This window comes from Lynx canadensis, chromosome D1 (assembly GCF_007474595.2).
Source record: "Lynx canadensis isolate LIC74 chromosome D1, mLynCan4.pri.v2, whole genome shotgun sequence".
In the NCBI taxonomy this organism is placed as follows: domain Eukaryota; kingdom Metazoa; phylum Chordata; class Mammalia; order Carnivora; family Felidae; genus Lynx; species Lynx canadensis.
Window position 1 is genome coordinate 61,378,924 of NC_044312.2, and position 72,089 is coordinate 61,451,012.

Below are 72,089 nucleotides of genomic sequence, written 5' to 3' on the forward strand. Positions count from 1 at the left end.
AGCCAAAGAAACTTCTTAAGGGAAGAGTTGGGAGTTTCTTGCTTCAGAATTTGTGAGAAGCAAAAGCCTGGAGGAATCGATCTCTGAGCCTCTTGGTTCTTACACCATAGAGATCATTGGGTTCACCATGGGTGGAACAAGGAGGTAGATGTTAGCCACAATGATGTGACTATGAGGAGCCATATGGTGACCAAATCTGTGAGTGAGGAAGGAGAAAAAGACTAGAGCATAGGCCACTAAGATCACCACACACATGGGATCCACAAGTGCTCAAGGTCTTGAGCCGAGCAGCCTTGGATGGAAGACCAAAGACAGTGTAAAGGATGATAATATAGGAACACAGGATTAATATGAAATCTAAACCTCCTGTGAGGAAGGCAGCAGTCAGGTTGTAGATTCTGCACATCCTTGTCTCCGCACAAGCTAGCTAATTCAGAGCCATAAATTCACAGTAAGTGTGAGGGATGATAGTAGTTCTGCAGTAAGGAAGCCAGTGAAGCGTGAAGGGTTGAGGACTGAAGAGCAATCTTGGTTCTGAAGCATATTGGACCTTTAAAATTAAGAGAAAATTATAACCACAATGAAGTTCACAATCAGAAACATCAGTGCTTCCACTGAGAATATTAAGGAATCTTCTTTTGTTTGTACGTAGGTGAAGCTGGAGTAGTTGTTTGAGACCTAAGCTTTTTTCTACGACTGTCTCCTTGTTTTATCAAACACAAGGATGAAGTCATCATGGTACACTGTTAATTGATAAAAGAAATGTTCTATGTATTCTGCATAATGTGGTTGCCTAAAACATATCCTTTGTATACATCTCCACATAGTGAAAAGTCTGAAACATTACAAACCAATCTGTTAGCAGAGATTGGGAGTTATACATCCAGGAAGATACAAACAAAATATCACTTCTTTAGAACAACCCTTGTTTTGAAAGAAGTTGTATAACAAACAAGATTATTTTCCTTTTTGAAAAAAAATGTAATGCATCAGTGGTTTCTCACTAATTCTAAGATGTTTTATTTTCATTTTATTTCACTTCCAACTACTTCCTAAGTTTTTTTTTAATTCCTTGAGTCACAGGGTACTTAGAAGAATATTATTATTTTTCAAATATGGGAAGGTGGCTTCAAAGGTAATTGCTATTACTTTGGAATTATCACTGCAGAACACTAATTTTAATAGTTTCATCCCAATGTGGCATTCACTTGTCCAGAAATGTTTCTAAAATTTATTTAAATGGCAATTAAACTGTAGAATAAAAAGGACAGGAGATTGTTTCTTAACTTTCACTTGATTGTCCACTATGCTACATATAATTAGCATATATTAATAAATAATATTAATTTTATGTATTCTAGATTCCTTTTCCAAGGAATGACAGCTAGAAGAGTGACATTAAAACTTTCTATGCCAGGTCTAATATGACCAAAAGGGTGATCAAGCAAAAAAGTCCATCTTTGATAGGAAATACATAGAAATTTCATGGCTTCTCAGAGCTCTGTTCCTCAACACTTGCTTTGAGTGTAGCTCAGAGAATTAATAGAATTAATACTCCTGAAGCCTGGAGGATGGCAGAGAGAGAGGGGTGGGGGGACAATAAATATATCACTCAATTTTGGAGTTAGCAACTACTGAGAATAGGCTGATCTTTCTCTCTGAGAATGAATAAGACAACAGACAAAAAAGGAAATCTCAAATTACTTGGTAATGAAATTGGAAATTGGCTGAATATATACAGTTCAATATGTATTTTGAATATTAGTTTTACTTCAGCAAATACAATAGTTTAGAAAGGAGACAGAAGTATGTAAAGGGTAAGTAAAGCACACACATCATTGTGCAATTAAATTTGCTTTTCAGAGCGGCTCTTCAATGAAAGAGTAAATCAAGTTCAAAATACAGTCCTATGAAATTGTAAAATATGAGAACATTGTCATCTGGATGGCCAATTCCGATTTTTAGTTTGTAGTAAAATCATAGACTTCTTTGGTTTTATTATATAAATGATGAAAAAGAGAAATAAATAAAGAAGTATTAAATTGAGAATTTCAAAATAACACCAAAAATAATCTCTAGAAAAATAGGAATAAGAAAATAATGAAAGTTTTTAAAAAGTGGAATCTGGCAGGACAGTTAAAAAAAAAAATAAGAGCATACTATTTAAAACAGGGCAAAATCTGATAAGATTCTATCAAAGTTAAGAAAAACTAAATGGATAATTAAGCAAATTTACAAATGCAAAGTAGCAATTAAAATATTTACCATGAAATTACACATAACATTTCACATTAGAGAATTATTTGGCCCATTAGCTCTGCTACCAAGAGGTTATTCTTTTGTGTAGATTGTCTTTCCATACTCATCAACGCTTGGTCTCACCATTCTTTGGTGTTCTTTTGCTTCTGGAGACTTAGTGATGAGGGCCTGAATGAGCAATTCAGATGCCCTTGGAGTTTTTTGTAGTAAGGTGTAAGAACGTGAAGGAGGCAGGCAGCCTGGATTCTATTTGGGACATTGTCATCTAGTCCATTTCCCCAGAAACCACATGGTACAATACTTGCTTGGAATTGTTTTCTCTGTGTCACTGTGGCACTATAGGAACTTACTTTTTTTCAATAGATCACAAAGCCCCTGCTTCTTACTTCAACAATAATTATGTACTGCAGATATGACATATGCAGGTAGCCTTCCTGAGGATACAGAATTGGATAAAGAGAGTAAACTGATACAAACCCTCTCTTTCCAGGTGTTTCTGTATCACAGCCTAGAATTCTTCACTATCAGATTTTTGATTAAAAAAAATTTAAATAACTTGGGTTATCCTTGATTCTGTTGTACATAACAATGTTGACGTCTATGCTTTGCCGTAGGATTTGACTAAATAGGAGGTCAAGGGGCTGCTACTTTTATGTCTTTTGTTTTCACTGCCATTATTTATCCTCAGAAAACCTCAGCTGGGTTGCCTGCCTTTCCTAGAGACAAGATCAGATGGGAATAGTGTAAAGCTGCTGGAGAAAAGGAGAATTCTAAAGAGAGGTAAGGTGTTGTGGCACTCGGGACCTGCATTGATAGAATTGAGAAAGATACAAAACAAACAAGCAAACAAAACAAAAAACTCCACAATTTTATGGCATCTTGTCAATTTTATGAGGAATTTCCTTCATAGAAGATACTAATCAGCATCCCATTATTTCCTCCCTCCTATTGCCTTAGAGAACATTTGAATCTTCAATGCTATTTTGTTCTCTGACCCTGCTGACACTGATGAAGTGTTCGGTGTCTCATGTTCCATACTTTTAGTGATGAAGTGAGACACTGAAGTGGTTGTGTTATCCTTGATCTTACTTGTCCTGTATAATCAGAAGCTGCTGACCTGACTTTATTGTAATCTACTGCCTTTTCAGCTAACCACAACTATATTAATAGTTCTGGAACTGCCTCAGGGAAGCCAAGAAAGTGGCCCAGCTGTGCATGCATTCCCTGTGGAACCCAACTATGCTGGAGCAGAGACTCTTGAACAGAAGATAGCACCAAATCCTCAGAGTTATTCTCCCACTATTTTTATTAATGGCCCATGAAAAGGGAAAGAAAACAGATGATTTCTTTAGTAGAATTTGTCTCACGATAAAACTATTTTCAGTGGGGGTGTATTTGTTGGTCAAAAATACTTTACAGATCTGTTTCTTACACTAAATTCTTTCCAATTTGTAATCACATTGGCTTTACATAATAATTTTTTACATGGTTGCACATACATAATTCCTGATTTCCAATGAGAAAATATTATGCAGTAAAGACTGCTTTTAATGCTACAGTTTTTGGAATTACAATATTAAGGGTCACAAAACAGTTCATTAATTTCATGTTTTATACTTCATTTAACCATTTTCCAGTTCTTAGATATATGTCTTATTTTTATTGTTATACTGATTAGGAAAAGATATGAAGAAGATCAATTCTTTATGAAAATATGATAGGAATATATCAGAAATATAGAAAAAAGAAAGACAAAACTACACATATCTACTGCTCTGAACACTACCCTGCAAAGAAGTTTTAAGATCTCTTATTCCACCACCATGCACATGGAATTTTTTCACATTTCTGCATTTACTCATTAAATAAGCTCATTCATTCATTAAATCAACTATTTTGTAGCACTAGGTAATAGGGGAATATTCTAACAAATGGCAGTGTAATAAACAAAGCAGACAAAGCCCTGATGTGAGAAACATCTGTTGAAGGGGAAGAAATCAACAATAAAAAAATTCAAAATAATATTTCAGGGGGTGCCTGTGTGGCTTAATCACTTATCTGCCAACTCTGGATTTCAACTCAGGTCATGATCTTACAGTTGTGAGATCGAGCTCTGCATCCAGCTCTGCACTGACAGGGGGTAGTCTGCTTGGCATTTTCTCTCTCCCTTTCTCTCTGCCCCTCCCCAGCTTATGTATACACACACACACACACACACACACACACACACACACATATGCACACATATGCACACTCTTTCACTCTCTCTCAAAATAAAAATGAAATTTGAGATCAATTAAAGGTAGAATGAATAAAGCTATCTGTTGAAATGAATGTAGAAGGTAGGAAAAAGGGAATCAGTGGAGATACTTGATATTATCTACCTCCTTACATATCTTCCCATTTTCTCCTGATCTGTAGGACCCCTGTTTCTTGTTCTGCCTTTACCTTCTACATATTCATAGTCTTTCCTTCTATGACCACATTTATTCCTATGACCACAAATAATATGTACTGATAATTTCCAAGTGCATATCACCATCCCTGACCTATATTTCTTTACTCATACAACTTGACATCTCCATATAGTATATAATATGAATTTCAACTTAATACTTCTAAATCAGAATTCTTGAACTCCAATCTCCACAATCTTGTTCTTCCTCTAGTCTTCCCTTTCTCAGGAAGCTGCATAAAAATATGCCTAAATGCACAAGACAAGAATGTAGGATTCAGGCATGTTTGTAAATAATCTAGGGGAGGTTTTTTTGATAGATAAACCACACATAATATTTATTGAAACATAATGAAATGATATAGAAAAATTCTGGAAGATGTAGTTCAAGGAAGATGAAACACATAGTTGTTTTATTATCAATGTTGTGTTCATATTTTTGAAGGAGGTCATCAAGAGAACTTGAGGGCTGGTTAACCCACAAGCTAGACCCAGGCAATTGCTGGCTTCTCACCCACTCCACTGTCTTTGGAATATACATTCTGCCCACCATTTCTGACTAGGACCTGTTCCAAGGACACAGCCTTGAGAGAGTAACATTGCTGAGACCACCTGGAGGCTATACATGACCAAATTCCATGAGGGCCTCTATATGAACTTTTAAGATTCTGGTGGGCTGGTGTAGGGAGTTACTCATCTTGTGGCCACCCAAGATAAGCCTCATAAGCAAGTTCCCTTGCTTATTAAACCTGCCACTTATCTGTCTAGAGTGGTCTGTCTCTTTCTTTTTTTCCTGCCCTCAATGTATGGGGCCAGTTTGTGACACACAAGTTGATGGCCAGCCAGAAGATGGAGAAAATGGGTCCCAGATCATGTATCCTTGGGAACAAATAAACTATGGTAATATTGATCCCAAAAGCCTCTATTTCTGATATATTGTGGATTTCACTTGAGTATTTTCCTGTCAGACTGCCCTCCATTCTTTAAAATGCAGGTGGAGGAATATCTGTTTTGATAGTTACTGTATCACTAAAATCGCTTTGGAAGGCAATTTGGCTGCTCTTACAAAAGTAAATATAATCTTACCATACGCGCCAGTGATGACACTCCTTTGTATTGGCCTAGATGAGGTGAAAACTTATTTTACACACAAAAACTGGTACCAACATATTTATAGAAGCTTTACTTATAATGATCAAAACTTGAAGGCAACCAAGATGTCCTTCAATAGGTTAATGCATAAACTGTAGCACTTCCATACAATGGAATATTATTCACCAGTAAAAATAAATGAGTTATTAAGCCACAAAAAGGCACAGAGGAAATTCAATGCTTATTGCTAAGGGAAAGAACCCAATCTGAAAGCGCACCAATACTGCATGTTTCCAACTATATGACGGTGTGAAAAAAATAAAACTATAGAGACAGATCAGTGGTTGTCAAAGGGCTTAGAAGGAAGGATGGGTAAACATGTAGAATAGAAGGGATTTGTAGAGCAGTGAAACTGTGGTGTACGATGCCATAACAGGGGATACATGTCATCATTTGACAAATGGTCAAAACCATAAAATGTACACCTTAAGGAGTGAGGTCTCATGTAACTATTGTTTTTAACTAACAAAAATGTGGCAATATTGGCTTATAAGTTTTAACTGTTGGATCACACCTATGTGATGTGTTAATAACAGGAGAAACCGGGTGGGTTGTAGTGAAAGGATTATGTGTGGACTCTGTACTTTCTGATTAATTTTTCTATAAACTTAAAACTGCTTTATAAGTAATATATATATATATATATATTACATATATATATGTAATTATATATATTTAAATCTTCAGTGTTTAAAATATTTCAATTATTTTGAATATTTCAAACATTCAAATATTCTGACGTGCTTTTCCTTTGGAATAACCTCAAAATATCTCACTAAAGGAGACCGAGCCATGTAGGGACATGTATTAAAATAGCCTCAATAGTTGGTCTTTATCAAAAAAGATATCCTTATTCCAGAATAGTCAGGCAATAGTATCCCTCAAGGACTACATACTGAACTAGCAAAAAAGTGCAGAGATATTGCTCAGGTACTTGGTTTGAGATGGAAAATTACATAATGCATTTCAAAATTGGGAAATATAACTTCACAAGTGTGAAAGGTTGGTTTAATCAGCTACTCCATATACAAACTATGGGTCTCAGGTGCAAAAATAATCATGCATCAGGTAAAATACCCAAAAGACTTCTTGGCCCCGAGGTGATTTCAATTGTTGTTATAGATATCTATGTAAAATGCAGGTGGTATATATATGTATACACATGTTCTCTGAATCTCTATAAGCTAGACATGACGTTTTTACTTAAGACCTAAGAATACCACTGTGGACAGTGCTAAGAGGAAATTCAAGATCTGCATTTTTATGTTCCCAATGATTTAGAAAACTCATGCATCTAAAAGGTAAGTTAGCATAGTTTAGTGGTTAATACTGTGGGTGCTGCAATTAGATCCCTGATTCTGAAACAGGATTTACATACTCCTTAGTGATGTGACCTTGGGAAAGTCCTTGAGTACCTGAGTTCCCTTCTGTGTAAAATTAGGTACTAACAATAGTTATTCATATAGTAGTTGTTACCATTAAAATGGATAATCTATGTAAAGTGATTAGAATGAGTTTTAAGAAAATGCTTAGCACATGGTAAGCATTAATACATCTATATAATTATTATTTTTACCATTACTGCCATATTGCCCATCCCTGTGCTGAAATGTGATATGTCTTCTATTTAAATATGCTGACATTTTCTGTGTGACTGCTACATGGCAAAGCCAGGCACTGCTGGGAAACAACCAGATAAAAGAAGCAAAGCCTCAATCTTACCAGGCTAATTAAAGTTGTGGTTATACCTCCAAAACAACCATTCAAAAATTCTCTCTTGGACTTGCATTAAAAACCATTTCATTTCTTCTATGTGTTTGCCTTTTGATGAAAAATTTTGTCTTTTCTTCATCATCTCAATAGAGAAAGAGAGAGAGAGAGGAAGAGAGAGAGAGAGAGTGAAGACAGTGTGAAGGACAATAGAATAAATATGTATTAATTCATGTGATAATGTGTCCTACTTCTTTGTTAAGGGTTGGGATAATCTGAAAAGGGTTTCAATTAACAATTAAAGGGATGACAGACATCTTGCACTACAGTGTAGTTTTCCATCCTCGTGGCGGTATAACATGAAAAGTGGATCCTTTGCAGATTCTAGATTTTGGTGATTCTTTTTAGTGAAAACAGCATTTATTATCCATCTTTTTGAAACCTCTCATGATTTGCAGTCAAAAAGTGTTTATAAACAAACTTGGTGCCTTTACCAAAAGTATTGCATTTGATTACAAACTTGACTAATTGAATTTGTGTTTTATAAGCCCTGGGAAAAGATATTTGAGGTGTTTTTTGTTTTTTTTTTTACAAAAGCTATTTTTATTCAAAATTTTTTTGATATGTGAAAAGTAAGAACTGCTGCTACTTTAAAAAGTTGCTAAAATGTGGGGGCGCCTGAGTGGCTCAGTCAGTTGAACATCTGACTTCGGCTCAGGTCATGATCTCCTGGTTTGTGGATTCAACCCCTGCGTCAGGCTCTCTGCTGACAGCTCAGAGCCTGGAGCCTGCCTAGGATTCTGTGCTTCCCTCTCTCTCTCTCTCTCTGCCCCTCTCCCATTCTCGCTTGCTCTCTCTCTGTCTCTCTCTCTCTCTCTCAAAAACAAGTCAACATTAATTTTTTTTTAAAGTTGCTAAAATGTGATCTTATTCTTTTGTTTGTGAATGTGAACATTTTAGTCACTCTACTCTGCGGTTGGGTCTTTCAATAATAGGAATTGAATAATCATGGGCCTTGACATCTTCAGTGACTGTCTTGTTCTGAATGAGAACATTCTGTACTCTGGAGTTTCATTTGTCTTCGTCTTCCTTGACTCCATTTCATGATCCTTGAATGTTTGTGCTTGTTAGGGTCTGAATAACACTACAACTTTAGCAAAGCAGTTTAAATTTCATGGTAATTAAACTATTGTCTTCAAGAGTTGAAATGAGAGGCAGAATAAAACATTTTCTTTACTGTAGAAAAAGTAAGCCAAGGAAACATCACTCACACCATCAGGATGGAAAATAAGAATTGGAATCTTCATGCTGACTCATTATGTATTAGTTGACCATCCAACCCACGTCCTCCCGTTAACTTTGTCAAACAATGGGATATTAACTCTCTCCAGTCTTCTATTCAGTGTTACATAGAAAAAATAAATACAAATTACTTTTTGGTATTTAATAAATTATCAAGTTAGAAAGACAAAAACTATATACATAGCACAGTTGAAAGTTCAAAAGACATATACCTAAATCATGTGTTTGTAGCAATTAAGTTTACAAAAATAAAGGTTTACCACTTATTGTTCTGATTCATATTTTTTTTTCAGAGAGAACAAGATGCCCCATAAAAGGGAAGTGGTTTGCCCATAATCATTCAGGTTTGGGGGGGGGGTTTGTTTGTTTGTTGTGTTTGTGTGTGTTTAGTAAGATGTAAGCCCAAAGTGGGACTTGAACTCAGGCTCAAGACCTCAAGATCAAAAGTCACATGCTCTACTGCCTGAGCCAGCTAGGCACCCTCATTCAGATTTTTAATAATTTTTTTCGGATGATTTTATTCTGTTTCTACTTCCTTATCCCAGAATTAATGGTTAGATCTTAACTAGGATGAAGGAATGTGTTTTCTATTAATATTTACTCCAGCTATTTTCTCTCTAATTTTCATGTAACAGACTTGGGCCACCTGTCTACAAGAATATCCAATTCTACATCCACTCACCTCACTGCCTTTCTGCTGACTGGAGTCCCAGGATTAGAAGACTTCCAAATCTGGATCTCCATCCCCTTCAGCTTCATGTACCTTTTGGCTGTGATAGGCAATGGCCTGGTTATGGCAGTGGTGGTTGGGGACAGGAACCTCCATGAACCCATGTATCTCTTCCTGGCCATGCTGGCACTCAATGATGTTCTCCTTTGTACTGTGACAGTGCCCCAAATGCTTCTTATCTTCTGGCAGGGTCCTTCCCCATTAACATTCCCTGCATGTCTCACACAGATGTTTTTTGTTCATGCTCTGTTCCTCTCTGAATCTGCTGTTCTCTTGGCCATGGCTTTTGATCGCTATGTGGCTATCTGTACACCACTCCATTATGCAACCTTTCTTACAGGTTCTCTCATTAGCAAGGTGGGTCTGGCTCTGGTGACTCGGAGTGTGGCTGTGGTCACTCCTGGTGTCCTCCTCATTCTCCGGCTACGCTTTTGCCGGGGAAACATCATCCACCATACCTACTGTGAGAACATGGGTGTTGCCAAGTTGGCCTGCAATAGCATTGCCCTCAATAGCATTTATGGGCTCACTGCTGCTCTCCTCACCACAGGGCTAGACTTTGTCCTCATCTCCCTGTCCTACTGGCTAATCCTGAGAACAGTCTTCCAACTACCTTCTAGGGAAGCCCGGACAAAAGCCTTTGCAACATGTGGAGCTCATATATGTGTCATCTTGATATTTTATACTCTGGCCTTCTTTTCCTTCTTTACCCATCGCTTTGGAGATCATGTACCCAAGCATGTCCTTATCCTCCTGGCAAACCTCTACTTACTGGTGCCACCCACTATGAACCCCATTGTTTATGGAGTAAAGACAAAGGAGATAAGGATGCATGTACTAGGGCTCTGTAACAAACCAAAATGACTCAAAGGTTATGAAGCAACAAGGAATAGGTAAGTCCAGGATGGGGATCAGGCTTAAATGTCAAGTCTGAATCAACCTGGGCAGATCCATTCCCAAAACACTTAACCTCTGAATAGAGCTTAAAATAGTCACATTTCTAAATGCTGTCTTCCCGACATATGGTAAACAGGAAGCTAATAGGGAACTGCTTCAGTACCATCAAGGAATATCTCAACATAATGAGGTAAAAATCAGTGGAATGTCACTGTCAGCACGGGGGACTTAAATATCCTTTTTAAATACACAATTCTTCCTTTATGTCAATTTGCTATGGACAGGACAAAATGTAAACTCTGTAAGTCATGGCTTAGTTCAGATTCCAGCTTCATCATTACATCCACAGAACCTAGAATATAAAAAAATTTAATAAATATTGTTAAATAGGTAAATGCATTACCTAGTCAAAAGCCAAATGCTAATAATTTTATGTAACAAACTCCCTACTATGTCCTTATGTATTAAATAAGACCTATACTTTAAATGCTTCTTTCCTTTCCTCTTAAAAAACTTGCCCTTATCTTTCAGAAAATGTTGCTATCTCCTTTAATACCTTGGTGTAATAAAGATTATTTTGGTTACACACAAATGAAAGTTACTTTGGTTAGATTAAGTAAACAGAAAAACAGTATGAGGCATAGCATACATTCAAGCAATTTAAATATCTGTGACTCAGGAAGGACACAGCCAGGCTAATTGCCCCATATTGGGTCATATTGTTAAAACTGCATCAATCTGTTACAGCACTTGATATTCTGATTAACAGGGTTGAAATTGTGTCAGGGAAATTCTCAAAAAAGATAAATCGTGGAAAATGGTCAAGATTATGTTCACTGGATTCATTTGGCTCTTTTATATAAGCACCTGCAATTTTTCTAGTTTATTGGTTTTTGCACACCAAACATTCCTACTAATTTCATTCTATAGTAGCTGGGACAAACTATCATCTATAAATCTATCTGTCATAATTCCTGCGTGTAATCCCTTTCCTCCTCTAGAGAACATTCACCTGTCAATTAATAAAAGACCTAAAATCTATCCCTGGCATAAGAGAATAAAAAATTGCAGCATGAGCATAATAAATGGTCTAGTGGTTGAATTAATTGAATGGAGTGTCTTGAAAATATTTATATTGTTATCATTCTCTTTACAAATGTATATGGCTGTTTCTAGATTCTATGTGTAACCAGGTAAGTATGATAATATACGTTTTCTAAGGAAATTATGCTTTTATTATTTAAGATATTAGATTGAATAACTGAATGGCTAAGTGGGATAATGAAGTATTTTGCAGTGCAATGCTTTGTATAGAAGAAAATGCCAGATACTTAGATGACAAAAGGGATAGTGATCTTCTCTACTATTTTTTTCTTGCCATTGTGTTTTGCCACGAAGAGCCTTCTGCAGCATCGAGATGATTAATGTATAACTTATAAGATAACATTTGACATTACAAAAATAATTGCATTGCACATTTGCCTGATGATAGGGGATTCAAATACACAAATGAATTTTTATTTTGGCTTCTGGTTATCTTACAGATTCTGCAAGAAGGCAGATAATGCTTTCAAAAGGCAAATAACCACTCAAGACTTTGTCAAACAAGGTAATATGAGTAATAGTGTATCCTACTTTATAAATCCATGTACAAGTGAGAAAGATGCTTTGGTCGTATTGTTGCAATTCTAGGCAGGAACAAGAGACCTTCTTGTTTTTGGAGCACCAGATGCTTGCCAGAAGACTAAACTCCTGCCTTCATTAAGGTTCCAAAATAGGACAATGCTTCTGTTCTCAACTCCTAATACAACCTTGTTCACTCATTCATTCATTGTTATATTCACTTATCTCCCTACCAACTGTATTTTACTGAGAAGAATTATTTTAATTTTGAATATATCTGGTTTCTAAATGTTTAGAGTAAAATATATTTTATGAATATAATGCAATACTAATAATAAATTTAAGAAGTGAGTATAGTAAATAATAATTTGTAAACTCAAAATTTAGATTATCTATGTAGGTGTTCATTTAAAATAGTTTTATTGGCATGTAAAATGCAAAATCTAGTATGCAATAGTTTAAACATATTTCCATTAGCAAATAAAAACTAGTAAGACTTCGTTTTTTAGAGCACAAAGACTAGGAAAGGTCAAAATATATTTTGAATTTGAAGTTCTAATTTTAAAGGTGATTAGCAATAGTTAAATGTTACATATACGATGTGTGGCTGATGGTAATGCTCATTCTCAAAATTTTAATTTTTCCTATCAATTTGATTTAATTATTTATTACAACAAATATTATCTAATTTTGATGTTTACATAGCTTTATTTTTAGTTGACATTTTTTATTCAAGGTGAATATGCTAAAAGGACAGGGGCAGTTGGCAATTAGAATCAAGAAATAGGATAAAAGGGCAAACAGACATAGTTGAGTGAAAACCAGGGAGCAGAAATAAATTGTAGATGTGCTCCATATGACTGAAATTTGAAACACTAATTTTAAGTTAGTAAGATCTCTTTTATTAGATGACATGGGGGTTCATGACATGTCAAATCTTTTCCTCGATTTTCTTTAATATCCAAAGTATCCTTTATTCAGTGATTGATTCATTTATTTAATCATTTACATTCAATAAAGACTTGGTGTCACTTTTATACCAAGCATATATTCATCTTTACAAGTAGCAAACTCTTCAAAGCACAGTTGCTATACTAGGTAGAACCAGATAGGTAAAAACAGATTATTATTAAGACTTCCACAAATACACGAATACTGGGAACTATAACACATTTTTTAAAATCTTATTTGTACCCTTTGCTTACTTTTTGCCTTTGCACAAGTATAGCCAGACAAACTAGAAAATTCAATTACATTTGCAAGTTTTCTATACAACCCTATGCACAGCCATTTGTTAGCTAATTTCAGAATTATAAGGAAAGGTAGTTTTGTATATTGAAAGGAGTTCTAGATAAAATCAAGAGACCTGAATCTGTAGCTGTTTCCTGCTACCACAAATTTATAGGTAGCCACACCTAGTGAGTTATATTGTTACATAAGTGAAATACCTCATAGCCAGGAATACAAAGGATAGTACTTTTTTACATTTATTTAAAAAAAATTTAATATTTGTTCATTATTTTTGAGAGAGAAAGAGAAAGAGAAAGAGAGAGAGTGAGTAGGAGAGGGGCAGAGAGAAAGACACAAAATTTGAAGCAGGCTCTGTCAGCACAGAGCTGGATGTGGGGCTCGAACCCACAGACCTTGAGATCATGACCTGAGCTGAAGTCAGACACTCAACCGACTGAGCCACCCAGGCACCCCAGTACTTTTTTACACTTAAAGAAATAGTATGTCCTAAATTATTATTAAGATACATTTTACTCAATGGATTATAATCATTGACATCATATCACGGTATCTGGGGTATTTCAAAAATTACTGAGTCTCAAATTTTTATAAAATTAAAATTATTTCTAAAAATTAAGAGAATAAAAAAATATGCAGTTGGCCTTTTCTATTCCTGAGCAAACTAAATTTCTTAGTAGGGCAGACATATGTATAAACTTTAAAATATGATGCTGATTCACAATAAGGATTGATAAGTTCTGCTTTGAACCCTAATATGCTCTTATATCAAGATAAAATATTTTCCATCTTGAAGAAGGAAAGAATAGCAGATATACAAACACATTGTTATAACAAGAAGGGCAATATAAGATTTCCAAACAACTACAGAGTATCAAGAAGCGAAGAAACATGAATTTTATTTATTTATTTATTTATTTATTTATTTATTTATTTTCTGTGAGAGAAAGGGAGAGAGAGCAGAGGAGGAGCAGAGATAGAGGGAGAGAGAGAGAGAGAGAGAGAGAAAACATAGAAGGCTCCATGCTGCCAGCGCAGAGTGCAACATGGGGCTCAATCTCACAAACTGAAGATCATGACCTGAGCCTAAAACAACAGTCAGAAGCTTAACCGACTGAGCCACACAGGCACCCCTGGTTTTAATATATTTAATGAAAACTTAATGGGTAAGTGCTCATGGAGGGTTGGGATTAGAAATGGAAGGGAATAGATGGAAATGATTTCTAAAACACTCAACACCTACATATACTGATATTTAAAGGTAATTTATGAAGCACATGTTAAGTTGTATAGTCCCAAGGACCCCAGCTCTCTCCTTTAAGCACTTCTCCTGATACTCTGTGGATTCTATATCTCCTCTTTCTCTTTTGTTCACAACTGTGATGCCAGCATACCTAGTGTGGACAAACAAGTATATGTTTACATCATTTAGATTGATGCCATCAATGTCTAAGGTCATGCCTTAAGACATAGTAGAACCGGTTTTTGTGCGGAGAAGTAGGTAGAGGACTCCTTGGCGGATCTGTTTGGTCTTCACACTATAGATGATTGGATTGAGCACAGGTGGAACCAATAAGTAGATGTGAGCCATGAAGATATGGATCAGTGGGGAGGAGTGTTTGGCAAAACGGTGGACAATAGATAGCCCCATCATAGGCACATATAAAATGAGTACAACACAGATGTGGGACGCACACGTGTTGAGAGCCTTAAGCCGCCCTTCACGTGATGCAATTTTTAATATAGAGTGAAGAATGTACACATAAGACACAAAAATACCCAGAGAGTCCATTCCCCACAGCACAACGACAAGAAGCAACCCATATATAACATTAAACAGGGTGTCAGCACAGGCAAGGCGGATCATGTCCTGGTGCAGACAATATGAATGAGAAAGGATGTGAGAGTGGCAGAAAGGAAAGAAGGCCAGCCGAGCCAGAAGTGGAATCATGGCACAGGCACTCCTAAGCAGGGCTGCAATTCCAATTTTCATGATAAGTCTTGGGGTGAGAATGGTAGCATATCGTAGAGGGTGGCAGATAGCCACGTAGCGGTCAAAGGCCATGGCCAAGAGCACAGATGATTCCGTGAAGGAGAAAGTGTGAATGAAAAACATTTGGACCACACAGGTACTGAACTGGATTTCCCTGGAAATGGACCACAACACCCTGAACAGTGATATCATGGTGGGCATGGACATGCCCATGTCGGTGAGGGAAAGCATGGCCAGAAAGTAGTACATGGGCTGATGGAGCCTGGGGTCTGTCCGAATAATATGCAGGATGGTGCAGTTACCCATGATTCCAACAAGGTACAGGAGACAGAATGGAATGGATATCCAGTGGTGGAATTCCTCATAGCCAGGGATACCTGAGAGATAGAATGTGGAGGACAGGGTATTACTGGAGTTAAAGGTTGCCATAGAGCTCACTTTTAACCACAATCCACTTTCAGGATCACACTCCAGTGGGGAGGGCAATGATAAGATCAGCATCTGAGTCAGGAAAACAAAACAAAACAAATAAAACTGCAGCGTTTTCCTGTAAGCACTCTTAAATTCATCCCTACATTTTGCTTTCTTCATTTCATTGCTGAGTAATGTTGATTAAGTAAAATATATACTGTATAACAACTCTTTCCCTCCTGCCTCTCAGATGCAGACTCGTTGACATTCTCTTAAAATACAGACAATCTTCTAAAGACTACCTACAGCAGCACGCACACAACCTGTTCAGGATGACATCTTTCATTTTATATTTTTCTTCCAGAGTTTTCTTGGCAAGAGCTATTGATGTTAATATTAATCTTTTTTTAATGACTCCTGCTATGATTTACACACAATGCCTTTTTCTGCCTAAGCTTCAGAGCTTTTTCAATAATAGTAGAATATCATGCGAGATGTCTTTACAGAATTCAGGCAAGTATGGGTCAACAGTATTTATTACCATAAGCAGGTCTTACTAACAAACTGCAGTTATATAATTGAGGCCACAGGCCTTGTCTCAGACTAGATTCCCAAGAACTAAACATGGGTTAAACTGACTTAATTAAAATGATTTTTAATTTTAAAAATTGTAATAATGGACTATGTAATTTTACATACAATGTTCTTATTGTAATAAAATATATTATATAAGCAAAGTATAACTGCTTCTGACTCTGATTTTTAATTTAAAAAAAAATTTTTTTAACGTTTATTTATTATTGAGAGACAGAGCACCAGCAGGGAAGGGCAGAGGAAGAGGGAGACAGAATCTGAAGCAGGCTCCAGGGTCTGAGCTGTCAGCACAGAGCCCAATGCAGGGCTCGAACTCACGAACCACGAGATCATGACCTGAGTCGAAGTCCGATGCTCAACCAACTGAGCCACCCAGGTGCCTCAACCTCTGACTCTGATTTTAAAGATGCACAACCTTCTTTCTATTATGATTCAGATCTGAGCAGTCATTTAGAGAGTGGTACCTTGTACAAGAAAGAAAGAAAGAAGAAAGAGAAAAAGAAAATAGAAAATAGATAGGATTTGTGGAAAGATAAAGTGGAAACTCATGCTTCAAGGCAAAAACAACACAAATAACCAAAAAACTATAGTGCTCAGAAAAAGCTTCTGACCTTGATCCTAAATCTTTCCTACTAAGAACAAATGAGAAAATATATTTCCCCCAGCAGATTCCAGTATTTATGTGCTCAGGAAAAACATCTCTGAAGTAAGAAAGAGGAGCCACCTCTCAAAATCCCCATCAAGTGCCCATCAAGTGCCAAGAATCCCTGCTCACCAAAATGCTGTTTTGAGAATTTACAATCCATGAGACAGATTGCTTCCCCTTGTCAATGAATAAACTGGTATCTTCCTGTCTTGTAAAGTCTACTGTGGCCCTTTGGGAACTTCAAATCCCCTTCAATCTTCTCTAGTTCCATGCAGATAAACCCTGATTGTAGCCGATATTTGGCTGGAGTGATAAATAATGATAATTTTCTAGGAAACAGAAGACCCATAATGTAGAAATCAAACAAGCAAGTTCCAGAGAAAAATTCAGCCTTTCTGACTAACTCATATAACAATTAAATAGTGTCCACGTATTGAATGACCTGGTGATTAAGGTCCTGCTATTTTCCTCAATCTGCCTGGCTTATTACCACCACCAATCCCTGCTTCTCTTGACTGGGGCTTGTCTGTATAAATGACATTGTCTGGCTCTAATGCTTGCTCGATTTTCAAGTTGAGCAAATGACTTATTTCCTTCTGTACCAAAGTAGCCTCATCTGTAAACTGAAGATAAAATCATTGACAGGATGGACTAAGATTAAAGGAGATATAGTAATCAGAATACTTAGCATAGATTCTTTATATATGGTGACCATAAAATAATGGTAATTTGATGAAGACAATATATGACAACAACAGTATTTCTTTGAAAAGTCACAGGAGGTAGGAAGCTATGAGGACATTCTGAAGTATCCTTCCAGAAAGGAAACACCCCAGAGTGGGCACCTCACAGAAGTGACCTAACCTGGTAACCTGAGGGGTGGGAATGATGCCAGTTTCATCTCCATCTCATCCAGTTGAAAATTCAGTGGAGCCATAATATAAATTACTTCATAACCTTTTTCTCCACCCCCAAAGTCTTTGGGTAATCATGATGGCCTTACTTCTATACTTTTCATTCTACTCAGTGTCAGCTGTGGAGAAAAAAAAAAAAAAGTCAGAGCCCAGGATGAAATGGGAAGTCTCTCCAAGAACAGGAATGAGGTCTTTGGGACTACAGGGAGCCTGGAATCTGAGCAGCCATGTTACTGCTCTCAAGTTGCCACAACATATAATCACTACATTCCATATATTCACTAGTGTTTGCTCTGCGTGTTTTTCCACAGCTCCTTATATGCTGGCCTTGGTTCAATTTTTGTCCAATTCCTCTTGTTTCTGATCCTATATTTCAAATTCATTCACATGGTCTTGTGATGTCTTCTACCACTTCCCATAGAAGGAGGATGGATTTTGAGGAGTCAGATTATAAACTAAAAACCCAGAAAGAGCTACAATTTGGGGTTTAGACTCTAATTAATATTTTTTTCTTATTTTAAGTGTTTATTTAATTTTTTGAGAGAGAAGGTGCAAGCAGGGGAGCAGGAGAGAGAGAGAGAGAGAGAGAGAGAGAGAGAGAAGATAGAGAATCCCAAGCAGGCTCTGTGCTGTCAGAACATAGTCAGAATAGTGCTTGATCTCAGGAACCATGAAAAAAAAAAAAAAAAAACTAACCTGAACCGAAATTAAGAGTTGGACACATAACCGACTGAGCCACCCAGGTACCCATAGACCTCTGAGTCATAATTAATGTCATATTAAAAACCACTGATACTTGGGATTGGAAGAGACCTTGAAGGTTATCTGGTACAATCCTAATCCCATTCTGGAATCCCTATTATGTTACACCAGAAAAATAATCCTTCACCCAGTATAAGCATCATATCCCACCCATGGACACAGAGACCACCTACCATAAAAATCTAGGGCATCCTGGGCACGTCCAGCCTGCAAAGCCTGAGTCTGGCTTGAATGCTATAGGAATAAACATGAACAATGAAGGTATTTTAGTGAAAATTATATGCTCTGATGAACTGAGAATGTCTCTCTTCTCCAACAGTGTTCTGGTCCTCCTTCCCACACTCTGGGTGTCCACCTTCCTCTCTTTCGTCTCTCAAGTGCCCCCCTGTAATTTCCTCTTACCTTCCACTTTTATTTCCCCCAGGACTCACTCATGTACTTGGGAGAAAAGTTCCACTTGTCATCAGAGACCATTCTAATTCTCAGAGGAAGAAGGATCAGTTCATAAGTCTCCTCCAGTCCTTCAAGATATAAGGCCCTACAAAAAATGCAAAACAGTATATGTAACCCTGTCAGTGCCACCATTTTAGTTTGTTTTTCTCCACCACTCTAGCTGCAGCAGGATTGAGAGTTTGGGAATGCAGGGGCAAGAGGGCTATTGAGAGTCTCAAATACTATTGCATCAATGTCTAGAAGAAATGAGGTAGCACAACAGGAATTTTTCAGGAATTGATGACCTCAATATAAATAATAGTTTTCCTAAAGAAAATGTACTCGATTACTAAAGAAATTCACCATCCACTGATAGTCTATGGAAATAAGACATTATTTATATATTAACAGTTGCAAACCCTCACAATTCCATCTTCAAATGTCTTCTCCATGGATTGCCAGACAAATGATATGAACTTACTGTGTTCACTGGATGGATGTTTCACAATTCTCCTTATACTTAATTTATTTGATATTAATTGAAATCACTTTGATATCATATAAATTTGATACAATCAAGGATCCCAAATTAAAAGATTTTCAATAGTCAATGTATCCATACTCCTTTGCCATATGGTCTATATATTACTCAGGTATACAATGGAAGGAAATAAGAACACAATTTTATTTTCCACTGCCCACATCTTTGACAATACTGGTCATAAGTTCAATTTTGAATGATTCACTATGATGGGAAGAATGTGATGGGCAGATATTCATATTCAAGCACTACCTAAATCACAAGCCTGAGAGTGGATATAAATATGAAAGTCAAAGTGGTTTCTGTGAGAAGGGCATGTTTTGTCTATTTCCCAGATCTTCCCTGCTCTGTGTTTTGACCATAGTGGATTGCCTCAAAGGGTCCTTTCACTATCTGGGTTCTCATATGACTTGGTCAGTGATGGGAGCTGGAAACAAGAATACAGAAGAACATACAGTTTAGATATTTACTCCCCTGGGTTCCTATCAACCCTTCATGATGGCTGTATCTCTCTACAGAAAGGACAAGTGTATATCAGGTGTCCTTCTCCACGCGATGCCTTTCCTGAGTTCAGGTAAACTCTTTTTCCTTTGCCACTTCAGGACTAGTGATGGTAGCAAACATCTCATCTGGAATACTATAAAATAAATATATATACAGATAGAGATACAAATATAAATACAAATTTTCTTCATTTTCCTAAATATTGCCTATATATTTTTAATGACTCCTGACCTCTTTATCAAATTCTTGAAATTACCCAGTTTGAGGGTGGCATCTGTTTCCAAGAAAAACTTAATTAATACAAAGGAGTCATGTCTACCTCGTATACATTTCTGTTACTCTCCATCTCTGTGTTGATCACCTTCACTACCACTCTCTGGGAGTTTATTACATACCAAAGTTTTTATATGTGTAAATTTTTTCTTCATTGTTTTCTTACAAGAAACATGATGTCCATTTTTTTTATTAAAAGGGACAAAATGTTTTGTTTTGTTTTGTTTTTTCAAAATTGAGGGTCAACTTAGAGAAGCCAGCTACTTAAGTGGGTAAGAGAAAACTTCGGATAAATTATTGCATGCTTAGTTTTCTTAGATACTTCAGTTAGAAAAAGCTGGCACTGAGAAAAGATAAGAAGAGTGAATGAGACTAGGGAAGAAGAAGAAAAGAGGCCTCTTTCACAAAGAAAAGTTGAATCATTTCTTCAAGTGGCAATGTACATAGAGCAGAGTAGATGGGAATCATCTTCGCAGAGTAGAAGGGAATTGCACTGGAGCTTAGACTTTTGTTGTGGGAAATTAGACCACATGGTCAGAATGTAAAAAATAAGGTCTTTGTCATGTATCGACCTTAACTGCATGTATATATTTATTCTCTAGCATTCTGTTTTCTCTAGCATTCATCTGTGCCTTTGCTACAAAATCTGCTTTCCCATCTCATTTCATCTTTAAAGTGCATTTTTCACAGATTTTTTGCTTTTAAAATCATTGGAAACTACAATCTGTTGTTATTTTTTTCATTGTTACTTGAAATAATTTTATTCCTTAAATAAAAAAATTTTAAACTATGGTTTGACAAAGTTTTTAATTTTTTCATTTATTGTTTTTATATTTTTTCTTCTTTTCAGGGAATCCTAGCCATAATATTGTATAAAAGGTGTTTGTTTATGTTTTTCAGCTTCCCATTATTTAACCAAAGGGAGTTTTGGGGGGAATGATTTAAAATAGTATTTGTACAAACATTAGTTTAGATTTTCTTTGAACTGACATGCTAATTGCCTCAGATACATTCTATTCTCCAATTGGAGTGTACACCTTTAAGCTTCAGTATTAAAAATGTGTTTCCTCTTATTTCTTAGGGAATTAGATGGGACAGCAAGAGTCTTGGGAAGTTTTTGGCATCTCTCTTACTCTAGTTTATATAAAGTTCTGAAGACATTTTCCTTACTAGGTATGTACACTTAACAAAGGGATTTTGATATACTTTTTATCCTATTTCATCATAGGTATACAGCCCTTTAAGTGTGAAGTGTAGATTGGTCTTGTGAAAACTATCTCAATTAATTCATTGCCCAAGCTTTTTCTGACATTCATTCCAATGGAAGTAAAGGAAACAAAGAAATGCAAACTTCTTATTTATTCTATACCTAAATTGAAGCATCTATTTTATTATGATTTAGCTCAAAATCTGGAGAATAAGGTCTACTTTGCATCAATAGAAAGAAAATGTACCTGGTTACCATTGCCCACTCTTTTACATATTGCCTCTGTTACCTTTGAATATTAACTTCTGTGAGTCTCAGCTTTAATATGAAAAAATTGGACTTCTCAAACCTGGATATCAAACATCTCCATATTTTTTGAAACCTGAATATCAAGTATCTCCATATTTTTTGAATGAAATGAATTTCCTCTTACTAAATCTCCTCGTACCAGGATTTGGAGATGCTTTCAAGCTAGGAAGTAATGATAGAAACTCTTATAATATTTTTCTTATAGATACATGTAGAATTTATTTTTTATTTTCATTTTTAATTAATGCATTTAAATTCAAATTAGTTAGCATACAGTGTAGTATTGGTTTCAGGAGTAGAACCCAGTGATTCATCACTTACATATAACACCCAGTGCTCATCCCAACAAGTGCCCTTCTTAATGCCCATCACCTATTTAGTCTATCCCCCCCCCAATTCCCCTCCAGCAATTTGTTCAGTATTTAAGAGTCTCTTATGGTTTGCCTCCCTCTCTGTTTTTATCTTATGTTTCCTTCCCTTCCCTTATGTTCATCTGTTGTGTTTCTTAAATTCCACATATGAGCGAAATCATATATTTGTCTTTCTCTGCCTCACTTATTTCACTTAGCATAATATTCTCTAATTCCATCCATGTTGTTGCAAATGGCAAGATTCCATTCATTTTGATTGCCAAGTGATATTCCATTGCATATATATACCATATGTTTATCCATTCATCAATTGATGGACGTTTAGGCTCTTTCCATAATTTGGCTATTGTAGATAGCACCACTATAAACATTGGGGCACATGTGCCCCTTCAAATCAGCATTTTTGTATCCTTTGGATAAATACCTAGTAGTGCAATTGCTGGGTCATAGGATAATTCTATTTTTAATTTTTTGAGGAACCTCCATACTGTTTTCCAGAGTGACTGCACCAGTATGCATTCCCAGCAACTGTGCAAAAGTGTTCCCCTTTCTCCTCATTCTTGCCAAAATTTGTTGTTTCCTGAGTTGTTAATTTTAGCCATTCTGACAGGTGTGAGGTTGTATTTCATTGTGGTTTTGATTTGTATTTCCCTGATGATGAGTGACGTTGAGCATCTTTTCATGTGTCTGTTAGCCATCTGGATGTCTTCTTTGGAAAAGTGTTTGCTCATGTCTTTTGTCCATTTTTTCCCTGGATTTTTGTTTCTTGGGTACTGAGTTTGATAAGTTCTTTGTGGATTTGGGGTACTAACCCTTTATCTAATATGTCATTTGCAAATATCTTCTCCCATTCTGCAAGTTGCCTTTAGTTTTGTTTATTTGTTTCCTTCCCTCTGAAGAAGCTTTTTATCTTGATGAGGTCCCCATAGTTCATTTTTGCTTTTATTTTCCTTACATCCAGAGACATGTCTAATAAGAAGTTGCTGCGGCAAAGTCAAAGGAGTTGATGCCTGTTTTCTCCTATAGGATTTTTATGGTTTCCTCTCTCACATTTAGGTCTTTCATTCACTTTGAATTTATTTTTGTGAGTGGTGTAAGAAAGTGGTCCGGTTTCATTCTTCTGCAGAGACATGTAGAATTTATTAACTATCATGTACTTATTATGCACCAAATGTGCTCAAGAAATTCTAAACAAGTTATCTTTAGAATGCAGAAAATGGATGCAAAGGTCAAAACAATAGACAATCTTATCCCATTTAAGTGTGAGTAAGCCCAACCCTTTTGCGTGATAGTACCCTTAGGAAACCTTGGCGAATCTGCTTTGTCTTGATGCTATAAATGATTGAGTTAAGTACTGTTGGAACTAAGAGGTAAATATTGGCAATGTTCATGTGGAAAAAGGGGGAGGAGTGTTTTGCAAAGCAATGCACTAAGGATAGCCCGATCATGGGCACATATAGAATAAATACAGCACAAATGTGGGAAGCACATGTATTGAAAGCTTTGAGCTTCCCTCCCTAGGATGCAATGCCTAGCACAGAATGGAGGATGAATGCATAAGATAACAAGATTCCTAGAGAATCTACACCCCAATAAAATCCAACAACAAACAAACATAAAATGTTGAATGAGATGTCATCACAGGCCAACTGGATGACATCTTGATGCAAGCAGAAAGAGTGAGAGAGAACATGCGAGTGACAGAAGGAAAGCGTGGGAATACAAACAAGAATAACAGGGAGGACAACAGAACATCTGATTATAATGAAGACCCCTATGTACACAGTGTGCTGTGGAGTGAGTTTGCTGGAATACCTCAAAGGATCACAAATGGCAACATAGTGGTCAAAAACCATGGCTAGAAGCACAGCTGACTCCATTAGGGAAAAAGTATGAATAAAATACATCTGGGATACACAAGCATTTACCTCAATCTTCCTAGTATCAAGATTTTTTAGTACTAGAATATTTCTTAATACTGTGGGCAGGGTAGAGATAGACAGGCCCATGTCAGTAAGGGACAGAATGGCCAGGAAGTAGTACATGGGCTTGTGGAGACTCTTGTCTATGTGGATGGTGTGAAGGATTGTACAGTTGCCCACTATTCCAATCAAGTAGCACACATGAAAGGGGATAGAAATAAAATGATTAACATTCTTGGAGCCAGGAATCCCAGTGAGGTGGAATGAAACAGACTGTTCCATACTGGAGGTAGAGCCTGTCATGAGTCTGTCCCAAGTAGCCACTTTCCTACCACAAAAATGTGGGTTCCTAGAAGGAAGAAAAACACACAGTATGGAGAAGACAACTCATATTTCTACCTTAGTTTTTTTTCTTTTCTCTTATTGTTTTGTAGACACATTATCTACACAGTTTGAAAAATGGTTTTGAAAAATTACCCAAAGTCACCACCCTCCTTTAATATATTACTTTTTGGTCTTTTAAATGGTTTATGGTCATTATGTTTTTTTCTGTCAATATTTTATTCTACTAATTCTGGATTTTGAGTCATTCACAGGATATTCTTCCCTCCTCTAAATTTATAATGTATTGTCCTATCTTTTCTACTAATATTTTGATTGGTTTGTTTTTATTTACTTGTAGATTCATCATTTACTTGCCATTTATTTTTGTGTATGTTATTAAGTATGGATATTTTCCAATACTCTGATCTCTCCATGTCAAGCATTAATTTTCCTCAGACAAGGACACTTTATAGAGAAGGAACATTGGAAGGGGCGCCTGGGTGGCTCAGTCCATTAAGCATCAGACTTCGGCTTAGGTCATGATCTCACAGTTGGTGAGTTCAAGCCCTGTGTTGGGCTATGTGTTGACAGCTCAGAGCCTGGAGCTTGCCTCAGATTCTGTGTCTTCCCCTCTCTCTCTGCCCCTCCCCTGCTTGTGCATGTTCTCTCTCTCTCAAAAGTAAATAAACATCTTTTTTTAAAAAAGAAGGAACATTGTAAAAAGTTTAGGTAATAAATACATCATAAAAAATCCATTTTCCAATGGAAAAACCTAGAAGACTAATCAAATCATATCATAGGATATAATGGATACCTGAAAAACATTGCACATGTGAGTATGGTTACCAATTTGAAAGGGAAATAAATGAGCCCTCAAACTGGTTTAAATGGGAACCAGAAGCCCACAAACATCCAAGGATAAATAGCACTTACCTCACTTATTCAATATGGGTGTTTGGAGTTTGGTTTCCATTTCACATTCTCCACCCAACGTTCATTTATGTGTACGTATACTGCAATCGACCAGAGTTTTACTTAAGTGAATTGTTATCATTTTTTTTGATCGATGTAATTGATTTGTGAGCTACATCAGCCTTGTTGATCCTGAAGCCTCCCTTTTGGTGTCACTGGAACTCAATTCTTTTTCTAATCCTCCTGTCTGTAGACATGGCATTGGGCCATCTTTAACAGATACAAGAAAAATATCAGCAATCACATTCTCATGATCCTAACTAATGAAGTTAGTACCCCCCACATCCTCAGACTTTTATCCAGTGGCTCATTATAATTGCAAATATCTGGTGCCATTCTCCTAGTTTTCTTATTTTTGCTTCTTTGCTCATTCAGTTTTAGTGTATTTCAGTTACAAAGTGACTTAACTTTATGTCACAATATTTTACAGGTAATTAAACAATGTTTGAAAATGCTTACCACAGTCCTCTTTCAATTTGAATTTTTACATTTTAATTATCATTTACATAAATAATTATCATATTTGTACCATAAAATATCTCCAATGACATCAAAAGAGAAGCATGTTATAGGTAAGTAGACTGAGGCTTAGAGACTTAAATGGTTTGCCTAAAGGCACACAGATGTAGATGGTAATTTCCCAGAATAGTGGTTGCATCACCTGTCTGGTTGCTGCAGCCTTGTGACTAGCTTGGTCAATATCCAAGTCCAGCCTACTACAGTGAGCAGTCCCTAATACCAAAGCAATGTTAAAATAAATTCAGTTCCTTCAGACGCTTCTCTAGCTCAGTATTTTACTCATCTGTACTTTTGCTGCCATGCCTTCTTTCTATCACAACAAACACACAGCATCTTATGTTTGTTACTAAAGCCCTCATCAGTTAACCATCTATGCCTTATTCCTCATAATGCAATGATTCTTTCATAAGAGAAATTTGCCTATAATGGAGATCTTTACATAGTTAAAGAAGAAAAAAAGTTATCATTATCTAATTCCTTAAGTTTATTCATGAGTTATAATCATATCCCAATATCTAAGAGCATTTTAGACTCTTTAAAATTATTTACACATTTATTATCATATTTGAACTACTAAATATCTATATGAGATCAACAGAGGCCATGTTATATATGAGTAGCCTGGGTTCAGAAATATTACTGAGCAAACAAAAGAATCATTAGAAGTAGAATCTAAGCCCCTGCTTCTAAACCTTCTGTAACTTCTACTGAAACATGTTAACCCTATTTCAGAAAGTAGCCCGATTCTGTACTGTGATGACCCTTAGTCACAACTAGGAATTAGAGTGATGGATATAATTCATAAATGGCCCTTCCTACTCAGACTGCAAAGCATGTTTTCCCGGCTTCCTTATGTAATTCCCTTGTGCTCTCCTGCAAATGCCCCCAAATTTTACCTGGGCAGGTGTTGTTTTCTCACTTTTCTTTACAATTTTACCAAAAAGGTAGGTCTAGAACAAAACTGAGGGAGGCAGGTCGTGAAAGGAAAAGGTTTTGCTGGGCAGAGAAGGGAGTGAAGTGGGAAGAGCTCTAAGAATCTCCGACAAGAGTGAGGATGTATGAAACAGTCCACTGAATATCTCTGCTTGTATGTCTAAAAGGCACAACAAAGATCACATGGCTAAGAAAGAATTCTTGATAATTGCCTTAATATTTCCATTTTAGTAAATGTAACTCATGCTGCATAGCTGATCAAATATAAAAACTAGGCATTTTCCTTGATTATTCAAATCTTCTCACTTCAACCTAACCCACTAACATGTCCTCTTGTTCCTATGTCCAGAATATTTAACTAATTCACTTCTGCTTTTTATCACTACTATGATTTCTCTTCTAAACTATTTTATTAGCCATTTAACACATCTAATTCTTTTCTTTTTCGAGCCATTCCCTCAAATGAATTTTCCTTATAGCAGTAAATTCTTGAAGACATCAGCAAGGTAAATCATTCCTGTGTTTAAAATGTGTTATCTGCCGCCTACTGATCTCAGGATGAAAGGAAAGCCATTGCCATTACTCATAAGATCCTTCTTTCCAGTGTGTGGGGAAAGGAAGATGGATTTCTACATGTGATTTTGCCCCTACTCCCTTTCCTCTTTACCTTTTGCTCAAATCCCCCAGAGTACCTCTCAGAGAGTTTTACTATTTCCAGCCTCAAAACATTATTGTTCCCATTGTTCACCACATTACCGGCATTCTTTCTTTCTCTGTTTGTATAATAATCCAAGTCTCCTCATAATTCTATTCAAATAGTCTCTTTCCACTTATCTAAAATACTTCAATGTATCTCTTCCCATAGTACTGTACCACATTATGTATTTTTTCCCACAAAATTCATTTTTTTTCACCTCAACCAAATCCTTATGTCCAACCACCCACAATCTCTTTTCTTTAACCCACATTTTCTTTCCCTTTTTCCATTGACAAATTGGTCATTGTTTTTCCTCCAAGCTTAGCCCTCCTCCCCCATAACAGACTTACTCAAGTCTATAGCCACTTGCATTTTCCCATTACTTAATTAACTTTCAGTGCCTTGCTTTCTTGCTCATGGAGTGCTCAAATTGGAGTTGGTGCTTCCTAAGTGGCATAGGAGTTACCAATTTATATATCTGAGACAAAATAAGCTTTTAGTTTTTCCTGGCTATAGATGGTTCCTGGAAGCCTGAGAGAACCATAGCCACTAATGCCACATAAGGAGTAGGGACCCATGGGCATAAGGGATGAATGTAGCTCAGGATGAGACAGTGGGGATTTCCACAGGAACAGAGACTGCCCAAGAAAGACTCAGGTGGAGAAATTCAAGGAAACTCTGACTGTATCTCTGATAGCTGGCTGAGCTTAGATACACAGAGGAGTGGACAAGTTTCAACTGAAAAGCCTTTAGTAGAACAAAAGGCTCTGTGGATACTAAAATTATACAACTGCTTCTGTTTTACAAGCAACAGAATCTCCACTCTATTTTGGGACTAGATTGCAACTCCCTTGAAATTGAATTTATGCATGGGCATCTCTGCTTAATTCAGTCCATCAGAGGAAGGCCGATGGAGTGATGGGTAGGAGAGTAGATGCATCGGTCCCATATTCTGAGCAAATTTTAGAAATAGATGATATCTGAATAATGGTTCATGCAGATTAAAACAGTATTAAATTCATTATGTCATTTTACATTAACAAAATCCTGTGACATGCTCATCTTTTAAGTTGACTCCTCCAAAACTTAACTAATAGTTTAACTTAAAAATATGTAACTATATGACTCCTCAGTTTACAATGTTAAAGATTAAAAATTTGTAATTTTACTTGGGTTCAAATTCCAGTGCAATGAATTCATACTAGAATAGTTTTTAGGCAAATGAACTGAACATTCTTAGCTAGTTTTCTTAACTGTGTTATGGTATGATTACATATCAATAAAATTCCTTAAGAATTAAATTGGATATGAGAAACAGTATGGAGATTCCTCAAAAAATTAAACATATAATTACAATATGATCTAGTAATTTCACTACTGGGAATTTATACAAATAATATGAAAAACACTAATTCAAAAAGATATATACACCCTAGGTTTATTGAAGCATTATTTAGAATAGCCAAATTATGGAAGAAGCCTACATGTCCATCGATAGATTAATGGATAAAGAAAATGTGATATATATACATATATCCACTAATATAATGGAATATTATTCAGCCATAAAAAGGAATGATATCTTGACATTTGCAACAACATGGATGGATCTGGAGGGCATGATGCTACGTGAAATAACACAGTTAGAAAAGAAAAGTAGCATATTATTTCACTCATATGTGGAATTTAAGAAACAAAACAAATGGACAAAGGGAAAAAAAAAGGATATAGAGAGGCAAACCAAGAAACAGACTCTCAACTATAGAGAACAATTGGTGGTTACCAGAGAGAAGGTGGGTGGGGGTGGGGAAAAATAGGTGAAGAGAATTAAGAGTATACTTATCACAATGAGCACTGACTAATGTATAAAATTTTTGAATCATTGTATTGTACACCTGAAACAAATATAACATTGTATATTAACTATAGTGGAATTAAATTAAAATATAAAATCAAAACTCAAAAAAAGTATCAAATGGGATAATGCCTACAATACAACGAACATAACCCTCATATATGCTCAATACATATTTGTTTATCTCTTTGATTTATTTATTTATTTATTTATTTATTTATTTATTTATTTATTGTAAAGAGATAGATAGAGTATGTAAGATTTAGCCAGAATACATTATAGGCCATTTATCTTATTCTTCATGGAAATAAGATGTGAAGTTTATTTCCTCTATTCCCTTTTTTCTCCAACGTGTAGTTAAATAAGTAGCAAAATGTTGACAGAATTTGCTTTTGTTGGAGACTGATCCCTGGTTATGTCTGAAAGATTCAATATTATAATCAGTAAACTATGAATGTACAACAGTATTTGGGGATTGGTGTGGAATCTAATAAACTTATGACAATTCACTGGTTGTCTTAAATTTATACTGACATTATTGGACAGAAAAATAATAACACTCCCTTGCTTTCTTTTTGCTTCTCTTTTTTTTCATTCATTGAAATTATGGCAAATATATAAAGATATGGCCTCTGCTAAGGAAAAATGTTAAAGGAGAAAGGCATACAAAAATATAAAATATAAAATGGCAAGAAATAAAAGACAAGTTCATGTGCCATATGGAATGAGGACAGATGTCGACGGTGGTTCAAAGTTCCTAGAATTATACTCTCACAGGAACTGATATGTGAGCAGAATCTCCAATTCTAACCAAGTTACTGAGGGCATGTATGTGTGAAGAAATACCACTATGAACAAATACACAGAGTTGTTACCTTCATCAACCAAGTAAATGACCAGTTCTCTATGCAGAGAGATATAGAAAAGGAATTTTAAGAGGATAGAAAAATTTAATGTTTTACAAGACATGGGAGGCCGCATCTTCTTTGTAATTTCTTGGTTTATATTTTTTCTGATGAATACAATTGTAACTGCATTATTTATTTGCCTCCCTTAAGCTACACAAGTAACACAAGTATACTGAGTACATTGGCTCTGTTAAAAAAAAAAAATCAAACCACAGAGATACAACTACATTATACCTTTCCCATACTTTTTTTCCATCCATCCTACATTTAAGACTCCTAATTTGGGTATGTATTCTTTTAAATTGTTTTCTGGGTTTATATAATTCTCACTACAAATGTGCATATATTATACAATTGACCTTTGGACAACATGGGTTAGAATGGCATGAGCCCATTTATACATGGATTTTTTAAACAAATACAGTACAGTATTATATATGTATTTTCTCTTTCTTATGATTATTTTAACATTTATTTTCTTGGGGTTCCTGGGTGGCTCAGTTTGATAAGCGGCCAACTCTTGATTTCAGCTCACATCATTATCTCACTGTTCATGAGATCAAGCCCCATGTAAGGCTCTGTACTGACAGTGTGGAGCTTGCTTGGGATTCTCACTCTTTCTTTCTCCGCCTCTCCCCTGCTTGTGCATGCTCTCTCTCTCTCTCTCAAAATAAATAAACTTTATTAAAAAAACACAAAATCATTTTATTTTCTCTAGCTTACTTTACTGCAAGAATATAGCATATAATAAATATAACATATAAAATATGTGTTAATCAATTTATGTTATCAGTAGAGCTAACAGTAGGTTATTAGCAGTTAAATTTTTGAAGAATCAAACATAATAGGCAAATTTTTGACAGCACAGGGCTCAGAGCCCCTGACCCCCATGCTGTTCAAGGATCAACTATATATCCACATATTCATCTGTTTAAATGTTCAAAAGAGAATATCCATCCCTAGGACCTTGAAGTACAAATGATCACAGTAAGCAGAAATTTTGGATATGAAACTTCAACAGCATAAGTGGAAACACACGTGTCATCACTGTAACTCAATATCGATGCCCAGTTTGTTGTACGTATTCCAATCTTTTCTTCAATGGACCATGAATTAAGGGTTATTTTTCCTGATCACAAGACTCCATAATCTTCAGGTGTCTATAATAGTGGTGAGGCAGGCAGACTAGGGAAGCGCTGGATATTTGCAAGAGTAACAAAAAAAAAAAAAAATAGGGAACTGAGTATGACATCTGACAGTTTGTGGTGATTAAGCCAACCTGTGACAGCTCTGCGGTTTCTCAAGACAGCAAGTAGACTTAACTGCAGCACGCATGCACACAAAAAGCCAGTTCTGCACTAAATGACTGAGAATGACACCTCCACTGGGAATGCCAGAAGACTCCTAGTAGGTCCTGGCCACATATGGAGTATCCGCAAGAGCAAAATTTGCCTCTGCATAGTACCGACCATAGAGCATGCGTAATACTATGTAGAGTTCCTAGATATCCCCTGCTATTCCCAGAACCCCATGGGAATATTTAGTCCCCAAATGATAACCTCCCATACGCATCAGAGCCCAACATCCACTTGGCATCACTTGGATTTTCTGAGTTTTCCCGCACTTCCGCTTTGGGAGTGTGTACTTTTGCATTGTAATAAATCTTATGCTTATACTTTATTCTAACTCGTATCTGAATTCTTTCTCCAGTGAAGTCAAGAATCTGACATTGGTTGGTGGCTGAGATCTTGGGTCCTGAGAACTCCCCCAATGTATATAAGTGGGTAGAGCAAAAGACCTAGAGCCTGCTTCATATTCTGTGTCTCCCCTTCTCTCTGCCCCTCCCCTCCCTTGCTCACACTCTGTCAATCTCTCTCTCAAAACTAAACATTAAAAATTAAAAATAAATAAAAATAAAAAGAAGAAAGCATGTGTGTATGGGAGGGGGGATAAGGCTGTTTATTATGGGACCAGTATGACTTTCAAAATATCAACAAAACCAAATGTCACCAAAACCAAAAAGCAACCATGGAATGGGAAAATATATTTGCAAATGACATATTGGATAAAGGGTTAGTATCCAAAATCTATAAAGAACTTGCCAAAGTCAACACCCGAAAAAACAAATAATCCACTGAAGAAATGGGCAGTAGACATGAATAGACACTTTTCCAAAGAAGACATCCACATGGCCAACAGACACATGAAATGATGCTCAATGTCACTCAGTATCAGGAAAATACAAATCAAAACCACACTGAGATACCACCTCACACTGGTCAGTATGGCTAAAATGAACAACTCAGGAAACAACAGATGCTAGTCAGGTTGTGGAGAAAGGGGAATCCTCTGGCACTGTTGGTAGGAATACAAACTGGTACAGCCGCTCTGGAAAAGAGTGTGGAGGTGCCTCAAAAAATTAAAAATAGAACTACCCTACGACCCAGCAATGCACTAGTAGGAATTCATCCAAAGGACACAAGAGTGCTGATTCATAGGGGTACATGTACCCCAATGTTTATAGCAGCACTTTCAACAATAGCCATATTATGGAAAGAACCCAAATCAACTGATGAATGGATAAAGAAGATGTGGTTTGTATATACAATGGAATACTACTTGGCAATGAGAAAGAATGAAATCATGCCATTTACAGCAATGTGGATGGAACTGGAAAGTATTATGCTGAGTGAAATAAGTCAGTCAGAGAAAGACAGATATGGTATGTTTTCACTCATATGGAACTTGAGAAACTTAACACAAGACAGACCATGGGGGAAGGGAAGGGGAAAAAATAGTTACAAAGAGAGAGGGAGGGAGGCAAACCATAAAAGACTCTTAAGTACAGAGAATAATCTGACGGTTGATGGGGCAGTGGGGGAGAAGGGAAAATGGGTGATGGGTATTGAGGAGGGAACTTGTGGGATAAGCACTGGATGTTGTATGTAAGCAATGAACCATGGGAATCTACCCCAAAAACCAAGAGCACACTTTACACACTGTATGTTAGCCAATTTGACAATAAATTATATCAGAAATAAATAAATAAATAAATAAATAAATAAATAAATAAATCCATATTCTTCAGTACTTTGAGTACTGAATAGAGTGTATTAACATGGTAATATATAACATACTATTAAAAATTGGTTATCTTCTTACCTTTTTTTTAATTTGAAGACAAAAATGAGGACTGATTTGTAAGGTCTAGCATTTTTGGCAGCATAAATAAAATACTGTTCAGCATCTGAAAAAAATGTTTTTAAATAATAAATAAAAATTAAAAAAAAAAAGAACGCATGTGGGAGGGGGGCGGCGGCGAGGCTGTTTATTATGGGACCAGTGGGACCAGTATGACTTTCAAAATGTTGTTCTATGATCTTTTTATATACATAAAAAAATCTTTATTTATTTTTTGAGAGAGGGACAGAGACAGAGCATGAGCAGGGGAGGAGCAGAGAGAGAGGTAGACACAGAATCCGAACTAGGCTTCAGGCTCTGAGCTGTCAACGCAGAGCCCTAACGGGGCTCGAACTCATGAACCGGGAGGTCATGACCTGAGCCAAAGTCAGATGCTCAACAAACTGAGCCATCCAGGTGCCCCAATGTTGTTCTAAAATCTTAGGAAATGAGACAAGTATAGTCAGCCAATCACAGCATGGGGTGGGGGGAGGGGGGGGCCAATCCAGAAGTGTGCGGAGTGGAGGAAAGGTCTTGAGGGGAAGTTTGGATGAATCTGACTGCTTAGAGAGGGAGCTGAATGGAGAGAAAGCCATAAAGTTGTTTGACTAACTGGATATGTAGAAGGAAGTGAAGGAAGCTCACCATACAGGTTGTAACCACATTGTTGCAGGTCTTGCCTGCTGAGGTCCAGAGTGAGTACAAATTGTGTCCTAAGTGGAGAGTCTGGAGTAACGCAAGGAGCTGTCGGTTTCCCGGCACACTGGCATCGGGCTCACCTTGTTGTCACACGGAATGACCTTCATGTTGGTGCCAACGAACCTCCTTCTGTTCATTCCACAGCAAGTAGCACATCATCAAAAATTCTGGCTTTTCAATCTCAAAGCCCGACCCTGTAACTTGGCATGCCCCTGAACTATTAAGACTAAAATCTTGAAAGAAAGAAAGAAAGAAAGAAAGAAAGAAAGAGAAAGAAAAAGAAAAGAAGGTGGAGGAAATCTATTCTGTAGCAAAAACCTTCTCTCACATCATGTCTCACTCTATTTATTGTCTTACAACTACACTATTTCTTACTAAGTACCCCAATCCTAAAACTCATGCACATTCTTCAGCTTTCAGGTGGTATCACGATCTTCCAAATGGAAGATTTTTGGATTTTCATACATTTAATTCTGGATATTGGTACTCAGATATTTTCCCTCATTTAGCATCCACCCAAAGGTCATATTGAAAATTCCATATAGATACATATACATGAATGTAAATATATGTGGAAATGTGTTAGTAAAATTTAGCAAAGCTTCTCTATTGATAAATAAGGAGATATTCACAGAGATCACCTCAGGGCCTTACAATAACAAAACAAAATACTCTTGCACTTGTCTGTCCCTAAAGATACCTTCTATGTATTTGTTCTATGTATTTGTTCAGGTGTAGCCCTTGCTGAGGCAGAGTAACTCAGAAATAATATATGGTGCTGTGTCTTATGACAGAAATAACTCCTACCTAAACATTTATATGCATTGTAGTTTCTCCATAGGCTAAAGTTCCCTCATTTTGGCTTATGTAAATCATTAGAAGTTTTAAAATGTATGTTATTACTTATTTGCTTTATAGGAAAATCCATGAAGTGTGATTTAAATTAATATTAAGGGAATTAAAGTAGGGCGCCTGGGTGGCTCAGTAGGTTAAGCATCTGACTCCTGGTTTTGGCTCAGGTCATGATCTCATGGCTTTGTGGGTTCAAGCCCCATATTGGGCTCTGTTCTGACAGTGCAGAGCCTGCTTGGGAGTCTTTCCCTCTCCCTTTCTCACTGCCCCTCCCCCACTCATGCTGTCTCTCTCTGAAAATAAATAAACATAAAAATTTTAGTAAAAAGAAATTAAAGTAAAAGGAGAAGAATGAGGCATTGAGTATCAGTGAAGGCAGTAAGCTCAGATCATTTGTTTGGTAATTCCATAAGAAGATGTTCGAAGATGGAACTGTGAGGATTTTTCTACTGTTAAAGTATAAAGAGTCTCATTTCCATAGACTATCAGTGGATGGTGAATTTCTTTAGTAATTGAGTACATTTTCTTTAGGAAAACTATTATTTATATTGAGGTCATCAGTTCCTGAAAAAAACAGTTCTCAACTGAAAGTATTAAATACAGCAATGTCTAGAGATTAGTGAGTCATGACAAATGTGCAATAGACAAATCTGAGTTGAGTGAACCTATGATAAAGTTGTTAGGAGTTATAATTAGACCAATATTGCCAAGATCAAAACCGGAGTTGGAAAAATTAACTGTAGACCACATTTTCAAACGTAGTTCCTATACTAAACAGGGCTGACATTACAATTGGAACTCCCACCCCAGTTAGAGATTTCTAATCATTCGTTAGTGCACATGCCAGGCTGCTGTACTGCTTAATCACCAATAGACATGTAGAAAACAATATTGTTACCAAAAATAGAGTTTTAAAGGTTGAGTAAAGCCTCTATTTTTAATCCTATCAAACATATTAATCTGTTTCATCAGGAAGAGCTCTAGGGCACAGTGAACAAAGTACCACACTGGTCAATCAGATCTGAGTGATTACATTGGTTTTATGGCACATCATGAGGTTTTGAAAATAGATTTTATATTTTATAGCAGTTTTAGGTTCATAGCAAAATTGAATGGAAGGAACAGAGATTTCCCATATCCACTGTTGTATGATTTTGAGGGAAGCAGATCATAACTGAATCTCATTTTTATCCAGTGTATAATAATAGAACTGAAGTAGATCACTTCCAGCTCTTAGGGTATAGACTGTCCCTCCTCAGTTTAAGTCCTTAAGAAGTCCCTCTCACTGGCTGCACCATATCCACAAATCCTTACTGCCCCATCATATCTCGGGTACAAACTAGTATCTCATCTCATGTTGTGCTACCTCATTTTTTCTAGATATAGATGCAATAGTATTTGAGACTCTCAATAGCCCTCTTGCCCTTGTATTCCCAAACTCTCAATCCTGCTGTAGCCAGAGAAACACAGACTGAAGTGGTGGCACTGACAGGGTTACACACACTGCCCTGCATTTATCCTGGGGCCTCCTATCTCAAAGGACTGGAGGAGACTTATGAACTGATCCTTCTTCCTCTGAGAATTAGAATGGTCTCTGATGACAAGTGGAACTATTCTCCCAAGTACATGAGTGAGTCCTGGGGGAAATAAAAGTGGAAGGTAAGAGGAAATTACAGGGGGGCACTTGAGAGACGAAAGAGAGGAAGGTGGACACCCAGAGTGTGGGAAGGAGGACCAGAACACTGTTGGAGAAGAGAGACAGTCTCAGTTCATCAGAGGATATAATTTTCACTAAAATACCTTCATTGTTCATGCTCATTCCTATAGAATTCAAGCCAGACTCAGGCTTTTCAGGCTGGACATGCCCAGGATGCCCTAGATCTTTATGGTAGGTGGTCTTTGTGTCCATGGGTGGGATGTGATGCTTATAACAGAAGGATTATTTTTTTTTCTGATATGACAGAATAGGGATTCCAGAATTCTATTAGGATGTACTAGATAACCTTCAAGAAGGTCCCTTCCAATCCCAAGTATCAGTGATTTTTAAGGTGACATTAATATGACTCAGAGGTCTAAAACCAAATTACACTTCTTCTGATGTTTTACATCTTAAATTCAATCCTTAAACTCAATCCTCCTCCTCTAGGAAATGGTAGAAAACATCACAAGACCATGTGAATAAATTTGAAATATAGGATCAGAAACAAGAGGAATTGGACAAAAATTGAACCAAGGCCAGCATATAAGGAGCTGTGGAAAAACACGCAGAGCAAACACTAGTGAATATATGGAATGTAGTGATTATATGTTGTGGCAACTTGAGAGCAGTAACATGGCTGCTCAGATTCCAGGCTCCCTGTAGTCCCAAAGACCTCATTCCTGTTCTTGGAGAGACTTCCCATTTCATCCTGGGCTCTGACTTTTTTTTTTTTTTTCTCCACAGCTGACACTGAGTAGAATGAAAAGTATAGAAGTAAGGCCATCATGATTACCCAAAGACTTTGGGGGTGGAGAAAAAGGTTATGAAGTAATTTATATTATGGCTCCACTGAATTTTCAACTGGATGAGATGGAGATGAAACTGGCATCATTCCCACCCCTCAGGTTACCAGGTTAGGTCACTTCTGTGAGGTGCCCACTCTGGGGTGTTTCCTTTCTGGAAGGATACTTCAGAATGTCCTCATAGCTTCCTACCTCCTGTGACTTTTCAAAGAAATACTGTTGTTGTCATATATTGTCTTCATCAAATTACCATTATTTTATGGTCACCATATATAAAGAATCTATGCTAAGTATTCTGATTACTATATCTCCTTTAATCTTAGTCCATCCTGTCAATGATTTTATCTTCAGTTTACAGATGAGGCTACTTTGGTACAGAAGGAAATAAGTCATTTGCTCAACTTGAAAATCGAGCAAGCATTAGAGCCAGACAATGTCATTTATACAGACAAGCCCCAGTCAAGAGAAGCAGGGATTGGTGGTGGTAATAAGCCAGGCAGATTGAGGAAAATAGCAGGACCTTAATCACCAGGTCATTCAATACGTGGACACTATTTAATTGTTATATGAGTTAGTCAGAAAGGCTGAATTTTTCTCTGGAACTTGCTTGTTTGATTTCTACATTATGGGTCTTCTGTTTCCTAGAAAATTATCATTATTTATCACTCCAGCCAAATATCGGCTACAATCAGGGTTTATCTGCATGGAACTAGAGAAGATTGAAGGGGATTTGAAGTTCCCAAAGGGCCACAGTAGACTTTACAAGACAGGAAGATACCAGTTTATTCATTGACAAGGGGAAGCAATCTGTCTCATGGATTGTAAATTCTCAAAACAGCATTTTGGTGAGCAGGGATTCTTGGCACTTGATGGGCACTTGATGGGGATTTTGAGAGGTGGCTCCTCTTTCTTACTTCAGAGATGTTTTTCCTGAGCACATAAATACTGGAATCTGCTGGGGGAAATATATTTTCTCATTTGTTCTTAGTAGGAAAGATTTAGGATCAAGGTCAGAAGCTTTTTCTGAGCACTATAGTTTTTTGGTTATTTGTGTTGTTTTTGCCTTGAAGCATGAGTTTCCACTTTATCTTTCCACAAACCCTATCTATTTTCTATTTTCTTTTCTTTCTTTCTTTTTTTTTTTTTTTTTGTACAAGGTACCACTCTCTAAATGACTGATCAGATCTGAATCATAATAGAAAGAAGGTTGTGAATCTTTATAATCAGAGTCAGAGGCAGCTATACTTTGCTTAAATTATATATTTTATTACAGTAAGAAAATTACGTTTAAAAGTTACATAGTTCATTATTATAATTTTAAAATTCAAAATTTTTTTAATTAAGTCTATTTTAAGCCATGTTTAGTTCCTGGGATTGCTAATCCCAGACCAGACATGTGGCCTCAATTATATGTGGTTTAACTGTGGATATGTTAGTAAGACCTGCTTATAGTAATAGTTGCTGCTGACCCATACTTGCCTGAATTCTGTAAAGAAACTACATATGGTGTTCTAGTATCATTGAAAAAGCTGGGAAGCTTAGGCAGAAAAAGACATTGTGTGTAAATCACAGCAGGAATCATTAAAAAATAGAACTAATGTTAAGATCAGTAGCCCTGGGATGCCTGAGTGGCTCAGTCAGTTAAACATCCAAATCTTGATTTAGGCTGAGGTCATGATCTTCGGGTGCTTGGGATCAAGCCCCATGTTGGGTTCTGGACTGACAGCAAGGAGCTTGCTTTGGATTCTGTCTCTCCCTGTCTCTCTGTGCTCCTCCCTTCCCTGTCTCTCTCTAAGAAAGAAAGAAAGAAAGAAAGAAAGAAAGAAAGAAAGAAAGAAAGAAAGAAAAGAAAGGAAAGAAAGAAAGAGAAATAAACACTTCTACAAAAAAAATATCGGTAGTGCCTGGCAAGAAAATTCTAGAGGAAAATTATAAAATGAAGAATGTAATCTGGATCAGATTGTGTGTGGACTGGTCTGGGTTGTGTCTTTAGGAGAAGATTGTCCATATTTTGAGAGAATGTCAAGGAGTCTGCATCTGAGAGTCAGGAGGGAATCTCCTTGTGGTTATAAAGAAGATATTTTACCTAACAAACAATACTCAGGAGTGAAATGTAGAAAGAAAAAGCACAAATTTGGGGACGAATTCAAGAGTGCTTATAGGAAAGTACTGAAGTTTCATTGTTTTGTTTTGTTTTCTTTTCCTGACTCAGATGCTGATCTTATCATTGCCTTCCTCACTGGAACGATCCTGAAAACGGATTGTGGTTTAACAGCGAGCTCTATGGCAACCTTTAACTCCAGTAATACCCTGTCCTCCACATTCTATCTCTCAGGTATCCCTGGCTATGAGGAATTCCACCACTGGATATCCATTCCATTCTGTCTCCTGTACCTTGTTGGAATCATGGGTAACTGCACCATCCTGCATATTATTCGGACAGACCCCAGGCTCCATCAGCCCATGTACTACTTTCTGGCCATGCTTTCCCTCACCGACATGGGCATGTCCATGCCCACCATGATATCACTGTTCAGGGTGTTGTGGTCCATTTCCAGGGAAATCCAGTTCAGTACCTGTGTGGTCCAAATGTTTTTCATTCACACTTTCTCCTTCACGGAATCATCTGTGCTCTTGGCCATGGCCTTTGACCGCTACGTGGCTATCTGCCACCCTCTACGATATGCTACCATTCTCACCCCAAGACTTATCATGAAAATTGGAATTGCAGCCCTGCTTAGGAGTGCCTGTGCCATGATTCCACTTCTGGCTCGGCTGGCCTTCTTTCCTTTCTGCCACTCTCACATCCTTTCTCATTCATATTGTCTGCACCAGGACATGATCCGCCTTGCCTGTGCTGACACCAAGTTTAATGTTATATATGGGTTGGTTCTAATCAGTGTGCTGTGGGGAATGGACTCTCTGGGTATTTTTGTGTCTTATGTGTACATCCTTCACTCTATATTAAAAATTGCATCACGTGAAGGGCGGCTTAAGGCTCTCAACACGTGTGCGTCTCACATCTGTGCTGTACTCATCCTATATGTGCCTATGATTGGGTTATCTATTGTCCACCGTTTTGCCAAACACTCCTCCCCACTGATCCATATCTTCATGGCTCACATCTACTTATTGGTTCCACCTGTGCTCAATCCAATCATCTATAGTGTGAAGACCAAACAGATCCGTCAAGGAGTCCTCTACCTACTTCTCCACACAAAAATCAGTTCTACTATGATGTAGGTATATCCTTAAAACAATGATGACATCAGTCTAAATGATGTAAATACATACTGATTGTTTGCTCTAGGTATGTTGGCATCAGAACTACCAGTGAAATACTGAAAGGCAGAAATAGAGCTAACAGAGTATCCTCAGAATGGCCAAAAGGAGAGAGTTGATGTCCACTGAGACCATACAGATTGACTTAACAAGTGCTTCATAAATTCCCTTTAAATATGAACATGTTGGTATTGAGTGTTTTAGAAATCATTTCCATCTGCTCCCTCCCATTTCTGATCCCAACCCTTTCAAGGTCATTTATCCATTAAGTTTGCCTTAAATATATTAAACCCATATTTCTTTGCTTCCTGATATTTATATTTCCAGGATATTTAATATTACTTTTATTGTTATATCAATGTGTTTCTATATCTGCATGTCCACTTATTCTCTCTTTTAAAGATTGGAAAATTTTTTCTTGATTTAAGAGAATATTAAGGCTCAAAACGGAAATTATCAAGTTTCATGGTACGTCAGCATCATCTTTTAAAAGTCTGTACACATGTTCCGCCTTTTCTGAGGAGATTTGTTTCCCTCAGGAATAGAAAATTGCCATCTGCATATTTTTCTTTTACTTAATTTTAAGAAATATTTTTTAGAATAATTACTGAGACTCAGTAATTTTTGAAAGCCTCTTGATATTGTCATATGAAACCAGTGACTATAATCCATTGGATCAAATGTATCTTAATAATAATTTAGGGCTACACTACTTATTCAAATGTAAAAATAAATGTATCCCTGATGAATTTGGCTATGAGGAATTTCATTCATGTAACAATATAACTCATTGAGGTGTAGCTACTTATAAATTTGTGGTAGTAGGAGACAGTTACAGATTTAGGTCTCAATTTTATCTGTAACTCTTTTCAGTATACAAAACCATCTTTCCTTATAATTCTAAAATTATCTAGCACATAGCTGTGCATAGGGTGGTACAAAAAAAACCTTGCAAATGTAACTGAATTGTCTTGGTTCATGGTCTACACTTGTTTAAAGGCAAAAAAATAAATTACAAAATGAAGGAGGAAATGATACTTTTAAAATGCCTTATAATTCCCAATATTTGTAGAAGTCTTTTTTTAATGTTTATTTTTGAAAGAGAGAGAGAGAGAGAGAGAGAGAGAGAGAGAGAGAGAGAGAGAATGAGTGGGGGAGGGGCAGAGAGAAAGGGAGACAGAGAATCCAAAGCAGGCTCCAGGCTCTGAGCTATCAGCACAGAGTCCTATGCAGGGCTTGAACCTGTGAACCATGAGATCCTGACCTGAGTTTAAGTCAGAGGCTTAACCAACTGAGCCACCCAGGTGCCCTGATACTTCCACTTCTACAAGTTGATTTCACTTATGTCAAGTTCCCCTGCCTCAAGGTTGGCACTGCAATCAGCTGTTTATTCCCCGAACGGTTTAGCACAGATTCCCATGTTCTTTATGCAATTTACGGAGAGAATAAGAGAAAGAGATGATGTTGACTGCTATTGGCTTGCCTAACTTTCAGTTAAAATTCATGGGCAACTCCAATACTGTTCTATCATTTGATCATTCCTGATACTATATATAAACTAATACCAAGACAACAGCTTCCAGTGGTCAAGTAATAACTGTTCATGTTTAGGTATATACCACCTGAATTAGAAGAGGAGTAAATAAAACTGTCATTACTAACCATGATTTTGGGTGGAGATTATATATAATAAGATTAAGGAAATATACACATTATTAATTAAAAGGAGTCTACATGTATCTGCTTACCTGAGAGAAAAACAAAAATGAATTCATTGAATGTTGATGATCCAGAGAAGTGAGACAACTTATTGCAATGGTAAGAGAATACCAATAAGCTAAGGACATTCCTTTAGTGAAGATACATAATTATGATGCTACTCAATGGTTAGAGATGTAAATCAATGCAGTTTGTCTTCATATGCATTCTTATTTTTACATTAATTATATTTGTGCCTTCAGGTACTCCTGAACTCTGAAATTACATACCCTCGTACGTAGTTCAAAGGGATATAGTAAGTCATGTATTTTAATTCACCAATATGAAATTATCCTGAAATTCTTCTATTGACACCTATTAACTACCTCACCACCAGACTTGAGAAATTATTAATTATCAGTCAGAAAACACTGGATAATATAATACTAAGCCACATTTTCCACTGAAGAACATTGAAGGTAGAGTTCAATAATATGATCTTCATTTAGAATTTTCCTACAGGTCAAATGCAGGTCTCAGCCTCACCTTTGCCATTGATCTCAGAGTCATGTCTAAGCGCACATGTCCCAGTTGCTCCAAAAGAAAATAAACTGCTTTTCTCTATTGCCCAGAAGACTTATGTAATTTTTCCTTATTTAGACCATGGCCTTGATTTTTTTTTTGTCTACTTTGTGGTTTATATCTCAAATAATATACGACCATATATTTATTTCTTTATTCTTCTGATACATATTTTGTAGATCACACGTATGCTATATTTCTTGTTAGTATGACTACTCAGTGAAAGATACAAGTTTTGTGTCTTAATGAAAGAAATATTCAGATACTCTACACACACACACACACACACACACACACACACAATTGTTTCCCAGGTAAGATAAAGGCATTTAGTTTAAAAAATAAAGAGTTCTGGAATTATATGAAAGATGAAAATGGTAAATGAGAAACTAAAAATAACAATGGTAGGAAACGTTCATTGGCTTTCCAGAGTGTCTAAATGGAATGTCTACAGCTGGAAATAGGTTGTTTACAGGCACAGGTGAGGCAGTAGTTAAATTTACAAGGTCCTACTTTACCATACATTTAGAAATACTATGAAATTCCCATTTATGTCCAGATATCTTTGTGGTTTTTTAATGTTTTTTATTTATTTTTGAGAGAGAGAGACAGAGAGTGAGCAGGGGAGGGACAGAGAGAGAGGGAAACACAGAATCTGAAACAGGCTCCAGGTTCTGAGCTGTCAGCACAGAGCCCAATGCAGGGCTCAAATTCACAAACCACAAGATCATGACCTGAGCTGAAGTCTAACGCTTCACTGACTGAGCCACCCAGGTGCCCCTGTCTGGAAATCTTTGTAAACATAATTTTGTAGAAATTTGTTTGTTTGTTTTTCTTCAGTAGGTATAGGAAAGCCATAGAAATCAGCAAACCTTGAGAGAGAGGAATATATAAGGCCCTATCGCCTCTAAGAAGTTGATGTCCTGACTCATGAAATATTTCCGTCTTATTCTTGGCAGGATATGCTGCAAATGCAACCAACTGGAAACACTGTTATTTCTCTCTTTTTTGTCATTATTTTAATAACTCCTTGGAGGCAAAAACAATTTAAAGTTGGTGCTGTTCAAATAAAAGTAACTGTCCTCTATCAAATATTCTCAGCAGCACACACACTCTCCAAAAGCTACTGAGAGTCAATAGCCTACTTTTATATAAGCTTAGTTACATAATTTCACAAATCAGCAGAATACTCATTAGCAAATAAAAAGTATGAGACAAAGAGTAGTACCTGGCATGCCAAAACACCAGTTCATGTCAGGTTTTCAGTCTGTGCTATAATTTTTAGTTTAGTTTTCTACATGTTACCTGTGTGCCTGCAGATATCAAAGAAGTTGGGCCTGTGCATGGTAAAATAGATTAATAACATTTGTAAAGTCATATCTAAAGATCTCTCACAAGTTAAAGCTGACAAAATTAAATATAATTTCAAAGATGGATAGTAAAAAATCATGGAAGAGACATTTGTGGGAGGTGTCATCAGAAGTTAAATTGCAGACTACATCGAGTCAGATGATAGCATGGCCTCTACTGGATGCCTTATGTTTTGCATCTTACATCTTCCAACTAATCCACTGACTTCCATGGATATTGGAGCTTTCTGACAATATAGATGATTGAGAAGTCACTCTTTATTTGTACGATTATTTATCATCTATCTATGTCGAGTTACTTGAGGGAAATGAAAAGTCGTAGTATATTGATACCATCTTCAAAAATTCCAGAAGAGTGAGAGAAAAATATGTACATGGGAACTGTGAACATATGAATGTTTCTCAGTGATATATATTTCATTTTCTCAAGTTAGAAATTAATTTCATAAAGATTATTCTAGAAATAATAAGTGACTCTAAAGTACTTCAGCTATAATTTCAGTAGATTACCTAGAATACGGGTACGTATCTCTCGGGTTTTAACACAGTATACAACAGGGTTGAGAACAGGAGGAATCAATAGGTATATATAACCCATGATAATGTGCACCATAGATGGAACATGTTTCCCAAAGCGATGGATAATGGATACACCCAGCATAGGGACATAAACCAGAAGCACAGCACAGATGTGGGAAACACAAGTGTTAAGGGCCTTAAATTGTTCTTCCCGGGAGGCAATGCCTAGCACAGTAATCAGGATCTTCAAATAAGAGAGGAGAATGAGTACAGAGTCCACACCAAAGGTGATGAGAATGATGATGAGGCCATAGATGCTATTTATTCGGTGGTCAGAACAAGAGAGCTTGATTATATCTGGGTGCAGGCAGTATGAGTGGGAGAGCACATTAGCCTTACAAAACCTCAGTCGTTTGATGAGAAAGGGTCCTGGGAAGATGACAGCCACAGCCCGTAGCAGAAGCCCCACACCTATCTTGGCAATGGTAGAATCAGTCAAAACAGTAGTGTACCTGAGTGGGTTGGAGATGGCCACATAGCGGTCAAAAGCCATGGTGAGGAGGATGCCTGACTCCATTAAGGAAAACACATGGATAAAGAACATCTGGATGAGGCAGGCATCAAAGTCTATTTCCCGAACATTAAACCAGAAAAGCTTGAGCAGGGTGGGCAGGGTGGTAGCACAGATTCCAAGGTCACTAGCAGCCAGCATGGAGAGAAAAAAGTACATGGGTGTATGAAGTGACCGTTCCACTTTAATAACCACTAAGATGGTGATGTTACCCATTAGGGCAATCAGGTAGAGGACACAAAACAAAATGGAAATCACTGGATGTGAGTCTTCCAGACCAGGAAAACCACTCAGAAGAAAAGGTCTGTAGCTACTACCATTGAAGAAGACCATGATGTGTCATTTGGAGCGCAGAAATCAACAATCTTTGTATATAGATTAAGAGAGTCTGGATTAGCACCCCATCGCCATGATCCTTATTTCATGAAGTTTACATTCTGTGCTTGTGCTGTTGACTACACAAGTCCCCTTCACCACCTATTCAAAGCTGTAGTCAAAGAGAAACACGAAGTCACTAGTAAACTTATAGACAAGAGATCATAAGAAGAAACTCATATGAGCTATTTAATTTCCACATATAACACTATCTTAATAAAGACATGAAAAATCATATGAAAACAGTCTCTAAATTTTCCTTCCATTTTTTTTCAGATAACCTGTGGCATGGTTGCTAGGCAAGGACAATCTAAAACTACTTTAAAGATTAAGGTCTAGGGAAATAGGTGGAAAGGGGAGAAACCTCTCTTGATTCTTATGCTTGCTATCTGTCTTCTTGGCCACGAAAGCAATTGATGGTGACAGGGAAATAGGAATGTCATCCACACAGAGTCTTTGCAGTGAGAATAGCCTCATATCCCTCATATCCCTGATTAAATTAGAATCTTTAACAATACATAATCCCAAGGTCCTATTAGGATAAGATGCTGACTCTATTATTTCTGTATCTTTATTCTCTCTCAACTTCACCTTAAAGGTGTGTACGAAAGAATAAGACTGGAGTCCAAGAAGTTCATAATTAATACACAGGACACATAAAAAATGAGCTTTAAAGAGTTCTGACTAACATCTGAAGTTGTACACAAGTGAGCTCCACTGTGCATTGCCTTACCTCACCAGAGGTTCTGTGGGGATAAAGATGAGCAGTCACCTCACCTGTGGAGACCTTCAGTTCTCTCATGACTTATGGCTTTCTAAATGAGCTCAGCTATAGACACATTTCCTAACATCAAAGGTTCCCAAGGGCATAGAGGGGGATGGCCTGCCCATGCTGTCAGGGAAAGAAGCTATTGGGAATTAGAGATTAGGTTCAGAACTCAGGTTCTAATTTCATTAACTCCTGATTTCCTCATTTTTGCTTAGTTTAAGGAGATAGATGCAGATATGCCCTGGCTTAAGACATTTTGCTGTCACTCTTATAGCTCTCACTCCTTGGAAAAAGAATCTAGAATACATGAAATTAATATTATTTATCAATACATACTAATTATATGTAGCATAGTGGACAATCAGGTGAAATTTAGGAAACAATCTTCTGTTCTCTTCAGTCTACAGTTTCATTGCCATCAAATATATCTTGGAAGCAGTTCTGGAAAAATGAATTCTAATTTGGGGTGAGACAATTAAGGTCAGAGTTCTGCTATGATAATTCCAAAGTAATAGCAATTTCCCTTGAAGCCCCCTCCCTAGATATTTGGAAAGTAATAACATACGTCTAAATAGTTTGTGGGTCAAAGAAATCAAAAGAAACATTAGAAAATAGTTTAAAGCGAATGAAAATGAAAACAAAATATGTTCGAATTAGTGAGAAACCACTAACACACAACTTTTTTTTTTCACAAAGGAAAAAAATGCAGGATTGTTATAAAGAAGCAATATTTGTTTCTATCTCCCTGGATTTACAATTCCCAATCTCTGCTAACAGATTGGTTTGTAATGTTTCAGACTTCTCATGATGCCGAGGTGTATACAAAAGATATGTTTTAGGCAGCCACATTATGTTTAATTCATAGAAAGTGTCTTTAATCAATTAAAGTGTATCATGATGGCTTCACTTCTGTGCTTGATAACATGAGGAAGCAGCCATAGACAAAAGCTTATGTCTTGGAGTGCCTGGGTGGCTCAGTCAGTTAAGCATCTGACTCTGGTTCAGGTCATGATCTCACATGCTTGTGAGTTTGAGCCCCACATCGGGCTCTCTGCTGTCAGCCCAGATCCTGCTTCAGATCCTCTGTCCTTCACGCTCTCCCCTCTATCTCTCTCTGCCTTTCTACTGATCATATGAGCTCTCTCTCTCTCAAAAATAAATAAACATAAAAGCTTATGTTTCAAACAACTACTCCAGATTCACCCACATGCAAACGAAAGAAGATTGTTATTTTTTTTTAAGTTTATTTATTTATTTTGAGAGACAGAGAGAGCATGTGAGCAGGGGAGGGGCAGAGAGAGAGCGAGCAAGAGAGAGAATCCCAAGCAAGCTCTGCACTGTCAAGCACAGAGCCCAACATGGGCTCCCCCTCACAAACCCTGAGATCATGACTTGTGCCAAAATCAAGAGTGGGACGCATAACCGACTGATCCACCCAGGCACCCAGCAAAAGAAGATTCTTTAATCTTCTCAGTGGAGGCACTGATGTCTTCTGACTGTGAACTTTATTGTAGTCATAGTTTTCTCTTAATTTTAAAGGCCCAATATGCTTCAGAACCAAGACTAAGCATCTTCACTATGAATCTTCTGGTTCATACAAGTGGAATAAGTCTCCTGTTTATTCATATAACTTTCACTGAATTGTTCACTTGGGAATTTAATCCTTGGTTTGCATAGGTTTCTCCACTATTAGAATGCTAATATCTAAAGTTAGGGATCAGTCCTACTTATCACCGTATCCTTGGGGTATAAAACATCGCCAAGGCTTTTATATAAATGAAAATAAAGGCAGAAGAGAATGAATGGACAAATGAGTATGAAAGACTCAGCACCATCCCATGACTGAGTGGAGCCAGGGGTTTTCATCATGTCATTGTCAAATAATACCAATTTCCACCCCAGTACTTTTCTTCTCCTTGGCCTTCTAGGGATGGAGGCCATCCACACTTGGCTCTCATGGCCCTTCTGCCTATCTACCTGAGTGCTCTGCTGGGTAATTCTTCTCTTTATTGTCAGAACAGATTCCAACCTGCATGACCCCATGTACTTCTTCCTCTGTATGCTGTCTGTGGCTGACTTGTTCATCTCCATCACCACTGTGCCCAAATCCTCAGCATTTTTTGGTTCCATGGTAGGGAGATCTATTTTGAAGAACACTCACACAAGTGTTTCTCATTCATTCACTATGCAACATGGCCTCAGGGTTTATCTTGGCCATGGCCTTTGACCAGTATATGGCAATCTGTGATCCTCTGAGACATTTTGCTATCCTGACACATAGAGTCATCAAGAACTTGGGGCTAGCTATTGTCCTCCATGGGGTTTTGCTCTTCAGTCCTCAACCCTTCATGCCTCAGTGGCTTCCTTACTGCAGAACTACTGTCATCTCTCACACTTACTGTGAATTTATGGCTCTGATCAGGCTACCTTGTGAAGAGACAAGGATCTGCAGAATCTGCAGGCTGACTGCTGCCTTCCTTGCTGGAGGTTTAGATTTCATATTAATCCTATGTTCCTATGTTATCATCCTTTACACTGTCTTCCATCTTCCATCCAAAGGTGCTAAGCTCAAGACCTTGGAAACATGTGGATCCCACGTGTGTGTGATCTTAGTGGTCTATGCTCCAGCCTTTTTCTCCTTCCTCACTCACAGATTTGGTGGCCATATGGCTCCTCATATTCACATCTTTGTGGCTAGCATATACCTCCTTGCTCCATCCATGGTGAATGATCTATAAGAACTAAGACGATCAGAGATCGATTCCTCCAAGCTTTTACTTCTCACAAATTCTGAAACAACAACCTCATCAACTATTCTTTTGTTAAGATTCATTTACTTACATGGGGGAAAAATATTAACCCTCTTTCTAAAAGCCTGAATCCCTATATCTTCTATTTTTAATATTTAAAGTATTAATTAGCATTGACTAGATTTTGTTCTCAGGAGAACTGCTTGGAAGGTGGCTGATTTAAATGATTTATTCTTAATATATTTCCCTGATAATGTAATATACCCACTATTATGTGGTCTTATCTACTATGTTTGCTGCCACAAGACTATCCTGTTGTTCAGTCTTATCTCCTTTATCAGAGGTGTTTTATTGACTCATTATCTCTGACTTTCATTGTGATGCTGTATATTTGTAGGTCTTAATTGATGGGATTATTTATGTCTCCTGAACACTAAGACTGAAGGCATTTTAAATCTGTAATACTGGAGATCTGGATGATTTTGACCAAATTTTCTGAACAGATGAAGAAACTCTCATGATGTTCCTTCTAGAGTTCTTCCTGGAATTTTTGGTAACATATTCTCATTTCACTCTGTCTAGCTAAAATTCTTTTAAAGTTTTTAAATGAAATCTCTTCCTAAAAACACTCTTCCAGAAGACCTGATGATATCAAAAACTGTCCTACCATTCTTTTATCTGTTTCCTCAGTGTGGTTCAAATTGACTCAGTTGATTCTTTGAAAATATTTATAGCCCCCTTTCCCATTTGATGATCTTGCATATTCTAATCCCATCTGCTCCTTATCTATTATTTTAAATAGAGAAATATTCTGTTATGGTATTTTCTTATAATTCATTTTTCTAGCTACTCTTGACTGTGATATACCTCTTTTCTTTTTTTGAAGTTCAATACTCATATTTATATGGACTATTTTGTAGGGTAAGTCATTATGGGTATGTGATATAAAGATTATAGTTTCTTTATGATCTATTGTATTCCTGATAATGTTCAAAATTAGCCTTTAATAGCATAGGTTAGCAATTTCTTCTATGGCTAGAATACCTCTCTCAATGTCTATTTATTAAGTATCGTGTCACTTTTAACCTTGAATTTTTTATTTCTTCTTTCTGGACAAGTGTTTAAGTTGGAATCAGATGGGTAAATTGGAAATAACTTCACTGTTTAGGTGTCTATATTTATTAATTCTGATTTAAAAAATGATGAAAATTTGCCAGTGAACATAGAAAGGAAAAGAAATTAAAGAGGAAAAGAGTCCAGTTAGAAAAAACAGACTGATACCCTCAGAAGCATCTTCATATTCATGTTTATTCTAAGTCTACACTGTTTTACTTAACATAAAAGTGATGACTTTGGCTCATGATCCCATTCTCATAGGTAAAGTATTTTGTTGTTGTTTGGGGATTTTTGTTTTGTTTTTTTGTTTTTGGTTTTTGGTGTGAATTTTAGTTAATATTGAAGAAATAATTTCAATTATTTATAGATCAATGGCAACACTTATTCTGGAGTAGTCAGGAGCCTAGGCTACCTATCACACAATAGGTCAGCCAGGTATTCAATCAAAGAAGATTCATTCAATGAATGCACACTAGAATTCTGCTCTAATGTAGGCATGGTAGTAGATGCTGAGGATGTAGTAAAAAAAAAAGGCTGCTATGAAGCAGATGGGTTTCATAAAATGTTGATCTAATGGAGAGAGGGCATTTGGGAAATTACATAAAATAAGTTATGTAACTCGTTAAGTTGAGTGAAGAATTTCGCATTCTGAAAATGTGTTATAAAAATGGATGAGATGCTCTGAGAGAACAAAGGATGAGAATACTTTTTTTAATGTTTGTTTATTTTGAGAGAGAGATCACACATGCATGAGTGGGGGAGGGGCACAGAGAGAAGGACAGAGAGAATCCTAAGCAGGCTCTATGCTGTTGGTGCGGGACCCAATGTGTGGCTGGATCCCATGAGTCATGAGATCATGACCTGAGCAGAAACCAAGAGCCGGTTGCTTACACAACTGAGCCACCCTGAATGGGGGCTACTTTAGATAGTATGATCAGATTATCCATCAGCAGCGATCTAAAATATAATGGAAGCATTTTTTTGAAAAGCTGGAGAAAGAAAAATCTATGGAAAGGATAAGAGTAAGTCAAAAACAAAACAAAACAAAAACCTGGAGGTAGAGAAAAGCTCAAGTTATTTAAGGACAGATACAATAACAGTGTGTTGGGAACAACATGGACAAAAGAGAGAGCTGTAACAAATGCATTTGGGGAAGGCTACACAAACCAAACACATTAATCCTTAGAACCACAAAATTGTATGTCTGAGGGCCACTGATGCAATAGAGAAGGACAATGAAATGAGACCATTTTTAACCACTAATTTAAGATAAAGCTGGAAGAAGAGAGGATATCCTTGGAAGAATGCAATCAGCACTCACCTAAAACACGTGGAGGGCAGAGAACTTCTAGGAGTAGTGAAACTCCAGGGAAGGCAAAATTCTCAAACCTTGTAAGTCTTCTATGCTAAGTTCCATCTCCTGTTTTGGAAAGAGTGGGGTATGGAGGTGTAAAATGGAGACATCTGAGTTGGAAAATCTGAAAATTTTGAAAATTCAGCTTAAAACACAAAAAGAAAATAAAATGACAACAACAACGATGGGGGGACTAAAAGTCAGATGGAGAAAGTTTGTTTATATGAGAGCAATCCCTTATGACAGAAGACTTAACTTTTTCCCAAGAACCTTGGGAAATGGTGCCAATATGTTGCTAATTTGGCTCTTGGAAGCTTGGAAAAATGATGATCCATACTGACTGAAATAAAGCACTAGAAATGCAATTGTACAAAAATGCCAAGAGAGATGTACATGATAGAGTAGAGAGACTGTAATGGCAATAAACCACTAGCCAACTATGCACCCATGTAAGGTAGTACAGAATATTTTATATATTAAAATATATTATATACAGTATAATACAATACATAATACATATACATATATAGTATATAAAATATAATACAATATATATAAATATATATAGTATACAATATATTTAGAAAAATATATTATATATAGTATAGTATATATAGTATAACATAGCTACATGTTTTGTCTCTGTTTAAGCAAATATTGGAGATAGATAGTGGGTCAGTGAACTATTGAAAACACAAGCAATTAATGGTACCAATTGCAACTGTTATGCCAGAAGTTGGTTTTGGCTGGATTTTTCAGCTACATGACATGTAGCTATTGATCTGGCAGATGTGTTATTTTTCAATCCTATCAGAAAGAAAGTTAATTAATAGTGCACACTCACAAGGAAAACAACCACATAATATAAATACAGTCATGCCCAAAATTTTCTTTTTTTTTCTTTTATTTATTTTTGTTGTTGTGTTTATTTATTTTTTTCAATATATGAAATTTATTGTCAAATTGGTTTCCATACAACACCCAGTGCTCATCCGAAAAGGTGCCCTCCTCGATACCCATCCCAAAATTTTCAACGGAGGATGTCATCTTGGTTCATGTTAAAAGATTAGTTGAGCCATAATTGAAAAGTTTGTTGGCGGCCTTGGTAAGACACATGTGCTCGAAAGAGTGGGAAATAAACCTTCTGAATATTAAGTGGATTATTTCAACAGCGAGTTTTTGAAGAGGCTGTTTGTCACAAACATGTTCTCAAATTAAGGATAAATGCTTGAAACTGACATTTTCCATTACAAAAATTAAGCACGATTCATGGTATACTTTTTCATGTGCTTGAGACAATATATTTTGCAGGTGGAATTCTTTCTGCAAACCATTTATCAAGTCACACAAAAGACTTTAACCTTCGGGTTAGGTTTAAAGCAAGAAAGAGTTACGAAGCAGGTCTTGGCTGCAGTGTACACAGCCTGAGGGTTTAGGCCATGGACCTGGCAGTCTCTAGGCTGTTATAATATTACCAGTGGAAAGATATCATGTGGAATTTAGGGTTAATTCTAATAAGAGAATCACATTGTAGACCTCTGTAATACTTGAGAAAAGCCATGCCACGTGCAGAAAAAAATATATACACCATTAAAACTAACAAAAACCAGTAGCAGCGGCAGTTTCTGAAGCCAACCTGAGTTTCCAGGGACAGGGCATCCTCCCCTCAGAAGAAAAGAGCACCCGACTCGGGTGCTTCTTCCAGCCCCAGGCCAACAGAATTTACTGAGGTGGGAGGGGCGAGAGCTCTTCCAGTCTGGCCAATCACATATCCCCAGCCTGGGATTGAGGGGTGGAGTCAGGTGTTCGGGCAAGTAATTGGCTGAGAAATGGTCCTCTCCACCAATGGGAGGGGTGGCGGAAGGAGGGGCGAGGCCTGGCTGCCTTAGCGCTTCCTGGAAGTCTCTGGCTGGAAAGATTCCAGAGGCAGGGAAGGGGCGCCTGGAAGCAGTGGAGAGACAGCGGAGGCGGTGCAATCCCGGATCCTGCAGGCAAGTGAGGGTGGATTGGGGAATCTCGAAGCCAAGAATCGGGTCCTCTCTGTCCACTCTGAGGCAAGCCCTTCTTGGCCGACCCTGCTATCCCCGGCTGACCGCGTGGCCCTGTCTCCCTGTGTGGGCCGGTGTTGGATGTAGCCCTGGGTCCTCATCCCTGGCCCTCAGCGTCTGACCCGGTGAGAAGCCCCAGGAAGGCAGGAAGTTGGAAGGAAGTAAGGCAGAGAGGGACGAAAAAGAAATGGGACTGAGTTTTATAGCAAGGCAGGTTTCCTGTAGCTGTCTTGGAAAGTAGCCCGGGGCTATAGCACAGGTTCACAATTGTTTTGTGCCATGAGTCAAACTGCAGGCCCCGTGAAGCTAGGCATTGGTGAAGTCCAAGTTGTCCTAGTGCAAGAAACACTCATGTTTAGGGGGAAAATAGTTCCTTTTATTCTTGAGCCACTCCTTTTCTGGCTCTGGCCTTGTCTGTGTTGTCACTCTCTGTCCTTACCTGTTGCACTCACCCCCACCTTTTCCTTTCACGTCTGTGCCAGCCTCCTGTCTCTCCAGAAACTCTTTCTGGCCACCATTCTTAGAGCTGTTTCTCCTGCCAGGAGCCTCCTGTTGTTCCCTTTCCCGACCCTACTTCATTGTCTATAATCCCCAGTAAAGGGAGGAGGAGTCCCGGGAGAGTTGACGGTGTTTGGACTCTCCTTTTAGTAGTGTATGAAAGGATTTCCCCCAAAGCAGTCCTTTGATGAGCTATTCCCCCAGCTATGGCCCCTTTTATTTCCACAGGCCTTGGGCTGTCAGCTTGCTTTCCAAGACCTTCTTTACACTCTCTCAGCAAAGATACAATGTTGCAGTATTTATGTTGAGGGTCAATAAGGAAACTTACTATGCTATGTTCATGCAAGGCATTGAACATCTCTAAAACAGGTGATAGAAAATGGGAGCCATGGAGGATAAGCAGTATGAGTTGCATGTTTCTGCCCCCAAATGAGGTATTAGTGTGCCAGCACACCCTCAGTCCTGGGCGTGGTGGGGATCTGCTCTGTGAAGCCAGGCTGAGGAGAAGTGGTTGAGCTTTGGGAGCTACATGCCTGAGGCCTGTGAACTCCAGCTCTGTTCGTGGTCTTTCCCTGTGGTTCACAGTCTAGCAAGGACCTAGCATGTGCAGCAGCATTTACTGCAGGCAACATTCTCCAACCTGCAAGAGACCACCTGCCCTTCCTACTCATCCCATCCAACTGGGATCTTCTTCCTCTAGCTTGCTGTACTTTAGATACCATTAGGATTTATCAGGTTTCTGTGAGTTCTACTACCGAGGCTGATGCATTTTTAGGAATCTTAGATGAGTTGGCAAAGGTTCATGTTTAAATATGTTAATTACTGGACAGTGTAGAGAATGGGTTAGAAGGGTTTGTCAGATGATCTGGGTTGCTGGGATCCTTGTTCACTTTTTCATGTTTTTTTTTTTTTTTTTTTTTTTTTAGTAGTGGAGAAACAAGGTTTCTAGCTTATGTTTTCCCTTACCCACTTATTGAAATATATATTTTTTATGTTTATCTCCTTTGAGAGAGGAGAGAGAACTCACATGAGTGAGGGAGGGCCAGAGAGAGAAGAAGAGAGAGAGAATCTCAAACAGGTTCTGTACTGTCAGTGCAAAGCCCAGTGCAGGGCTGGAATCCGTGAACCGTGAGATCATGACCAAGATTTCAACATTCAGCATGGCTTGACATGAACCATGAGATCATGTCAAGTATCCCATATTCAACCAACCGAGTCACCCAGGCACCCATTAATGAAATAATGTACTGAATATGTTCCTTTGTTTTCCCTCCACAATAATTCATTGAGAGCCTTAAGAAGGCTCGTAATATTGCCCGTAATATCAAGGAGAAAATTCTCTCTTCCCATGTACTTTATTTTGGAAACAGACACAATTTTCTTATTCATCTAAAGAAACTTCTAAGCTTATCTGGTAATGAATATAAATACTAATTCTTGGGGCGCCTGGGTGGCTCAGTCGGTTGAGCGTCCGACTTCAGCTCAGGTCACGATCTCACGGTCCGTGGGTTCGAGCCCCGTGTCGGGCTCTGGGCTGATGGCTCAGAGCCTGGAGCACACTTACGATTCTGTGTCTCCCTCTCTCTCTGCCCCTCCCCCCTTCATGCTCTGTCTCTCTCTGTCTCAAAAATAAATAAACGTTAGAAAAAATTAAAACAAAATAAATACTAATTCTTAGGCAAATAAAAACAAACAAAATATTAACAATTTTTTTGTTGTTATTTTACTTGACCCTGGTAGGTACAGAGATACAGAACACCAGCCCATGGAACAAAATGTGACTATTTGGCCAGACTACCTATGATTCCTCAAATTCTGTGAGATCAAGAAAATTATGTGGTCCATCCCAGTTCATCATAAGATGGGAATCATTTACCTTGGATCAGGGACAAGGGGGGCCAGAAGACACAAGCACAAGCCAGTGTTCCAGGTCGCCACATCGACTATCACTCCTAATACCTCCACTTCTCCCTCAAGTCACATCTGTTGTCCGAGAATAGTTACTTACGACCAGCTAAAGGAGAAAGAATTAAGTCTAGACTGATTGAGTAAAATAGACTGCCTCTACACTACAGTAGCACTCAGGAGTGTCCTTGGCAGATAAAAGTGAAGGGAAACGTACCTGAGATTTGGAGCTTCCAGCAAAGGCAAATGTGCCCAATAGTTACAGCTTCAGGAGGTGTATCCGATCATCCTTTGGTGTTTAAAAAGAAGTGACCTGCGGTAAGAATATATGTAGACTCCCAGAAATGTGTGAAAGACTAACTGGTCAGGAGGTTGGACAGAGAAGCAATGAAACACTGGACAAAAGCGTTCTGTAGAAGAGACATACAGCTGACCCAAAGCAGAGGACACCCGCGTAAAGGTGTTTGTGTTTACAGTTAATATCCACCAGAGAGCTTCAAGCATGGAAGGAGCTTGAAACAACCAGTTAGACAGAATGGTGTGGCCAGAAGTCATCCTCTGTCATCGGTCACCCTCAGTGTTGGAACAAGTGTGAAACGTATGCAGTAGACATGAGGGTAGAGATGGAAGTTGTGCATGAATCCAACTGTGTGGGTCCCCACACACCAGGGCTACTGTACTCATCGTTGCTGCTGAATGTGCAGCCTTCCAGAAAGAGAGCTGATGTGGACACCAACCAGCCGCTTAGTGTCAGGTTAATTACAATGGACCTCTTTTGCCCTGAAAGAGTCAGCAATTCATCATGATTGGAGTTGATTGTATTCAGTCAGTTACTTTATGGAATTGCCTTCTCTGTTTTTAGGACCTCAGCAAACAAAAGTAACTGAAGGTTTACAAAGCAATTGATCCTCCCAGATAGGATCTCATCCAACTTTGTAGCCTGGAGGTGCAGCTCTGGGCTAGTGGTCATGGCACCTGTGAGTCTTCTTACATATCACATGACCCAGAAGCTGTAGGCCTACAAGCGATGGAACAGCCTTGGAAGGTGCTGCTGAATTGCTAGTTAGGAGGTGATACCAGCGGAGATTGGGTGGCTTCCTCCAGGAGACGGCAAATGCCCTAAATCAGTGGATGGAGGTCTGCAGTGCCCCCAGATCAGGTAGGATTTTTTTTTTGCTTTTGAACGAAACGTTCTTTTCTTGCCTCAAAATATCCTTTTCTTTGCTCCGAATATGCGGTCACATAAGAGGCAGAATCAGGCACTTGTGAAGTTACATTTTATTAATTTCAAAAATGGTTTCATTCTTAGCCATATCTTGATATGCTAAATATACTAATGATCTCAAAAGTCATACTTTTAGGCTTAATTATTAAATCTACCTTGTAAAACTTCTAAATAACTATTTCTAAAGTTATTTTTATTGTTTTGGTTTCATCTATTTTGATCAGCATTTGTTCCTTCTCTAACTTTTAACGTCTTGAAATCTGGTATTGTATTTTTATTTCTTCTTTTAAAACAAGTTTAGGTACTTAAGACCATAATTCTGACGGGGAAAAATATATCTAATTGAAAGCCATATATATTCATATGTAAATTTCAGTTTCATGAAACACATTAATTGATCTTTGCTTTTCCAAATATATGAGGAAGCAGACTCCAAGCTCTGACCTGTCAACACAGAGCCCGATTCAGAGCTCAACCTATGAACTGGGAGATCATGACCTGAGCCAAAGTCAGATGCTTAACGGACTGAGCCACCCAGGCACCCCGGGAATTTTATTTTTTAATAGATATGTAGAGAAAAGAAAACATACCTGGTTTGGGCACTAATCTAAGAAAAATTTACTCCTTAGTTTCAGCATGTTTCTGTGGAAAAATAATGAACTCTATAATGGAGAAACAGGTGTGATATTCATAACTCTTTGCTTAAGAACTAATAGTCCTTTGAGACTTAATTTCTTATCTAAATTGGGAATGATAAACCATATCTATTTGGGGCCATATTTAAGCAAGATAATGAATCTAAAACACTTAGCAAAGTGAGCTACTGCATCTTAGGCACTTAGCACAATGCAACTTTGTTTTTTCTAACCCTCCCCTGTATTCTAGCAAGCTGTGTTTCTTTGTCCTTGGGGCTTGGTAACCTCATAGCAGTCAGTTAAGTCAAGGCATGTGGTTCAGATTCTGTGTCTCCCCCACTCTCTGTTCTTCTATTGCTTGCACTCTGTCTCTCTCTTTCAAAAAAATAAATAAAAACTTAAAACTTTCAGAAAAAAAGGGGTGCCTGGGTGGCCTGTAGGCCAAGCATCAGACTTTGGTTCAGGTCATGATCTTGCAGTTCGTGAGTTCAAGTCCTGCATCGGGTTCTGTGCTGACAGCTCAGGGCCTGGAGCCTGCCTCGGATTCTGTGTGTGTGTCTCTCTCTGGCCCTCTTCTGCTCACACTTTGTCTCTCTCTCTCTCTCTCTCTGTCAAAAATAAACATAAAAAAAAAGAAGGCAGGGCAGTAGTGGACTTTGTAAAAGGACAAATGATGACCCTACTATGGAAAGAGATCTTTGCCAGGGTATTTGGAAGAACCTCAGATAGAAGCTTGCCTTTGCGAACTATGCACAATTTGGCCTTGACCACAAAGCATCTCAGAGGCTTTTATTTGTTGGTTGAGGTGATGATCCCAGTTACTGTGTTCATTCAGAGCAGAGCAAAAGGAAAAGGTTCCTTTGCTATTGACACTTAATTCCAAGGTATTTTCCAAATTCAATTTAATGTAACATTAATAATGTAGTGATTTTGTCCATTTTTTAAAAATATTGTTTATTTATTTATTGTTGAGGGAGATAGTACAAGTAGGGGAGGGGCAGAGAGAGAGAGAGAGAGAGAGAGAGAGAGAATTCCAAGCCGGTCCTGCACTGTCAGTGTACAACCTGATGCAGGGCTTGAACCCACAACTGTGAGATCATGACCTGAGCCAAAATCAGGAGTCCGATGCTTAACCTACTGAGACACCTAGGCGCCCCTGATTTTGCCCATTTTATTCACATTGCTCTATCCCAGTGTTTTTACTGTGTCTGGTAGTAAGAGGTGAATAAATATTGAATGAGAGTTATTAATTTGCATAATATAAAATGAATTAGTTTCTCCTTTCTTTGGAGATCTTGCAGTAAAGGTCATGTAGGACAATTTTACATCTGAAGAAAGACATAGCACAAGTTCAATTTTAATGAAATTCAGGATGAGTTCTTACCATTGCTATTGGAGAATTAATAGAATTTGTTCAGTGGTAGGTATCTTTATTTACAATCAGATTGTTAATCTTTTAGGACATTGGCTTTTTGAATTATTGATTCTATAGCACAGTATATATAGACATACTTCCTCTTCCAGATTTTCTTCTTATATTTTATTGTTTGGCCTTTTGGATTAAAATTGAAAATAAATCTGCAGTCTAATTTTTGTATATGGTGTGATGTTGGCATTAAGATACACTTAAGAGTATTTTTTCTCCATACAAATATCCAGTTTACTCAACAACATATGTTAAAAATAGAGAGCATTATTCTCTATTGCACTGTGTGGCACTTTGATATATCTAGACAGTTGTCCATTCTAGATTTTGTGTTTATCACATTGGCCGTTTTCAGAATCTTTGCATCAATACCACCTTGACAAAATGGATACGGACTTTTGCGTGAAGCACAGTGAAGCCTAGTAGGAGTACAGAGGTTGGCTTTAGTCATTTGAGGACCTGGAGGTATATTACAGAGTAAGGGAATAACTATGTACAAAACAAATGTCCTCATACTGAAAACACAGAACACTTGCTTCAGTTAAAAATCTCCTAAGGACATGACATAATTTATATTAGCGTGTCTGTTCTTCTTAGTTGCTACAACTCATCAGGGGTCTTTATTGGCATCCTCTGTTAAACCTCTGTTTGAGAAGTTCAGAGAAGATAGAATTTACACCTAGGACTAAGTCTTTCTTTATGGGGAGTCATGGAACATTCTGGCTAACATGATTGTCTTCAATTTGCTTATATTACTGTTGTAAAGTTAATTGCATTTCAAAGGGATTTTTGGAGATATGATAATGTTCTACAACCCTTTGAACACTGACCAGAGTTATAGATTGACCTGGTAAGTGGCTGGCTTAGAGGAAGAAATCAGATGAATAAATTTAGGGCAAGAACATTCCAGTTCTAGAAGGTTAAAGCATCGTGGAACCTGCTTGGGATTCTCTATATCCCTCTCAAAAACAAATAAGTAAACTTAACAAAAAACAAAACACTTTTCCATTTGGATTCATTGACATCATACTTCCTTAATCCTTTTATTCCTTCCTTTTTGGGCTATTTTTGGGGATTCAACTGCACCCTGTTTTAATGTTCAGGGTTTTTATTTAGCATACTTATATTATTTCCTTTACTTACTCAAGTTGTCTGCTCTCATAATCTCAAACACCATGTTTATGACCATGATTTGCAAATTCAGTATCCAGCTCTACTCTTCTCATCTGAACCTGATACCTATATCAAACCCCAGGCTGGATATCGCTCCTTAAATGTACCTTGGGCAGATCACATACGTAAAAAAGAATATTTCTAACACAAATGCCATTCACCTACACCTTCCTTATAACAGAACATTGCTATAGGATCTCTGTAGTTTCTCATTCCAAAAACCTCAACGTGATTGCCACTTCCATTTCTCTTATCCCTGACAATCACCAACCTTATGACCCCACCCATTAAACACATTTTATATACACTCACTTCTTGCAACTCCTGGAACTGACCCTTGCTCAGTCACTACTCTATCCTTTTATTGAGACTCTTTTATCTTGTCTTCTGCTGTCAAGTCTTGGCCTTCTCATTATTCGGTACAGGACTGATGTTCTTAACATAAATGATTGATGATTTCACCATTCTAATTGCAATACATTTGTAGTCACATGTTGCCCTAAGGATTAAAACTAAATTACAATCTCATCTTTTCTAACCTCGTATCTGTCTGCTATTCAGTTTTTACAGCTGAATCTCTTAGTCATTTATTCACCTGTTTTTCGTACAGTCCAGTGTACTCACAATTTTGTTTTTCTCTTTGTTTTGCCTGAAAATTCTTTTTCTTATATTCCTCAGGTTATTTATCATCAATCTTCAAGCCTCAATTACATATTACTTCCTCAGGGGAGTCATTACTCAAGTCCCTGTATTAGATTACCATCCCCTGTCAGGCTGCCTGTGCACTCTTCATTTCTGAATAGCATTTCTCAGGATGTTAATGTCAAAGTTTGCTTAATAATTTTTGTCTGTGTCACCTGTTAAACTGAAGGCGAAGTACTGATTTTGCTCCCGACTGTTTTCCTGTACCTGAGCAGTGTCGTGTCTAGCATTATGTATGTGACAATTGGGAGTACTTACTAAACTCAGTATTTTCAATGGATATTTATCAAAGTTCCAGAGATATCTCAAATGCAGTGTGTTCAACATAGCTTCCACCATCTTATCACATAAATAATATTCTTTCTTTGTCACCATCTCATTGAACAACACACCACTGACTTGACTTCACAAACCAGAAACTTGAGTATCAACTGTGAAACCACTCTGGTCGCCAAGCCATAAACAATTATTAGGTATGCTCATAGATCCTAAATATTCTCATACCCCTTATCATATTTCAGTTCTCACAGGCACCATCAGTTCTTACTTGTGCTTTTGCTATAGTTTCTAAACTGTTCTCTTACAGATTTATAAAGAATTTAAAATGCCATGAAGAAATGCTAATGATAGAATGGTACAAAACAATGTAAAATGAAAAGTTTATATGCACTAAGGTCATGTCTTCATGGCATGGACAGACTCTAAGAAATAAACATTTGGAATAGAGGGATTATATATCTTTTAATTCCAAAATTCTTTAATGGGCTTGCAGTAAGTCACTAATGGGGAAAAAATAATAAAAGTGGGGGAAGGCTCAGCATCATAATTTTAGATGTTCCTCAGGTCACCTCTAGGAATGAAGAAAGTCCAATTTCATTGTGTCCTGTATTTTGATATAATGACCAATTGACAGAATAAACTAAACAATAGTCACGATTCCAAAATTTTAGGTAGACACGTGTCTAAATGGGTGGACATGTGTCTAATACATTAGAAAGCCTCTTGAGTTCTTTAATAATCAGGTATCGTAAAAGACCATGAAGTTATGACATTATTATTCAACTTGTAAGTTGTTGCACACATGGGAAGTAGCATTACTCTTCTGATCTTAAAACATTCTTGCGGATCAAACCCAAGGGTTTTACTACATTTTCAGGGAACACCACTTCTTCATCCTGCTTCGGATCTGCTGGGTCTTTACACTGTAGATGATTGGATTCATCAGGGGTGGAAAGAGAATATAGATATTGCCCATGAGGACATGGACCGAAGGGGAGAGATGCTTTCCAAAGCGGTGCACCATGGTGAGGCCAATGATGGGGATGTAAAAGACCAGGACAGCACAGATGTGGGACACACAGGTCTGCAAGGACTTGAGCCTCTCCTTGTGGGATGCAATTGCCAGCACTGTGTGCAAGATGAAAACGTAGGAGATGAGAATAAGCACAGCGTCTAACAACAAGGTACAGATCACCAGAGCCAGGGCATAGAGGCTGTTGAAGCGGATGTCAGAGCAGGCGAGCCGGAGCAGGTCCTGGTGCAGGCAGAAAGAGTGGGAGAGGATGTGAGGGCGGCAGTAATGGAAGAACTTCAGGCGAATGATGACAGGGAGAATGGACAAAGCTGCCCTCATCAAAATGGCCACCATGAAGTGAATTACTCTACTGTTAGTCAGGAGGGATGTATATCTCAGAGGATTGCAGGTTGCAGTGAAGCGATCAAAGGCCATGGCAAGAAGGACCCCAGACTCTATGGAGGACAGACCATGGATAAAGTAAGTTTGGGCAATGCAAGCATCTCGACTAACTTCTTGGTTGAGCCCCCACAGGACCCCCAGCACCGTGTGCACTGTGGACAGCCCCATGCACAGGTCAGTGAGGGCCAGCATGGCCAGGAAGTGGAACATGGGCTGGTGCAGGCTGGGCTCTGTCCGGATCACATGCAGCACCACGCAGTTTCCCAGAAAAACCAAGGCATAGATGGAGGAGAAGGGAATGGAAAACCAGGGATAGTAGTGGTCCAGGCCAGGGAACCCCGTGAGAATGAATATTGAGGTATTGATAATGGAAGCAGAAGCAGGCATGATATTTGAAGGTAATGTTCAAGATGAGATCAATATTTACTGACAGTTTTGTCAAAGTGTCTGCTGTGTGGGAGCAGTTGAGTCTAACACAGGTCCTGACACTGTAGCACAGGTCAAGCTAACGTAGACGCCAGGGAAGCCCCCTCTCCAGGAGGAGCTACAGCACAGGACGGTCTCACAGGGAAGCTCCTTGGTGTCAGGTCTCAGGTTATGGGAGCAAATCAATGTCCTGACCGTTGTGGGCAAATCAGATCATGCCCTTCATTTGCTTTTAGTCCCTCTGAGCTGCTTGCAGGACACACAGCAGGTGACAGTGGCAAAGCCATTGAGAGCGTAGGGCTGCTCCTGCTCTGCTGTCCCGAGGAAGCCTCTGCACGATGTCCTGTGGCCAGTGCTTGTGGCACAAGGAGTCAGAAGGTTCCGGTTTATGAGGAAGGAATGAGAGGGTTGTGTGGACCAGGTGGACCCAGGCTCCTGGGAGGCACTCTTCCCTCTTGGTGGCTGATGCAAGTGGAAGATTCCACCTGGTCACTGCAGGCTAGTGGCTCCCTGGGATTGAGAGGACTGGGTAAATGGCAGAATTTTCCAGATCTTTGTCAGGGAGAGAGATTCACTGGGTTGACTGAAAATTCAATACCTACTCTGAAGGAGATGGAACGAGGTAAACAGTCAGGGAGAAAGGGTGTATCAGTATACCAATAAATAAATGTGGCAGCTTAAGAGTTAGATAACCTTACCATTCTTGAAATTTCTATAGAGATGAGAAAAACAGCAAAATCTTAAAATTCCCTGAAAGCAAAATTAAGAAGTCCTCGTAGGTTTGATTCTCACATATCTGGAATTAGATTCATTGCCTGTGAACTTTTCACCCTTGCAAGTGATACAGGCTGGCTTTGTCAGCGGACTCAGAGAGTGGGTCCCACAGTACCAGCCAAAAGGGTCGTTGGCTTTGCACAGGATAGAAATCAAATGTGAGCTGGTAGGAAGTGAGAGCAGTTTATTGAAGACAGAGAGAGTGCAGATACAGACAGAACTTTTGGGAGAATCAAAAAGGAAAAGAAAGTGAGTCTCCTTTTTGCTTCGGGTGTGGGTTTTTATTGAGGGCCGTGCTTTGGTGCACGTGTCTTCTCAGGCATCCGGAGTGCTTAGGGGTTCTCCATAAGTCATTTATGCCCTGGAGCCAGGCGTCTTGGTGAGTCAGTGTTCTTGGAAAACGTTCATGACAACCCACCTGGTCACCCCTTCGATGTCATCTATTGTGCTGGAAGCCTCCAAAGAAATCATTAACTCCTCCTTTACAAGGAGGATCTACATTATCTGTTTCATAAAGTGTGTGTAAAGTTGGGGTATAGGTCCTAGCAAGAACAGAAGCAGGAAAGGTAGCAAAAAAGCAATTTTTGTGGAGTCCTTTTGGTTTGCCTGTTTCACAAATGTAGCCCCCCCCCAATCATTCATTTATTCAGCAAATACTAACCAAGTACCTAATGTATAGGAAAGGGCTACCTTCAGGAAAAGGGATGCAGTCGTTAGCAAGAGAGAATGAATGCCTTTCGTCGTGGGGATTATTTTTAGTGGGGATTTTCCAGAATGCTTCTAATATAACTGAATTCCAAATATACCCATCACTCTATTTGTCAAAAATTCTTTCTCCTAAACTCTGAGGCAAAGCCCTCATGTGCATTTTTATGCATTTGTAAAGTTCCTAAGTTGTTCTTTCAAACGTTTTCTATTTAAATTGGTAGTCCCCTTCATGAGTCTTAAATATCATGAATTTTCCTCGAAAACAGTGGCTGTATCTTAAGTTTCATTTGTATTTCCAAGGTCAACAATAGTGTATTTTACAGAGTAGGTGCTCAGTGAATTTTTGTTTTATTAGAAATAAGTAAAGGAGAATGTGGTTATTTTTTTCCCATGCGTGAGAACTTCATAAAAAGACGCTGCTGTCTCCTTGTTACATTCTTCTCCTCACAATGGTATTTTATATTAAATGGCTCATTACACAACAACTATGACTTTCTCTGTCTACCAAAGATTTAATGAGCCTGAGGGTCTCTAATGCCAGCCCCACCCAGCCAGAAGAGGCTTAGCATCCTCAGCCGGATCTGCTTGGTCTTAATGGTGTAGACATTGACACCGGAGGTGTGAGAAAGTGAAGACAGGAGAGCAGCACACGGCTGGAAGGGGAAGCCCCCTTCCCAAATCTGTGGATCATGGACAGGCCAATCATAGGCGTGTAGAAGAGCAACACAGCACAGACGTGGGCGACACAAGTGTTGAGGGCTTTGAGGCGCTCAACATTGGAAGCAATGGATAGCATTGTTTGGAGATCAGCCCATAGTAGAGCACAATGAGCACCACAAAGAGACCATAGGCACTGTTGATGTGGGTGTCCGCACAGGCCAGCTTCATGACATCTGGGTGTAGGCAGTAAGAGGGGGAAAGCAGGTGATTCTGGCAGTAAGGCAGCTCCTTCAGCATGATGGGGGCTGGGACGTGGAGCCCGATGCTGTGCACCACACTGGCCAGGCCCAAGCTGGCAATGTGGGAGCTGGTGAGCATGGTGCTGTAACGCAGGGGGTTGCTAATGGCCACAAAACGGTCAAAGGCCATCGTCAGCAGCACAGAGGACTCCATGAGGGAGAAAGTGTGGATGAAGAAGAGCTGGGCCAGGCACATATCCACCGCCACCTGTCTGAGACCCAGCATGTAGAAGGGGAGCATGGTGGAGGGGAGCGTGGAGGCAGACAGGCCCAGGTCAGTCGCTGCCAGCATCGACAGAAAGTAGTACATGGGCTGGTGCAGAGTGGGCTCTGACTTCACCACCCACAGGATCAGGCTGTTCCCTGCCAGAGAGGCCACATACATGGCACACAGAGGGATGGAGAGCCAGCTGTGCACAGCCTCAAGGCCTGGGAGCCCTGCTAGGAGGAAGGAACTACCAGTGTGGTTGGAGTCTGACATGGTGACCCAGCAGGCAGAGTCCCAGGCAGAAATGCCACCACAGGCCCTGAAATCAGAGGAGTTGCTGGGTCAGAACCTCCACCATGAACCGAGACCTTGCAGTGACTCCCCAGAGTGTTTCCCTGTCAACCCTGGCCTTGTGATTTCTGAGGTCTTTCCCCCAATTCCTAGATAAGGGCCCTTAAGCAAAGGTGAGTTTGAATTATAAAAGGAAATCTTATAATCATGGTGAGCCTGCCTGGGGAACCACACAGCAAAATTTACCACAAAAATCAGAGTTTGAAACATGGATCTAGAAAGGGTCTGAGACAATATTGGTCTCAACTCTTCACTATACACATCCTGGGATGTGAACTCTAGATCCCTATATAGTTAGTGTGTCTGATCTGGGAGCAGAGTACAGGCCCCTCACTTCCTGTCAAGTTCTCCTTCACACTGTCTTTAAATAGGTACTTCAGGGTGGTGAATATCCCAATCTTGCAGACTGACCTCTTGTTTTAAAATTAAAACAATTCAAAATAATTCCCTTTCACATGTTAGCCCACCTGTGTGAGCACACAAATACAACTTTATCACCCACATGGTTTAAAATGTCAAGCTATGGCAAAAATTCTAGATATTTTTCCAAATATGAGTCATTCTCCAATTGACCTGTGTCTGGGGAACATTAAATAGTATGATCTCTAACTCATAGAAAATTAAAACTACCTTGAAGCGTTTCTGTAATTTTTTTAGCATTATATTGATGAGCATATAGAAATCAGAAAAAGATATTTATGTGTGGAGGAATCAGAATTTAGATCCACTGATAAAGTGATTTCTGGAAAAATACAATAATGGAGGACTACATTTTCTGTCTTTGCTGTGTTCACTCCCATGTGCTTTAAGCTCCTGTTTCATTCACTGCCAGTTGGGCTCCCTCCTATTCCATCCATCATGAGTTCCATTTTCTGAGAAAGCACTCAAAGAACTGTCTGAAAGCTTTCGCCTTTCCTCCTAATCATAAACAAGGAGGGAGATTTCTGGAGTATCCCAGGAGTACAGAACTGAAGAATAATAGCCAACAAGGACAACTTAATTTTTAGGAATCTTAATCATACATTCAGAGATTTGTTATGTTTGGTCTTTTTCCAATGATACTGATTTTTCATTTTATTGCCTTTTCTCTCGTGTATTTGAGAATAATCTAGTATTTGTTCCTCTTTCTAGGATTTCCACATAATAATGAATTCTGTCACTTTTTCTTCAGCAGGTAAAAATGTGCAACTGTAATTTATTGCTTCCATATTTCACCTAAAGTAATTTACAGAATGTTCTCTGATATTTGATTTTAAAGCATCTCAACCCTTAGAAGTTAGATCAGTTTTTGCAGATTAAGAAACTTAATCCTTAAGAATTCAAGTATATAACTTTACTCAAGTCCCATCAATTGTAAAGGATAATCTAGGACTGGAAAAAATTCTCTCTGACTCAGTATCTTTTACTCTGGATATTTTTGTTTGAATGTAAAGACAAATGCCAGCTATTAACAAACATATCAAGACATTCACAAACCTTGTCCTTACATCTAAGGAAATAAAAAATTCCCATGAATTTCTGTGCTTAAAAATTTCTTATTAGGTGGCCATTTTTCTGGTTTTCCTCTTAAAAATTTCCTATATGATGGCTTTTCTGGTTTTCTTCTTCTAGTTTACTTTATTTCCTCCAGATTAAATGCCCTCATTTTCATTCAGTAATTAAACCATCTAAGGAACTGTTCTAGACACAGATATTAATAAGATCCCAATAATAAGGGAAGCATGAATCAATATTTCAAGTATGTGAAGAAAATAAAACAGTGTGGAAAGAGAAGGGCATATGATTTTCAATAGTGAGTTTAGGTGAAAGCTCTCTGAAGAAGGGAAAATTGTAGACAGGGCAAAACAGAAAGAGGGAGCAAAACTGTACCTGTCCGGTGAGTGAGTTCTGATTGGCAGGGAATGTATGAAGGTACATCACTAGAAACCTGAAGTTGTTAGCACACAAGTTAGCTATGAGATAGGTATTTGTTAAAGCTGGAATTGTGATAGAAATAGGAGAAGTTAAGATAATAGAGATAACCTTCCAGAACCAACACGATTACTTAAGAAAACTACATTTCACTTGACTGGGAGTGGGGAGGTATTTTCTTCTGTGCTTCAGCACATACGCCTAGTGGCTCTGACAGTGTGGACTCTGGGCTGGTGGCATCAGCAGCACAGGACAGCTTGTAATAAATACAAATCATTAGGTTCCACCCCCAACCTACATGCTCATCAGGATATGTCCAGTTGAAGTCCAGCATTTGGGGTTTTAACAAACTCTCCAGGTGATTCTGATGCAACCCAAAGCCTGAGAATCACTGAGGCACATCGTTAGTTATAGTATTTTTTTTGTAAGCAGATGAGTGCTGTCGGAAAAGCAAGGAAACGGGAGAGAAGCAGAGGTTATGAATTAACAGAAAAGGGACATTCTTAGACAAAGAAAGAAACCTTGTTCCCCAGTGCTAAGAAAATCTCCAGTCTGCTAAATTCTGCTGCTGTTGGAAGCTGAACAGGCTGTTTTAGCTCTCTATATACAGATGTATGAATTCCTAGTCAGTTACTGACAGAGGAGTGAGCATGTAATAAGACAGAGAGATTTTTGAGGACACTGGGAAGAATTGTGTGTTCAAATTAAGTGTTTGAATGCCACGTATGAATTCTTCATCCTGTGTTCATGCTGCACTGTTTCTTTAAAATTAGAAAACAATCTTTAAGATTGTTTTTTAACAGACTGAGAGTTCTCTCCCTTAACCCATAGATTTCAAATGTGGAGATAGAAACAAAATGAATGGACATAGCGCAAGCATAGTCATAACTTCTGGACGTTATTTCACTTAGCATTTGAGAAAATGGACTTATTAGAAAAGGCCCAGAGGTGCTCATATATGTGGAACATATTATTTTTGTATATTGCATTAAGCTGACTGTGCAGAAGAGGAAGAGTTTGGTGAATTCGTGTGTGTGTGTGTGTGTGTGTGTGTGTGTGTGTGTGTGTTGTGTGTGTGATAGTTTTTCTTAATTTTTAAGAAATACTTGTGGAATGAAAGGATTTTGTGATAAGAAACAGAAAAATATAGGTGAAAAGGCAGGGCAACTGGTTTCTGGTCCTGGCTTCAGCACGAAACACTAGAAAACAAAAACCAAACAAACTTGAGCAAACTTAGACTTAAGCAACAGCTATTTATCCAAAAGTAAGAACGCACTACGAGAGGGGTGCTAGGGTGGCTTGTCCGTTAAGCGTCTGACTCTTGATTTTGCCTCAAGTCATGATCTCACAGTTCATGAGATCAAGCCCTGTGTGGGGCTGTGTGATGACAGTACAGAGCCTGCTTGGGATTCTCTCTCTCCCTCTCTCTCTCTCTACCCCTCCCCTGCTCCTGCACACATGCTGTCTCTCAAAATAAGTAAATAAACTTGGGGGAAAAAAAAGACTGTGCTGTGACCTCCTTTACAGAAACTGTTCCTTTTGGCTTGCCAGCAGATTTTCAATCAGGTATCAGCCTGCAGCATCATGGAATAAAGTGGGGAACTATGGAATAAAGTGGTGGTTCCTAACACCAATGTGTTTTCTTCTGGAGTCACATTTGGATCCAGATGAATATTAAGTGTTAACAGCCAATATTCTGCAATGCCATTAATAAGAAATAAGAGAATAGATGTACACAAAGGATTCTCCTCTCATACCATATATCTACACTTACATATACAATGCTGATTTCACTTTTCCTATTGTCTAAATAATGGAATAGGGTGAATTGTACCAATTCTCACAGCATACCAATCTCATAGGTTTCTCTGATGATAAACTAAGACTGGGTGGATGAGTTCCTAGTATTCTGTACAGCACTTAGAAAATAAATAATCATTGTTAATATGTGTGTGTTCTTTAGTTTTTCCTACCTTTACTTACCATGCTCAGAATTCAAGGAGCTTTTCCAAATAGGATTCTTCAAAGATTTAGAAGTAATTGCAATTAACCTTGATCACTCTGGATTTGTCTGTTCACATCATCATTCTGTTACCTTCCATCATACAAATAGAAACAGACTGCCTTTTCAAACTGTCTTCACAAACGAGGAAATTTCCATTCCTTTCTGCTCCTCAAACTTTTCCTCATCTCAGCATGTCTCCCTTAAGGGGCATAGAATCCATCTGCCTAAAGTCTTAGGAAAACATAAATCAGGCTATATTTAAGGCATTGAAGATGTATGCTCGTTACCAGCTCATCTCCTAATTTTCAGCCGATCTCCTAATTTCCCATTTATTTGGTTTTATCTATTGTGACAGCACATTTGAGGAAACTTATCCAGTAGCTCCCAGATGGTACCCAAAGATAAAGAATATTTTTTTCTCCATCTAAATCTTTAATACTGTACTTTTTCAGGGTCTTAAAACATATTAACTCTATTCTTAGATGAGCACTAATAAGGAACCTTGGCAAATGGCTATACCCCTTTCCTCCCAAGCCCCGTGTTCCTGGCTCACCCACAAGGAGGACATAAGAGCTGAAGACATTTCTCACCCTCCCCCAGGGTACGTTCCTGGATATTATCCCTTGATGAACACAGTGGGCAGCATGGGCTTTGGGGCGCAAATACCTTTAACCATGTCACTGCCAAAGAAGTTTTGCATTGCCTGTAAAGAAACTCCGTCGTGATTGGAAACTCTTTGGTCCTGTCCAAGTCTGTCTCAGTTTCTGACTCTACTTGTATTGTGATTAAAAAGTAATTAGCTGCTCGAGAGTGCAGGCTTCAACATCAGAAAGACCTGAATTGAACCTCTCAGTTTCCTTACCTGTGAAATTGAAATAGTGAAAGAAACTAATGTACAATGTTGTGAGGATTAAATCAGGTACTCCCTTAGAAAACTTACAACAATGTTTCTCAATACTCAAATAATTACCTATTATTTTATCATTATTTTTCCATAATAACATTGTGGGTATTTAATATGATAGTATATGCGAACCATCCACTATCATTCCTAAAAAAAACAAAACAAAAAACAAAACAAAACGCACATTAAGCACTTGATAAATGTGATGCTGATGTTGATGTACATACAAATACAACAAAGAAACTTTCTCTTGTTGGCACAGAAATAATAAGAGTTGAATGCAATGAAGGACTTTCTATCTTTGAGGAAAATAGAAATAAACAGAACAGAAACAGGTTTAGCCACAGCATTGAAAACCAAGGCAGACAATTCATACTTGCCCCAAAAAATGTTTTGTAAAATTCTTTGTTCATGATACAAGTGCAAAACAAAAAATTGCAGCTCGTTGTGAGC

General features: G+C 38.0%; 7 protein-coding genes across 7 annotated transcripts; 2 read left to right on the forward strand and 5 right to left on the reverse strand.

Annotated features, from left to right (window-relative positions):
• Nucleotides 1-5,520: 5,520 nt before the first annotated feature.
• On the forward strand, nucleotides 5,521-10,472 carry LOC115526269 (olfactory receptor 52Z1-like). The gene is made up of 2 exons (XM_030333724.1): nucleotides 5,521-5,614; nucleotides 9,514-10,472. Exons 1-2 carry the CDS (start codon nucleotides 5,521-5,523, stop codon nucleotides 10,470-10,472), a joined length of 1,053 nt encoding a protein of 350 aa, XP_030189584.1.
• Nucleotides 10,473-14,838: 4,366 nt separating this feature from the next.
• Nucleotides 14,839-15,798, reverse strand: LOC115526270 (olfactory receptor 51L1-like). The gene has a single exon (XM_030333725.1). It carries the CDS (start codon nucleotides 15,796-15,798, stop codon nucleotides 14,839-14,841), a length of 960 nt encoding a protein of 319 aa, XP_030189585.1.
• Nucleotides 15,799-17,469: 1,671 nt separating this feature from the next.
• Nucleotides 17,470-25,633, reverse strand: LOC115526271 (olfactory receptor 51G1-like). The gene is given in 4 exon segments (XM_030333726.1): nucleotides 17,470-17,636; nucleotides 18,870-18,930; nucleotides 23,611-24,528; nucleotides 25,604-25,633. Coding segments are annotated over 4 exon segments (1,176 nt in total).
• Nucleotides 25,634-39,979: 14,346 nt separating this feature from the next.
• On the forward strand, nucleotides 39,980-40,939 carry LOC115526075 (olfactory receptor 51L1-like). The gene has a single exon (XM_030333542.1). It carries the CDS (start codon nucleotides 39,980-39,982, stop codon nucleotides 40,937-40,939), a length of 960 nt encoding a protein of 319 aa, XP_030189402.1.
• A 4,179-nt stretch (nucleotides 40,940-45,118) lies between these two features.
• LOC115525553 (olfactory receptor 51G2-like) lies at nucleotides 45,119-51,226 on the reverse strand. The gene is made up of 2 exons (XM_030332788.1): nucleotides 51,187-51,226; nucleotides 45,119-46,020 (listed from the first exon to the last, which is right to left on the reverse strand). The coding sequence occupies exons 1-2, from the start codon at nucleotides 51,224-51,226 to the stop codon at nucleotides 45,119-45,121; spliced, it is 942 nt and encodes a 313-aa protein (XP_030188648.1).
• An 11,612-nt stretch (nucleotides 51,227-62,838) lies between these two features.
• Nucleotides 62,839-63,777, reverse strand: LOC115526272 (olfactory receptor 51V1-like). Its single transcript, XM_030333727.1, has one exon. It carries the CDS (start codon nucleotides 63,775-63,777, stop codon nucleotides 62,839-62,841), a length of 939 nt encoding a protein of 312 aa, XP_030189587.1.
• Nucleotides 63,778-65,810: 2,033 nt separating this feature from the next.
• On the reverse strand, nucleotides 65,811-66,738 carry LOC115526274 (olfactory receptor 51G2-like). The gene is given in 3 exon segments (XM_030333728.1): nucleotides 65,811-65,905; nucleotides 65,908-66,105; nucleotides 66,108-66,738. Coding segments are annotated over 3 exon segments (924 nt in total).
• Nucleotides 66,739-72,089: the final 5,351 nt, after the last annotated feature.

Bases quoted from the DNA above. Each gene is read 5' to 3' on its own strand.
- LOC115526075 (XM_030333542.1), top strand. From the start codon at position 39,980: ATGGCAACCTTTAACTCCAGTAATACCCTGTCCTCCACATTCTATCTC.
- LOC115525553 (XM_030332788.1), bottom strand. From the start codon at position 51,226: ATGCCTACATTAGAGCAGAATTCTAGTGTGCATTCATTGA. The intron at 46,021-51,186 runs ATGAATCTTCTT...GTAGCTACAGAC, and splicing joins TTCTAGTGTGCATTCATTGA to CTTTTCTTCTGAGTGGTTTT.
- LOC115526272 (XM_030333727.1), bottom strand. From the start codon at position 63,777: ATGCCTGCTTCTGCTTCCATTATCAATACCTCAATATTCATTCTCACG.
- LOC115526270 (XM_030333725.1), bottom strand. From the start codon at position 15,798: ATGGCAACCTTTAACTCCAGTAATACCCTGTCCTCCACATTCTATCTC.
- LOC115526269 (XM_030333724.1), top strand. From the start codon at position 5,521: ATGGGGCCAGTTTGTGACACACAAGTTGATGGCCAGCCAGAAGATGGA. The intron at 5,615-9,513 runs GTAATATTGATC...TTCATGTAACAG, and splicing joins TTGGGAACAAATAAACTATG to ACTTGGGCCACCTGTCTACA.